At 49.5% G+C, this 72089-nt stretch overlaps 1 protein-coding gene across 1 annotated transcript; it reads right to left on the bottom strand.

Moving 5' to 3' along the window:
* Nucleotides 1–33476: 33476 nt before the first annotated feature.
* Nucleotides 33477–71492, bottom strand: RNF145 (ring finger protein 145). The gene is made up of 11 exons (XM_073567866.1): nucleotides 71221–71492; nucleotides 65622–65837; nucleotides 63136–63244; nucleotides 62187–62278; nucleotides 54843–55078; nucleotides 54425–54600; nucleotides 42159–42299; nucleotides 41878–42060; nucleotides 41648–41795; nucleotides 40098–40454; nucleotides 33477–35217 (listed from the first exon to the last, which is right to left on the bottom strand). Exons 2-11 carry the CDS (start codon nucleotides 65803–65805, stop codon nucleotides 34750–34752), a joined length of 2094 nt encoding a protein of 697 aa, XP_073423967.1. The 5' UTR covers nucleotides 65806–65837; nucleotides 71221–71492; the 3' UTR covers nucleotides 33477–34749.
* Between the last annotated feature and the right edge of the window lie 597 nt (nucleotides 71493–72089).

Here is a 72089-nt window from a genome sequence, read left to right as displayed (position 1 = left end):
GGAAAATTACTGTAGAGCTTTCAAGATTTTTGTGCCATAGGGTAGTACTCTATGGGTCACATGGGCCATTTGACGGCCATTAAACAACCACCGATCGGCTGCTTGCTTGTGTAGATCGGCAAGTCCATGTACACGTAAGACATCATGTCCTCGGCAGCACATCCTGGACAGTGTGCTGCCGGGAGAGAGTGTTTGTAGGTGTGTAGATGGAGGGAACATCAGGTTAAGTTAGTAGGAAGAGGCTTAACAGGTTGGGGTTGGGTATAGCCGGAACCAGAGTCATTTTAAAGAATGGTCTTGAGGTTGAGGTTTCCTATTCTGAATCAAGCTGTTGGGCTGAAGTTGTCCTGCCCCTCGATCTTAGATATATTTTGGTCTTATAGGGATGTTAGTGAGAATTCATGTTTCATAGTAGTATCTATTGCAAGAGATGTGGTCAATAACTGGGTCGAGAGATGAGAAGATTGGTGGATTTGGGTTCCTTGGGCGAGGTCGAAAATGGGTCGAGAGATGAGAAGATTGGGGGATTTGGGTTCCATAGGCAAGCTCAAAAATGGGTCGAGAGATGAGAAGATTGATGGATTTGGGTCCCTTGGGCGATCTCAGTGGACAGATGGCTGCCTGGATTGTTAGACCCAGAGTCTGGTGCCCTTGGGTTGGTGAGGGTCATTTATTGGGTGGACTTGGTTAGGTGGTGAATCCTCCATGGCTTAACATAAAATATATGGTTATCGATAAAGGGCTTCTGTTACCGTCTGTCCCAAGTCCTGCAGTGTCTGTGCCTTATTATTTATAGCAAATGTCCCAATCCTCCATAGTCACTATGATTTTTAAGTAAGCTTAAAAATCCTTTCGCCTGACGAACAAGCATTTTGCTAAATCGGTGTCCGAGAGACCTGTAATGGCTTATCTAATTTTTTTGTCCAGGAAAAGCTTTTTAATAACCTCATCTAATAATAGTGAATAACAGCAGCCTTACATAACACTCGGCGGATGGTTAGTAGTCAGCACACAGCACAATCATATAGTGACCCATAAAATGCATTTTGCTCCTCGTCGATGACTGCCTGGTGCCTTTTTAGACAGGCAGATCATTTGGAAATGGGTGATCCTAGGAATGCTCATTCACATTTAATGTCCTAAATTGGCTGTAAATAAAGAATGAAACCCATCTTATCCTTCCCTGTTTTGAATGTGCCCAACATGGCGTATTGTGTTAATGGGCACACATGCTCATTGATAAACACATGGATCTTTTTGCAAAATGCAGTATATATGGTTTAGTGTATTACAGGATATGTGGCCAATGGCCAAAAAAATGTAATGTAATAATCTTGGGTCCATCCTTGGTCCCTTCCTGTAATAATGTCCTCCGTGCTGCCCCCTCCTGTAATAATGTTCCCCATCTCGGTCCCTTTCTGGTATAATGTCCCTGTGCTTGCCTCTTCCTGTAATATGTCCCCATCCTGGCCTCTTCCTGTAATAATGTGCTTGCTAAAGCTTTGGTATAATTCATTTGTTGCACTGTATGTAATACTTACGGCTTTAGATCTGTGACTGGGGCCTTTCTAGATCTTATCAGGTGGAAGGTGCTATAGCATTTTGCCACATCTTGGTCTAGTGCCTTTGATCATCTAACCATCCCCTGGTGTGCTGGCCCCAGCTGCCAAATTATTCCCAATTATCTCCCACAATCCCTCTCTCCTGACCCTGTAGTGTGGCCTATATATGTAGTAGTTGCTAAGGGGAAGCACGCAGTGTGGGGTACAGCACGCAAGCATCCCATAAGCAAAGCATCACAGAAGATAAGCATCCAGCAAAACGGCAGTTATACATGGCAGTTAGTCAGGGCAGGAGTCAGGTAACCCACACCTTGCCTTCCCCTTTAACCATGTGCTTTATTTTTATCCTCCTGTGTTACCTTGCCATCCACATTCATCACCCTATCCCCCCTCCATCACGACTCATACACATCAGCCCCTCTATACTTCCCTCTCCCATGTACAGCTCCCACACACTCCTCACCTTCCTGAGAAACCTCAGCCCATCTTGCCCAAACACATCGCAGAAAAAAAACTACTTACAATTCCAACAACTATTGGCTCTTTATCTTCCTTCTCCTACTGATTTCAGGGGACATCTCCCCCAACCCTGGTCCACCATCCCCCAACCTCGACCCCTACCCTACCTCATATCGAAACCACAATAATCTGATTAACATTACTTGCACTCCCTCATCTCAATCTTTTAATTGTGCCCTCTGGAATCCACGGTCTGCTTGTAACAAGCTTCCTTTCCTACACAACTACTTTCTGAACAACTCTCTTAATCTGTTGGCCCTCACTGAAACCTGGATTCAGGATTCTGACACTGTCTCTCCTGCTGCCATTTCCTACGGTGGCTTACAATTCTCTCACTCCCCGAGACCCACAAACAGACCTGGTGGTGGAGTTGGCATACTCCTGTCCCCACAATGCACTTTCCAGGTCATCCCCCCAGTCCCATCACTCTTATTCCCTTCTTCTGAGGTCCACACCATCAGGCTCTTCCATCCCCTCTCCCTCAGGGTAGCGGTCATATACCGGCCCCCAGGCTCACCCACCCACTTCCTTGACCACTTTTCAGCCTGGCTGCCGCACTTCATGTCCTCAGAACTACCAACCCTCATCCTGGGAGACTTCAACATCCCCATTAACAGCCCTAATTCCACATCTGCATCCCAGCTTCTATCACTAACCACCTCTCTAGGCCTCTCACAGCTTTCAACCTCTGAGACACATAAGGACGGTAACACCATTGATCTGGTCTTCTGCCGGCTCTGTTCAATCTCCCACCTAAACAACTCACCGCTTCCACTCTCTGACCACAACATTCTCTCCTTCACGCTCACAAATCCTCGCCCACCCCAGCTCATTCCTACCTACCACACAGTCAGAAATCTACAAGCTATTAACCCTCAGACACTTTCAGATTCCCTACACTCATCTCGGTCCCCAATCTCCTCTCTTTCCTGTCCTAATCTGGCTGTTCATCACTACAATGACACTCTTAGAAGCACCCTTGACCAAGTAGCTCCCCTCACCCTCAGAACCTCCAAACACAGAGTAAAAGAGCCCTGGCTCACATCGCAAACTCAACTTCTCCAGCGATGCTCCAGGAGTGCTGAACGCCTATGGAGAAAAACCCGCACACCAGAAGACTTCATCCACTTCAAATTTATGTTAAGAACCTATAACGCTGCCCTTCACCTTGCCAAACAGACCTACTTCACCACCCTGATCTCCTCACTAGCCAACAACCCCAAGAAACTTTTTGACACTTTTCACTCCCTCCTCAGGCCAAAAGCACAAGCCCCTATCACAGACATTTGTGCTGATGACCTGGCCTCCCACTTTACAGAAAAAATAGATAATATCCGTCAAGAAATCTGCTCCCAACCACCAAGTGCTGTGACTCCCATCCCTTCCTACATCTCCCATGGCTCACTCTCCACATTTGATCCCATAACAGAAGAAGAAGTCTCCAGACTCCTCTCTTCTTCTCGTCCGACTACATGCACTACCGACCCCATTCCCTCACATCTCCTCCAGTCTCTCTCTCCAGTCGTCACAACCCACCTAACTACAATCTTTAATCTCTCCATCTCCTCGGGCATTTTCCCATCCTCCTTCAAACACGCCATCGTTACTCCACTACTAAAGAAACCTGCTCTCGACCCATCCTGCACAAACAACTACAGACCAGTCTCCAATCTCCCCTTCATCTCTAAACTTTTGGAACGCCTAGTTTACTCCTGCCTTACCCGTTACCTCTCCATTCACTCCCTTCTAGACCCTTCACAGTCCGGCTTCCGCCCCCTACATTCGACTGAAACTGCACTCATCAAAGTGACCAATGACCTTCTGACAGCAAAACGTAACGGTGACCACTCTCTGCTCATTCTTCTTGACCTATCTGCAGCTTTCGATACTGTTGACCACCATCTCCTACTCTCTAGGCTCCAGTCACTAGGCATTAAGGACACTGCACTCTCCTGGTTCTCTTCCTATCTCTCTGACCGCTCCTTCAGTGTTCTGTTTTCTGGCTCCACTTCATCTCCTCTTCCTCTTGCTGTCGGGGTACCTCAGGGCTCAGTCCTTGGCCCCCTTCTTTTCTCTCTCTACACGGCCCCAATTGGACAGACCATCAGCAGATTTGGCTTTCAGTACCATCTTTATGCTGATGACACACAACTATACACGTCTTCCCCCGACCTTTACCCCCGCTGTACTACAGAACGCCAGTGACTGTCTGTCCGCAGTCTCCAATATCATGTCCACTCTCTATCTGAAACTCAACCTCTCCAAAACTGAACTTCTTCTGCTCCCGCCGTATACTAACCTCCCTAAATCTGACATTTCCTTCTCCGTGGGTGGTACCACAATAACGCCCCGGCAGCAGGTGCGCTGTCTGGGTGTTATATTTTACACCAATCTCTCCTTTACATCCCATATACAATCTCTTGCCTGCTCTTGCCGCTTACACCTAAAGAACATCTCTAGAATCCGCCCTTTTCTCACTATGGAAACAACAAAAACCCTCACTGTTGCATTGATCCACTCTCGCCTGGATTACTGCAACGCTCTATTAATTGGCCTCCCCGTCACTCGACTATCCCCTCTCCAGTCCATACTCAATGCAGCAGCCAGGATCGTCCATCTGGGTAATCGGTACTCGGACGCGTCCGCTCTTCGCCAGTCCTTACATTGGCTGCCCATTCATTATAGGATCCAATTCAAAGTACTTGTTCTCACCCACAAAGCTCTCCACAGTGCGGCACCCCCTTACATCTCTTCTCTCATTTCTGTCTATCGGCCTAGCCGATCGCTGCGCTCTGCAAACGACTTTCGACTAACCTCTGCACTAATCCGTACCTCCCACTCCCGACTCCAAGACTTCTCCCGTGCTGCTCCTATCCTCTGGAATGCTCTACCCCAAGAAATCAGGACTATCCACAATTTGCATAGTTTTAGGCGCTCCCTCAAAAGACACCTGTTCAGAGCGGCCTATCACATTCACTAATCAAAGTCATTCTCTGTGTAAGTGTGCGTGCGTAGCCCATTCACTATCTCCATCCATCCTTCACTCCTGTAAGATGGCTGGACCTTCATTGTAAATACACCATTGTAAATACACACCTGTACTCTGTATCTCCCTCACCTCATTGTAGATTGTAAGCTCTCACGAGCAGGGTCGTCTTATTTCGTCTTATTTTGCTTTAATTATTGTATTGTTAGCGTTGTTACTTATGACTTGTGTTTTGAAACTGTTAAACTGTAAAGCGCTCCGGAATATGTTGGCGCTATATAAATAAAGATTATTATTATTATTATTATTATCCTAGCCCCTTCCTGTACTATTGTCCCCCATCCTGGCCCCTTCCTGTAATATTGTCCCCATCATGGCCCCTTTCTGGTATAATGTACAAAGGCTGGTCCCTTTCTGTATTAATGTCCCCCATACTGGCCCCTTCCTGTAATAATGTCCCCCGTACTGGCCGCTACCTGTATTAATGTCCCTCATCCTGGCACCTTTCTGGTATAAAGTCCCCTGTGCTCTCCTCTACCTGTAATAACGTCTCCCATCCTGGCTCTTTCCTGTAATAATGTCCCCCGTGCTGTCCCCTTCCTGTAATAATGTCCCCCATCTTGACCGCTTTCTGGTATAATGTCCCCATGCTGGCATCTTCCTGTAATATTGTCTCCCATCCTGGCCTCTTCGTGTAATAATGTCCCCATCCTGGCCCCTTCCTGTAATATTGTCCACATCCTGGCCCCTTTCTGTTATAATGTACCCAGGCTGGCTCCTTTCTGTATTAATGTCCCCCGTACTGGCCCCTTTCTGTAATAATGTCTCCCGGACTGGCCGCTACCTGTAATAATGTCCTACATCGTGGCACATTTCTGGTATAATGTCCCCTGTGCTGTCCTCTACCTGTAATAATGTCCCCCATCCTGGCTCCTTCCTGTAATAATGTCCCCCATACTGACCCCTTTCTGGTATAATGTCCCCCATGTTGTCTCCTTCCTGTAATAATGTCCCCCATCCTGGCCCCTTCCTATAATAATTTCCCCACCCTGACGCTCTTTTTCAACACATTTAAAACAAATGTAAAATTTCACTCTTCTTACCTGTCCTTGCTTTCACGATGACCAGCGCCCTCTTCATCCTCTATAGACTGCGCAGTGTGGCAGGGGGTGCATGACAATAACGTTATGTGTCGCCCCCAACCGGCACGTATATGTTAGCTTCCAGTTTCTGGTTGGCCAGCCGACTGTATGGCTATAATGGTGCAGGGAGCCAGTGGCACGTTCAGCTGAAAACGGCGCTGGCGTTGGCGGACTTCCTGACCCTACGGGCCAAGAGCAACCAAGATTGTTACTCCCCTGGTTGTATTGTAATTGGATAATGGATATGATTGCAGATGGCCATTTTGACCCATGCAAAGCATCATGTCCAGTGATGTGTAGAACAATAGGCTCTGGAACACAAGACATCACACAAACGTCACCAACAACTCCAACATGGTACAAAAACGTGCGAGTGCCTTCATGAGGTTGAATATAAGCCGTCTACATTGATGAGAAATCTTATTTTTGTAAATCACCCTTTATAAACCTACTCACGACTAGGGCTTCCATACTTCCCAACATTTCAGATGGCCTGATGGATATTATGAAAGTCCAACATGCAGGACTAATGAAGTTTTTAATATATCTCGGGTTGAAATTTCACTTTTCTGATTCGGTGCTCCATATGACCTGTTTCCATTCCCACAGTTATAGCTGATTGACTTCTGTTTACCTACAGCCACCACTAGGGGGAGCCTGCTGCATACATTGAAGTCACTAATTACACATTATACTGTAAACTCTGAAGCACCCTCTAGTGGCGGCTGCAGGTAGTCAGCATAAAGTTTTTATAAATCGCACAGGTCTTCTGTTCTCAAAATAGCCACAAATGGAGGGACATGTGTCCAGAGTTGTAGATTTCAGCTTTCAGCAGAATCATCAGCTCCAAGACATGAACTTGGAATATGCAGCAACCGTTACCTTTATCATCACTAACATGTAGGATCTCAGGGGAAACTGACTCATACTAAGTAGAGAGGTCATACAATACAGCCTAGAGAGGAACCACACATACACTCACTGGCCACTTTATTAGGTACACCTGTCCAACTGTGTGTTAAGACTTAATTTCTAATCAGCCAATCACATGGCGGCAACTCAGTGCATTTAGGCATGTAGACATGGTCAAGACAATCTCCTGCAGTTCAAACCGAGCATCAGTATGGGGAAGAAAGGTGATTTGAGTGCCTTTGAACGTGGCATGATTGTTGGTGCCAGAAGGGCTGGTCTGAGTATTTCAGAAACTGCTGATCTACTGGGATTTTCACGCACAACCATCTCTAGGGTTTACAGAGAATGGTCCGAAAAAGAAAAAAAATCCAGTGAGCGGCAGTTCTGTGGGCGGAAATGCCTTGTTGATGCCAGAGGTCAGAGGAGAATGGGCAGACTGGTTCGAGCTGATAGAAAGGCAACAGTGACTCAAATTGCCACCCGTTACAACCAAGGTAGGCAGAAGAGCATCTCTGAACGCACAGTGCGTCGAACTTTGAGGCAGATGGGCTACAGCAGCAGAAGACCACACTGGGTACCACTCCTCTCAGCTAAGAACAGGCATCTGATGGCTACTTTCAGCAGGATAATGCGCCATGTCATAAAGCTCGATTCATCTCAGATTGGTTTCTTGAACATGACAATGAGTTCACTGTACTCAAATGGCCTCCTCAGTCACCAGATCTCAATCCAATAGAGCATCTTTGGGATGTGGTGGAACGGGAGATTCGCATCAGGGATGTGCAGCCGACAAATCTGCGCCAACTGTGTGATGCCATCATGTCAATATGGTCCAAAATCTCTGAGGAATGCTTCCAGCACCTTGTTGAATCTCTGCCACGAAGAATTGAGGCAGTTCTGAAGGCAAAAGGGGGTCCAACCCGTTACTAGCATGGTGTACCTAATAAAGTGGCCAGTGAGTGTATATCAACAAGCTGTAACAGTTAAGACTGATCCAACTGCTGCCTGCTCAAGATAGTCCCTCCACAGCATAAGCCTGTAGCTGTTGTACGAACCATATTCCCTTCTCAGCCTCAAAATGTTCAGTCATATCCTCATTTGGGCAGTACTGTAAATCCAGAAGTTCTTGATCTTGAAGATCCCTCAAAAAATGGAATGTCACGTCTTTATACCTGGTTCTTGGGTTTTTTTTTTCCATCAGTGTAAGCGTCGGGCATCTTTGGTTGTCATGCATGGATTTAATTTCTTCGTTCCTTATCAGCCTTTATTAATTTATTACAGCTTCCCTGCTGAGAGCTGAGATACACCTTCCCCAAATGTGGGTTCATATACACTAACGGTGCGTACTTTCTAATGGAGACGTACAGGTGGTTTACCTTTGTTTTCTCCGAATGTCTTGGCTGCTTTTCTGGGTTTGGTTCTATCTGCTGAGTTTTTGGACTTACACTGACTTCAGCCATTTGTTCAGAAGTAGTCTGACCACTCTCAGTTTCCTCCTTAGGACGTGGTGCCCTTGTAACCTTTGATTTAAAGGGTTAATCCCGTTTTCATAAATGGATATTGTGTCGGATAGTGATTATGAATACGAGAGATTTTTCAATTCGCTGCTTATTAAAATTCAAAAATTTTCAGCCGTTCTTGAGATATTACCACTTTTCTTTTGTTTACAACACATTACATCGGAGACCGACCACTGCTGCCAGACAGCAAAATGTGTGCCGCACTAATAAGCTATTTTCTGTTGAGCTTGAAAGCATTTTTTATAAGCTGCCCAAGATTACTGGAGCGTGCAGCTACCTTCTAATCCTGGCCAGCTTCAATGCAGTGATTACAAGCTAGAGAGCAGCGGTGGTCGGTCTCCTTGGCAACGAGCTGGAACGAAAAGAAAAGTGTTAATATCTCAAAAACGGCTGAAAATTTTAAGAAGCAGTAAATGGCAAAAGTGCTTGTTTTTACAAGCTCTATCCGACAATATCCATCTATGAAGATAGGGAATAATAACCCTTTAATGTAACATTCGCATCTTACAGAATTTGGTCAAGCGGAAGCTATAAGATCCTTTGTCAGGGTTTGTTTTTGCAGTTGCTTAATGCTTTCTAGATATTTTTTGGCTTTTTTAATACATCATATAGCAAAGGAAACCATATGAAGAATATACATTCCGTTTTATATAAAAGACCAAATTCCAAGATATTTCCCATTTTTTTCCGAGTGTTTGCTGCCGTCAGTCCTGCTAGTTCAGCAGATTGCAGCCTTCAGAGATGGGAATGCAGGGATCATGTTAATTGGCTGCGTCACCGCACCACTCCCCTCCTGTGATTTCCTTCTGCCCCCACATAGTCCGAAGAACTATAGATGAAATAAGAGGCCATTTATTGCTCCGTGGTCACAACTGTTCCAAAAAAAGAGGAAGCGAAGGTCGTTAGAGGTCATTATAAACAACTACTAATACAAATCTGCTTTCCCAAATTAGGAAACGAGCCAGTGACAATGGTGGAATAATCCGGAGTTTGAGTACGGAAATATCCACAAAGTGATTATTTTATGAGAAATTCTTACTTAAACATGAAATACTAATACTAGACTGTTTTTCTTAGAATCCTGATTTTTTTGCATTCCTCTGTTATTCATTCTGCAAATGCATAAATAAATTGACACCTGGGTGTTAACATTTCCTTTGTTATTAAATGTTTTTTCCCAAAATATTAAGTGATTTCCTAACCATTGGATCGAGGACTAGTTACTGATAAATTACTATTACCTAGTAGTTTAACACCCCCCCCCATTGATCCAGAGTTCGGAGCCCTGAATTCCGGGAAACGGGCTCTGAAAAATAGCGGAGGAGCGCATGCTCGTCCTTTGCTTCATTTCATTGTCTATGGGACTGTCGTAAAATGTGGAGCAATGTTTCGGCTTTCTGCAGGAGTTCCATAGACAATGAATGGATAGGAGGACGAGCGTGCAAGACAGAGCTCAGCATAGCCCAGTTCCCGGGTCTCAGAGCCCCAATCCTGAGACTGTGGTGGTCAAGATCGTGGAGCCCCAGCAATCAGTAACTTATCCCCTGATGTAAACAGAGTTCCATGGTCCTTGGTGAAAAATTTGGACCTGGGCCCCCACCTCCAGGTCAGTCAAATGTAAGAGCCTTTGTAGCATTCTAGATCATATGTTTAATAGTGTCTCCGTCCTGGACCCGTCCTGTAATAATCTCCCATGTCCTAGCCCCTTTCTGTAATGATGTCTCTCAATCTAGACCCCTTCCTGTTATAGTATTCCTTGACCTGGGCCCCTTCTTGATATAATGTCCCCTTCTTGGTATGTTCCTTGTCCCGAGTCCCTTACAAAAATAATGTCCCCTATCCTGGTATAATGCCCCACATCTTGGGTCCCTTTCTTATATAATGACTCCCATCCTGACCTCCTTTCCTGGTATAATGACCCCCATTCTGCTATAATATTCCCCATCCTGGACCCCTTCCTTATATAATAACCCTAATCCAGGGCCCCATTATGGTAAAATGACCCCAATTCTGGGCTACTTCCTTGTATAATGACCCTAATCCTGGGCCCCTTCCTTGTATAATGACCCCAATCCTGGACCCCTTCCTTGTATAATGACCCCATCCTGGGCCCCATCCTTGCTTAATAACCCTAATCCTGGGCCCCTTTTTGGTAAAATGACCCCAATTCTGGGCTCCTTCCTTGTATAATGACCCTAATCCTGGGCCCCTTCCTTGTATAATAACCCTAATCCTGGACCCCTTCCTGGTATAATGACCTCAATCCTGGGCCCCTTCCTTGTATAATGACCCCATCTTGGGCCCCTTCCTTGTATAATGACCCCAATCCTGGGCACCTTCCTTGTATAATGACCCCATCCTGGGCCCCTTCCTTGTATAATGACCCTATCCTGGTATAATATCCAATCTGTTTTCCAATACATAAAAAAACAGATTCTTCTTACCTTCCTCCACCTCAACGTCATGTGGCATCCTCTCCTATAGCCTGCAGCTAACTTCAGAGTGTAGGCGACGGTCAGCCATGCGCAGCTCGCGAGTGGTACCTTGACATCAGCTGCCAGACTCTGATCGGCTGGCGGCTTGTACTGCAGCGCAGGGAGGCGCAGGGGTCACTGTGCTGCAATACGCCAGCTGGACGTCCTCGGATAGCGTTGGCAGGCCTCCTCCCACACGGGCCTGGTTGCGCTCGAACCATCATTACGCCCCTGGCTGCAGCCAATCACTGAGCTGAGCGGATCATTAAAACTATCAAGTCAAAAATGACCGGCGTCGAGGACTGGAGCATCAGAACTGGAACAGAGGAGGGATTTAATACGTGATCACTGGGTCATTTTATCTTTACCCCATTTCTCTGTCCCCGGAAAGCCCCTTTAATTACCACTTCTAGTAGTAGGAGTCTTACATAACCCATGGCGGACCATCAATAGTCAGTGACCCCTAAAAAGCCGAATGTGCATCTTTAGGAATGACGTAACCCCGTGACTAATGTCATCAATCCCCCCGATTACCAGCACGATTACTGCCAAACTGAAAGAAACCCAGAAATCGTGTCCCCTTAATATTTTATGAGCCAGGATTATGAGATTGTTCATGGGTATTTGGACAGACGCAGTTTAGTGCGCTCAGTTTAATTCCTGGTCACTTTCCTACGCGGAGGGATCGTCGTCTGGAGATGTTTCCACCAGTCAATCAATGTTTTTCCTCGGCTCTAATGAAGACATAAAGCAGAGATTGCTTGGCGCTCATCTCCCCATATACTGGCACCTACATAGAAATAATGCAGATGTCCTTCCACACAGACACAGTTTATGTTATGGGGATTCCAGCGATGTATCACTTAGTTTATTGGGTACAGCAGTTGTGATAGAATCACAGTTTTCTCTTCTGCAGTGTTCAGAATGCTGAGCTGTGTATAACCCCGCCCACACCACTGATTGGCTGCTTCCTGTGTACACTGCAAGGAAGCTGCCAATCAGTGCTGGGGGCGTGGTTGGAACTAGAAGGCATGTGCCTCCTAGTCTTGTAGTGATAATCTCCGGCTGATAAACACTGATTTTATTAAAAACAAAAACACAGCTCAGTAAGTAATACATCACCGGAATCAGGATCTCAGCCCCTACATCTTGCTGCTCTCAGATTACATAGAAAAAAATTGTGCAGACAAATACCCTTTAATAAAGTGATCTGCAAAGTGTCATAACTTTCCTTAATGGACAAAATTCTTAAAAAAAAAAAGTTTAGACAGGATTGTTCCATGAATGAAGCAAGATTTTAAAATGTCCCCAGAGAAAATAAAATATCCCTGTATAGAGATTGATAAGGTACAGACGTCTGGTCAATGTCCGTCATCCTCCGAGTAAGAGGAGAACCAGATTCATAAAGCGAAGGAGATATCCTATACCTCGACATTGAAGGAAACCATCTCACATGTGCACAGTAACCAAGTTGACCAAGATTTAGCTGTGGCTGAATCACGATGGATATAATAAAGGCAGCTGTAGAGGCCGCCTTCACGAAGCCAACCCCTACATTGATGGACGGGGATGATGTCAATGGGAACAAGCCCCAATACTTGACTCCATCATGGGCTTTAATTTTTATTTTATTTCAGAAGTACAACACCGCCATCTAGTGGCAGTTTTTATGTATTACATATTAATCTCGTCTACTAGATGCAAAGCAGTATTATTATTATTATTATTTATTGTTATAGCGCCATTTATTCCATGGCGCTTTACATGTGAGGGGGGTATACATAAAAACAAGTACAATAATCTTAAACAATACAAGTCATAACTGGTACAGGAGGAGAGAGGACCCTGCCCGCGAGGGCTCACAATCTTCAAGGGATGGGTGATAATACAGTAGGCGAGGGTAGAGCTGGTCGTGCAGCGGTTTGGTCGATCGGTGGTTACTGCAGGTTATAGGCTTGTCGGAAGAGGTGGGTCTTCAGGCTCTTTTTGAAGGTTTCGATGGTAGGTGAGAGTCTGATATGTTGTGGTAGAGAGTTCCAGAGTAGAGGGGATGCGCGAGAGAAATCTTGTATGCGATTGTGGGAAGAGGAGATAAGAGGGGAGTAGAGAAGGAGATCTTGTGAGGATCGGAGGTTGCGTGCAGGAAAGTACCGGGAGACGAGGTCACAGATGTATGGAGGAGACAGGTTGTGGATGGCTTTGTATGTCATGGTTAGGGTTTTGTAATGGAGTCTCTGGGCAATTGGGAGCCAGTGAAGGGATTGACAGAGGGGAGAAGCTGGGGAATAGCGGGGGGACAGGTGGATTAGTCGGGCAGCAGAGTTTAGAATAGATTGGAGGGGTGCGAGAGTGTTTGAGGGGAGGCCACAGAGCATGAGGTTGCAGTAGTCAAGGCGAGAGATGATGAGGGCATGGACTAGGGTTTTTGCAGATTCTTGGGTGAGGAATGAACGGATGCGTGAAATATTTTTGAGTTGAAGTCGGCAGGAAGTGGAAAGGGTTTGGATATGTGGTTTGAAGGAGAGATCAGCGTCAAGGATTACTCCGAGGCAGCGAGCTTGTGGGACTGGGGAGAGTGGGCAGTCATTTACTGTAATTGATAGGTTCGTAGGGGGGGTCACATGAGATGGGGGAAAGATGATGAATTCTGTTTTGTCCAGTATCTGCATGGAAGACATGGGATGGGAGTAGCTTTTTAAAAAGTATATTATATGTAATGTTCTGGAAATTGTAAAGTATGAGGGACATTATACTATATTGGGGGCACTGTGGAGGCATCCTACTGTGTTACAGGGGTAGGAGCATCATATTTGTTGCTAGATTGGGGGCACTGTGGGGGCATCATACTGAATTGTATGCAGTGTAGGAGCATCATTCATTGGGGAAACTGTTGAGACATTTTACTCTATTGGGGGCACTGTGGGGCATCCTTCTGTATTGCAGACACTGTAGAAGCATCATACTATGTTGGGGTCACTGTGGGGACATATTATATTGGGGGCACTAGTGGCATCATGCAATGTTGTGGGACACTGTGGGGTCATCATGCTGTGTTGGGGGCACTGTAAGGACATCACATTATATTGCGGCACTGGTGACATCATGCTATGTTGTGGGGCACTGTGGGGACATGAAATTGTGTTGGAGGACACCTTGCAAACATCATACTGTGTTGGAGGCACTATGAGAGCATCATACTGTGTCGTGGGCACTATGAGAGTATCATACTGTACAATTTATAATAGCAACGGTACAGAGCCGCATCCTAAATATATTATGTATCACTCCTTATAGGTGTCACTCTGTTTGGACAAACTAGAATCAATCGCTGATATGTACACCAAAAATTGTGGAAACCACAGTAGAAAAATGCGACCATAGATCCATAGTAATAAAATTTCATCTCTTTATTAAATTATGAACAAGACAGGACAAAAAATGGGGAACTGTGCAAAGGACAATCAAAAAAGTGCAATAGTATAAATGCTCATACAAGCAGGACCTACCCCAGTCAGCCTGAACCATCATATACCGAGATAAATGCATATATTTCCTGTATTAAAACTCCATATAAGGAGCATTATATATCTTACATAAAGAGGGACAATGCCCATAATCTATCATACAGGATAAATCTATACATTATCCCCAAAGGAGGTAACTAAAGGGGTTAACAAGATAAATAATGCTACCCTCGGGCCATATAAAACACATCTTACATATATAGAAGGACGGAAGATGGTGTAGCAAACAATACCAGGGCCCCCTGAGGAAGGAGCTTATTGCTCCGAAACGCGCGTCGGGGAAACGAGCGGTCCTCCCGGTCATCCTGGAGCCTCATTAAGGTAACAGTTTTGGGTCTTTACTTTTTAGGGCGGGTGATTTGCCTGCCGGTGTAGCACTGGTATTTTTTGCTACACCATCTTCCGTCCTTCTATATATGTAAGATGTGTTTTATATGGCCCGAGGGTAGCATTATTTATCTTGTTAACCCCTTTAGTTACCTCCTTTGGGGATAATGTATAGATTTATCCTGTATGATAGATTATGGGCATTGTCCCTCTTTATGTAAGATATATAATGCTCCTTATATGGAGTTTTAATACAGGAAATATATGCATTTATCTCGGTATATGATGGTTCAGGCTGACTGGGGTAGGTCCTGCTTGTATGAGCATTTATACTATTGCACTTTTTTGATTGTCCTTTGCACAGTTCCCCATTTTTTGTCCTGTCTTGTTCATAATTTAATAAAGAGATGAAATTTTATTACTATGGATCTATGGTCGCATTTTTCTACTGTGGTTTCCACAATTTTTGGAGTATCATACTGTGTTGGAGGCACTGTGAGGGCATCATACTGTGTTGGAGGCACTGTGAGAGCATCATACTGTGTTGGGGGCACTATGAGAGCATCATACTCTGTTGGGGGCACTGTAAGGACATCACATTATATTGCGGCACTGGTGACATCATGCTATGTTGTGGGGCACTGTGGGGACATGAAATTGTGTTGGAGGACACCTTGCAAACATCATACTGTGTTGGGGGCACTATGAGAGCATCATACTGTGTCGTGGGCACTATGAGAGCATCATACTGTGTTGGAGGCACTATGAGAGTATCATACTGTGTTGGAGGCACTGTGAGGGCATCATACTGTGTTGGAGGCACTGTGAGAGCATCATACTGTGTTGGGGGCACTATGAGAGCATCATACTGTGTTGGGGGCACTATGAGGGCATCATACTGTGTTGGAGGCACTGTGAGGGCATCATACTGTGTTGGAGGCACTATGAGAGCATCATACTGTGTTGGGGGCACTATGAGAGTATCATACTGTGTTGGGGCACTATGAGAGCATCATACTGTGTTGGAGGCAATATGAGAGTATCATACTGTGTTGGAGGCACTGTGAGGGCATCATACTGTGTTGGAGGCACTGTGAGGGCATCATACTGTGTTGGAGGCACTATGAGAGTATCATACTGTGTTGGGGCACTATGAGAGCATCATACTGTGTTGGAGGCACTATGAGAGTATCATACTGTGTTGGAGGCACTGTGAGAGCATCATACTGTGTTGGGGGCACTATGAGAGCATCATACTGTGTTGGAGGCACTATGAGAGTATCATACTGTGTTGGAGGCACTGTGAGGGCATTATACTGTGTTGGAGGCACTGTGAGGGCATCATACTGTGTTGGAGGCACTATGAGAGTATAATACTGTGTTGGAGGCACTGTGAGGGCATCATACTGTGTTGGAGGCACTATGAGAGCATCATACTGTGTTGGAGGCACTATGAGAGCATCATACTGTGTTGGGGGCACTGTGAGGGCATCATACTGTGTTGGAGGCACTATGAGAGTATCATACTGTGTTGGAGGCACTGTGAGAGTATCATACTGTGTTGGGGGCACTATGAGAGTATCATACTGTGTTGGAGGCACTATGAGAGCATCATACTGTGTTGGAAGCACTGTGAGGGCATCATACTGTGTTGGAGGCACTGTGAGGGCATCATACTGTGTTGGAGGCACTATGAGAGTATCATTCTGTGTTGGAGGCACTGTGAGGTCATCATACTGTGTTGGAGGCACTGTGAGGGCATCATACTGTGTTGGAGGCACTATGAGAGCATCATACTGTGATGGAGGCACTATGAGAGCATCATACTGTGTTGGGGGCACTATGAGAGCATCATACTGTGTTGGGGCACTATGAGAGCATCATACTGTGTTGGGGGCACTATGAGAACATCATACTGTGTTGGGGGCACTGTGAGGGCATCATACTGTGTTGGGGGCACTGTGAGGACATCATACTGTGTTGGGGGCACTATGAGAGCATCATAATGTGTTGGGGGCACTATGAGAACATCATACTGTGTTGGGGGCACTGTGAGGGCATCATGCTATGTTGGGGAGCACTTTGGGGACATTATACTATATTGGGGGCATCATATTGTGCTGTGGGCTTTGTGGGATCATCTTACTGTGATGGAATAATACTGTGTAGGGGGAATGTATAGTGATGTTATTATTCTGAAACACTAAGGGACTTTGTGGAAGTTTTGGTCTTTAATGACTGTGTCTACATGCAGGGACTCTGTTGGATTATTGTATTTTTTTAGTGAGGTAAGGAGATTAAGGGGGATTGGGCCCCAGCTAGTATGAGCAATGACAGGGAATAAATGGGACTCCAGGTGACCAAGTTACAGGATAACCACATGGGAACTACAGGATCTGCCACTGATGCTGTAAAACAAGGAGAGGCAACCTAGGAGTTCTAGAGATCTTTTGTGGCAATTTCGGAGGGTTTTGAGATCTTTGTTCCCAGTTTAATAATTTCTAAGGTTGAGAGTAGACACAAGTTCATTGAGTTCAACCTTGTAGCCCAACATGTTGATCCAGAGGAAGAAAAATCCCATGAGGCAGATGCTAATAGCTCCTAATTAGGGGATAGACTCCTTCCCGACTCCACATACAGCAATCAGACTAGTTCCCTGGATCATCGTCACATAACCTGTAATATTATATTCATCAAGAAAGACATCCAGACCCTGCTTGCATTTTAGCAGTGAATCAATCTTTACAATTTCTTGTGGCAGAAAGTTCTATAGTCACTGCTCTTACAGTAAAGAATCCATAGCCTTAGTACAGTCATTGGAAGGAATAAGTCATGTGCCAGTCCTTTATACCGACCACACATATACATGTTAATGAGATCTCCTCTGAGGCGTCTTTTTTCTAAGCTAAACAAGCCCAACTTTTCCAACCTCTCCTCATATGAGAGGCCTTCCATCCCTTTTAATGATCTAGTTGCCGCCTGTGAACTGATTCTAATTTCTGAATATCCTTTTTAAAATGTGGAGTCCAAAACTGGATCCCATCCTCAATCCTGTGGCACCACCACTGTTACAGGAGAGTCTAAGAATATGAGATATAGCGGTCTGTCAATTGCTGAGCTCAATTCCCTCAGCATCTGGGCTGGGGGATTTGTCAATGCTTACCGTAAATTGCTCAGACATCGAAGTACTTCTTTTTGTGCAAAACAATTTATATCAGGTTGTGAATTTTGATTTTTTTTGCCTTGTTGAATGATCCCTGTAACAGATAATTCATTGAACATGGATGAAAAGTGCCTGTTTAATATCTCAGCCTTTTTTTTGTCCTCTGTGATTTTCTTGTTATCATTTTTTCAGGGGCAGATACCATCTATTTTTTCTTTTTGGCATTGATGCATTTATAAAAAAAAATGTTGGGATTTATTTTAATGTTTGCGATTTGTTTTGCTGTAGATAACTTTACCAGATTGATTTATTTTTTACATTTCTTATTTAGATCTTTATACTCCTGAAACGCTATTTCAGTATTCTTGAGTTTCAAGATTTTGAATGCCCTTTGTTTTTGTCTTATTAAACCTTGTACTGTCCTGTTCATCCATTATGGTTTCTTTTTATTCCTTGACATTTTATTACCAGAGGGTATAAGCTTTCTGCAGGATTCTAGACGTATTTTGTTAACCCCTCTACTCCCGAGGGTGGTTTGCATGTTAATGACCAGGCCAATTTTTGCAATTCTGCCCACTGTCAATTTATGAGGTAATAACTCTCGAGCGTTTCCATGGATCCCGGTGATTTTGAGAATGTTTTTACGTGACATATTGTACTTCACGATAGTGGTAAAATTTCTTTGATATGGCTTGGGTTTATTTGTGAAAAAAATGGAAATTTGGCGAAAATTTGCAAAATTTTGCAATTTTCAAACTTTGAATTTTCATACCCTTAAATCACAGAGATATGTCACACAAAATAGTTAATAAATAACATTTCCCACATGTCTACTTCACATCAGCGCAATTTTGTATTTTGTTAGGAAGCTATAAGGGTTAAAAATTGACCATCGATTTTTCATTTTTCCAACAAATTTTACAAAACCTTTTTTTTTTTTCTTTTTTTAGGGACCACCTCACACTTGAAGTCACTTTGAGGGGTCTATATGGCAGAAAATACCCAAAAGTGACACCATTCTAAAAACTGCACCCCTCAAGGTGCTCAAAACCACATTCATAGAATCATAGAATCATAGAATCGTAGAGTTGGAAGGGACCTCCTGGGCCATCTGGTCCAACCCCCTGCTCAAAGCAGGATTCGCTAAATCATCCCAGTCAGATGTCTGTCCAGCCTCTGTTTGAAGACTTCCATTGAAGGAGAACTCACCACTTCTCGTGGCAGCCTGTTCCACTCATTGATCACTCTAACTGTCAAAAAGTTTTTTCTAATATCTAATCTGTGTCTCCTCCCATTCAGTTTCATCCCATTGCTTCTAGTCTTTCCTTGTGCAAATGAGAATAAAGTTGATCCTTCTACAATGTGACAGCCCTTTAGATATTTGTAGACAGCTATTAAGTCTCCTCTCAGTCTTCTCTTTTGCAAACTAAACATTCCCAAATCCTGCAACCTTTCCTCATAAGACAGGGTTTGCAGACCGGTCACCATTCTGGTCGCTCTTTTCTGAACTTGCTCCAGTTTGTTGATGTCTTTTTTAAAATGTGGTGCCCAAAACTGGACACAATATTCCAGATGAGGTCTGACCAAAGAGGAGTAGAGGGAAATAATGACTTCACGTGATCTAGACTGTATGCTTCTGTTAATACATCCTAGAATTGCATTTGCCTTTTTTGCTGCTGCATCACACTGTTGACTCATATTCAGTCTGTGATCTATTAGTATACCCAAGTCTTTTTCACATGTGCTGTCACTTAGCCCTATTCCTCCCATTCTATATATGCTTTTTCCATTTTTATTGCCCAGATGTAGTACTTTGCATTTCTCCCTGTTAAAAACCATTCTGTTAGTTGCTGCCCACTTCTCCAGTTTATTTAAATCTTTTTGAATCCTCTCTCTCTCTTCTCTAGTATTAGCTATCCCTCCTAGCTTTGTGTCATCAGCAAATTTAATCAGTTTACCCTCAATTCCTTCATCTAAATCGTTGATAAAGATGTTGAACAATACAGGGCCCAGGACAGAGCCCTGTGGTACCCCACTTGAGACATTCTTCCAACTGGATGTGCAGCCATTTACGACCACTCTTTGGGTCCGATCACTAAGCCAGTTATGAATCCACCTAACAGTTGCCTTGTCCATTCCATACTTAATCATTTTTTCAATAAGGATTGTATGAGAGACTTTGTCAAATGCTTTGCTGAAGTCAAGATATACTATATCTACAGCATTTCCTTGATCCACCCAATCAGTGATACCGTCATAGAAGGAAATTAAGTTAGTCTGACATGACTTATTAGTTACAAACCCATGCTGACTCTGTTTAATCACTTCATTCTTATCCAGGTATTGACATACATGTTGTTTAATAATTTGTTCAAAGATCTTTCCTGGTATAGAAGTCAGACTCACCGGCCTATAGTTACCTGGGTCCACCTTCTTCCCCTTTTTGAAGATAGGAACAACATTTGCTCTTCTCCAGTCTTCTGGCACTTCTCCTGTTCTCCAAGAATTTTCAAAGATTATAGAGAGGGGTTCAAAAATTTCTTCTGCTATCTCCTTCAGTACTCTGGGGTGTAATTCATCTGGACCTGGAGACTTGAATTCATTTAGGCTAGCTAAGTGTTTCCTCACTATCTTTCTGTTTATAGATATCCTGGATTCTTCTATTCCCTTAATAGGACAGTGAATAACAGTTGATGTTACATTTCCTTTCTGAGAGAAAACAGATGCAAAATAGGAATTTAAAAGTTCAGCCTTCTCAACATCCTGTCTTACCATTTCATCATTTTCATCCTGTAAAAATCCTATAGCATCTTTGACTTTTCTTTTACTTTTGACATATCCCCAAAATCCTTTATTGTTGCTTTTGACATCTCTTGCAAGCCTCAATTCATTTTCAGCTTTAGCTAATCTGATTTGTGCCCTGCAGGTTCTGCAGACAGCATTATATTCTTCTTTAGATATGCCTCCCTCTTTCCATTTTATAAACATTTTTTTCTTCCTTTTTAGCATGTGCTTAAGTTCTGTGTTCATCCATCCTGGTTTCCTTAACTGCTTCCTATTCTTCCCTCTTTTCGGAATTGTTAACAACTGTGCTTTGAGAATTTCATTTTTCAAGATTTCCCATCCTTCCTGGACATTTTTGTCTTTAAGGATATCCAGCCATTGGATCCCTCCAATTCTCTTTCTGAATCCCTTAAAATCTGCCTTTCTGAAATCTAACCTTGACGTCTGAGTCTTCACAGGTCTTCCGCCTCTAGTTATCCAAAATTCTAAAATAGCATGGTCGCTACCTCCTAGGGTCCCAGCCACTTTTACCTCCTCAACCATTTCCTCCCTGTTTATAAGGATTAGATCCAAGGTAGCAGTTCCCCTTGTTTTCTCCCTTACCTTTTGGAAGATAAAGTTGTCAGCAAGAGAGGATAAGAATTTCCTTGACCTGTTAGTTTTGCCTGAGAGAGATTCCCAACAAATGTCTGGATAGTTGAAATCTCCCATGACAACTATGTCATATTTTTTGGAGAACTTGGCCATTTGATGCATAAAGAGTTCATCCATATCTTCAGCTTGCACAGGCGGCCTGTAGTGAATGCCTACAATGGTGTCCTTTCCATTGTTCTGTCCTTGTATTCTTACCCAAACAGTTTCCACAGAACTCCCAATCTCTGAAGCTTCAATCTCTGTGCAGATATACGCGTTTCTAACATACAATGCGACACCTCCTCCTCGTTTATCAAGTCTGTTTCTTGCAAATAAGTTGTATCCTTCTAGTCTTGTATTCCAATCATGTGTATTGTCCCACCAAGTTTCAGTGATTCCAATGACATCATATTTCTTTTCCTGTGTTAGTAGTTCCAATTCTCCTTGTTTGTTGCCCATGCTTTGTGCATTAGTATAGAAACATTTTAGTTTGTGATTGGTTTCTCTTTCTCCAATATTTTTATTAATTAGATTCTTTCGTCTTTGCTCTTCCTTTCCACTTCTAATAGCAGAGTTCTCAATAGCATTTGTCAGGTGTATGGCTTTTTCTGGTCTTTTGCTTCCCTTCCCATGTTGTTCTAGTTTAAAGCTCTCCTTACAAGTGTAGCAAGACGACTTCCAAATACCTGCTTTCCAGTCTTCGTAAGGTGCACCTCATCTCTAGCAAGTAGTCCATCGTATAAGTAGTTCACTCCGTGATCCAGAAATCCAAATCGTTGCTGATGGCACCATCGACGTAGCCAGTTGTTCACCTGCAGAATCTTATTCCACCTCCTTGTTCCATGGCCATCCACTGGGAGGATGGAAGAGAAGACCACCTGCGCTCCCAGTTCTTTCACTTTCTTGCCTAAGTCTTCAAAGTCTCTGCAGATGGTTTCCAGGTCGTTTCTTGCAGTGTCATTTGTCCCCACATGTAGTAGCAGGAATGGGTAGTCATCTGTAGGTCTGAAGAGTCCTGATATCCTGTCAGACGCATCTTTAATTTTTGCACCTGGAAGACAGCACATTTCTCTTGTAGTTATATCCGGTCTGCAGATAGCGGCCTCTGTTCCTCTCAACAGGAAATCCCCCATGACCACCACTCTCCGTTTCTTCTTCACAACATTTTTCTTTCTCCATCCAGGAGGACTCTGAAGGCGTACAAGGTTGCTGCTTGTTGGCAAAGTCTTATCCTGATGTATTTCTTCATCGTTTTCCTGCGTGAGAGCCTGGTACTGGTTCCTGAGCAGTATGGGTGCTGACTGCCTCCTGATCCTCCTGCTTCTCTGGGTCACATGTCTCCAATCCTCTGTTTCTTCAGGTGCACTTCGAATTTCTTCTCTTTCTGTAACATGAAGAGATAATTCTGCTCTGTCCAAGAACTCTTCACCTTCCTTAATGATCTTCAACGTAGCTAACCTCTCTTCGAGATTTTGCAACTTTTCCTCCAACAGGGACACAAGCTTGCATTTGTGGCATGTGAAGTTTGGCTTTTCCACTGGTAAGTCTGTGAACATGTAGCAAGAAATGCAGCTCACCAAATGGCTCCTGGCCTCTTCCATATTGAGATTTCTTAAAAACGATGAAAGATGAGCCCAAGTTTTTCCGATTTCCTCTTTTCAGCTGCAACGGCCAAAACCCAGTGATCGTTGAGCTCGCGGAGACTCTTCACTTATCCCAGAAGGCACTGGGAATATGCAAATGATCTCCTCAAGACTCTTCCCCTGGTTTTCCGATTTCCTCTTTTCAGCTGCAACGGCCAAAACCCAGTGATCGTTGAGCTCGTGGAGACTCTTCACTTATCCCAGAAGGCACTGGGAATATGCAAATGATCTCCTCAAGACTCTTCCCCTGGTTTTCCGATTTCCTCTTTTCAGCTGCAACGGCCAAAACCCAGTGATCGTTGAGCTCGCGGAGACTCTTCACTTATCCCAGAAGGCACTGGGAATATGCAAATGATCTCCTCAAGACTCTTCCCCTGGTTTCTTCCTGGTTTCAAGAAGTTTATTAACCTTTCAGGTGCTTCACATGAATTTTTCAAGAAAAGTAACTAACATTTAACTTTTTTTCACAAACAAAATGAATACAGATGCAATTTTTCTTATTTTTACAAGGGTAACAGGAAAGAATTGACCCCAAAATTTGTTGTGTACTTTCTCCAGAGTACGCTGATACACCATATTGGGGGGGGAAACACTGGGCGCACAGCAGAGCTTGGAAGGAGCACCATTTGACTTTTCAACTGCAAAATTTGCTGGAACAATTGGTGAATGCCATGTCGCATTTGGAGAGATCCTGATGTGCCTAAACAGTGAAAATCCCCCACAAGTGTCACCATTTTGGAAACTATAACTGATCTAGAAGTGTGATGAGCACATTGAACCCTCAGGTGCTACACACAAATTTATAACGATGAGCCGTAAAAATAAATCAAATTTTCCCCACAAAAATGTTTTCAGCACAAAATTTTGCATTTTCGTAAGGGTAACTGGAGAAATTGCACCATACAATTTGCTGTGCAACTTCTCCTGAGTATGCCGATACCTCATATGTGGGGGAATACTACTTTTGAGGCACAGTGAAAAACTCAGAAGGCAAGGAGCGCCAGATTTTACTGCCATGGATTGCAGGTGCCATGACCCACTGGGAGAGCCCACGAGGTGCCAGAACAGCAGAGCCCCCCCATAAGAGACCCCATTTTACAAACTACACCTCTCAATGAATTCATCTGGGGTGCAGTGATGATATTGACACCATGGGTGTGTCACAGAATTTTATACCATTGGGCATTGAAGAAAAAATAACTACATTTCTCGTTCGCCTTATTGGGGGACACAGAGACCATGGGTGTACGCTGCTGCCACTAGGAGGCTGACACTATGCACAAAAAAAGGGTTAGCTCCTCCTCCGCAGTGTACACCCCACCGACCGGCAGGAAATTCCTCAGTTTAGCTTAGTGTCAGTAGGAGGTGGACACGGGTCTTTCATTAGACCCATATCTACCTCGATGTGCGTCGTTCCTTTTCAGGTTTCCGGAGGGATACAGTGTGAATGGTCACTACTGTACTCCCACAAGAGACTATGAGTACGGCGTGTACTGCCACCCCGTATCCTCATAGCTCTCAGTGGCGGGACCACAGCTTAGCACGGGTGCGTGCCAGCGATCAGGAGAGTCCTCGCCCCCCGCCTCCCACCCACTCGCCTACCAGAGCCTGTCGGTCGGATGAGGCGCGGATACCACAAAGACGCAGACAGCATGGGATATATCAGGTACCTTTATTGCAAACGGAGGTGAGTATGCAGTCCAAGACGCAGCCCCCTGGCGGTTTCAGGATTCTTGGGAGCGGTCGCCGAGGGAGTACTGTGGAGTCTCTGCGCCGCCCGCGCCTCCCGGCGGCCGCCGCATTCGTACGGGCCCCGGCTGTTGCGCGGGCCTTGTTCTATGCTTCTCCACCTCCTTCTTTCTTCGGCGTTCGGCAGGGGATCCAGGTGATAGGTAGGGAAGTGGCCGCGGCGACGCTGCGAGACCTCCGCGCCGCCCCGCGCTGACAGGCGGTCGTCGCCATTAATTTAGTCCCCGGCTTCATTTCGGGCCTTCTCTGACGTCGCGGCCACGCCCCCCCCGCTCTCTCTCTCATAGGCGGGCTTCTCTCCCGCCCGTTCTAGGACCACCCACCGCCTCTCAGAGCCTGCGGTGGGCAGCGGGCGGTACCCTCTTTGCCTCAGCAGCTAGCTCCGCCCATCTTCTTCGTTTGAAGGCGCGCGTTTATCCTGGTTCCCTCAGGCTGCCGCCATTTTATCACCATGTCAGCCGGACACAGAGGGATTCCACGTTCTCCTCTGCTGGGGCCCTGCATCTTCAGACGAGCCGTGTATCAGCACCTTTGGGGACACCGCATCGTGAGTAGCTCTGCAACTGCAGACTGACACCCTTCTCTGCCTTCTGTCCCCCAACCTTCCAGCATTTCCGCAGGTTTCTTCTTTTCTCCTTCATTATCCTATCTCTAAGGCTGAGCGTGGCCGTCCGCCTGCCCCCACCCCTCTGCCTGGACTACAGCAATCCCATTCAGCATGACTCCGTCCAGGAGCCTCCTATTGCGCCACGTGAAAGCGAACCCCCCATTCCTGGTTGGGCCTCGTCTCTTTCACAATCTGTGGCAGGCCTCACCAGGGTGTCTCAGTCCATAGTAGCCATCCTTGATAAGTTGCCCCTGGACACTTCTGCAGAGTCCAGCAGGTCACATGAAGCTCCATCTGAGCCAGCCAGCAGAAGCCGCAAAGGCCCAGACAGGATCACCGGCCAGGATCCCCTCCTGGCCTCACATCCCCACATAGTCCTTCCCAGCAGTTGCCCTCCCGTGCCTCCTGACCCGAGTCAGGTGAAGCGTTCTCGGATGTGTCATCCGAAGGGATCTTAGAGCTGGACGCGGACATGAAGGTTACGGTACAGAACCTCATTGCTGCGATTAACCACACCTTCGAAATCTCAGACTCCCCTGCGAAATCCTCAGAACAGGAGGTTTCGTTCAGACGGGCAGAAACACCTTCCAGGGTCTTCGCCTCCCACTCTGAGTTTGGCAAGATCCTTACCAGGGAAAGAGAAAATCCGACCAGGCGCCTTCAAAGAGGGAAGCGCCTCGGCGTGCTGTACCCGTTTGCCAAGGAGCTCACCAACAACTGGTCTGCTTCCCCCTCGGTAGACGCACCCGTGTCCAGACTGTCTAACAGCACGGTCCTCCCGATTTCAGGTGTGGCGTCACTAAAGGATTCGAATGATAGGATTATAGAATCCTTAGCAAAGCATACGAAGCGGCTGCAGCGGTGCTAAGCCCAGCCTTCGCTTCCTCTTAGGTAGCGAAGGCCATAGCCACTTGGGCGGAGGATCTCTGCAAGGGCATCCTAGGTAAGGCCCAACCAGAGCAATTGTCCGAACTGGCCAACCAGATCTCCCATGCAGGGGATTATCTGCTCTCTGCCTCCTTGGATGTCGCGTCTTGCGCAGTTCAGGCGTCAAGCAGCGTTGTGGCAATCCGACGTACAATTTGGCTCAAGGCTTGGCAGGCGGATTTGAATTCAGATAAGTCTCTTACCAATCTGCCTTTTCAGGGAGCGCGTCTCTTCGGATCCCAGATGGATCAGATTATTAAGGACGCCACTGGAGGCATGAGTTCCCTCCTCCCTCAGTCCAAGCCTCGCAGACCTCCGCTAAAACGTCAGTTTCGGCCCTTTCGGACATTCCACCGTTTCAATACGGCAGACAACTTCTCTAACCAACAGAAAACGCAGGTACGCCAGGATAGAAAAAAGGCGTCTTTCAGACCCACTCCCTCCAGGCGATCTCACTCCTCCCAGGGCAGAACCTCCGGATCCAGATCTGGACAGTCCACATCAGCATGACTATCAACGAACCCCCGAGAGTCCTTCCCAATTGGGAGGTCGACGTCTTTTCTTCAGAGACGGCTGGCTTGCCTCAGTAGAGGACGCTTGGGTCAGGGAGGTGGTATCATCAGGATACAAGATAGAGTTCATTTCTCGTCCCCGGGATCGTTTCTTCGAGTCCCAACCTCCAAAAGATCCTGCCTTAGTTCCGGGGTTCTTTGCGTCCATCGCCTCTCTCCTCACTTCTGGAGTGATCGTGCCCGTCCCCGAGTCAGAACGGTTCACAGGGTTTTACTCAAACCTGTTTGTGGTACCGAAAAAAGGCGGTACAGTTCGCCCCATCTTGGACCTCAAGTTACTCAACAAGACAGTCCGACTGCGTCATTTCCGAATGGAGTCTCTGGTCGGTAATCGCTTCCATAGAGACGCAGGAGTTCATGTGTTAAATAGACATTCAAGATGCCTATCTACATGTTCCCATATTCTCCGGCCATCAGAAATTCCTGCGATTCGCCAGGAACATTACCAATTCGTTGCACTGCCGTTCGATCTCGCCACCGCACCCAGAGTATTTACGAAGATCATGGCAGCGTTGATGGCCTTGTTGAGAATCAAAGGTCTCGTTCTTTTTCCGTACCTCGACGACATTCTGATCGAAGCTCCATCCTTTCATCAAGCTCGCCAAAGTCTTACCTTCGTCCCCGACACCCTGTCCAATTTCGGGTGGCTCATCAACAAAAGGAAGTCCTGCCTTTTTCCGACACAACGTCTTGTGTTTCTGGGTCTATTGTTCGGCAATCGTCTATCGAAGGTTTTCTCCCACAAGAAAAGACTTGCTCCCTGCAGCGGGATGTGCGAGCGCTGCATATCTTACGACTTCCATCTCTCCAGACAACCATGAAAGTCCTGGGAAAGATGGTGGCAGCGACAGAGGCGGTTCCCTTTGCCCAATTTCACTCCAGACCCCTCCAGCACGCCATACTGTCTCGGTGGAACAGGTCTGTTCTTTCCCTGGACCGCCCATTTCGTCTTTCATACCGGGTCAAGCAGTCCCTCAATTGGTGGCTGATGTCTCCTCTCATCTCCCTAGGACGGCCATTCCTTCCCATTCACTGGCAGATTGTGACAACGGATGCCAGCCTCCTCGGCCGGGTGCAGTGTTCCGCAGTCACACTGTTCAGGGTCGATGGTCGATTCAGGAGTCAGCTCTGCCGATCAACGTCCTCGAGATACGAGCGATTTATCTGCCTCTTGTTCACTGGGAGAGGCTTCTCAAGGGCCTGCCTATCCGGATTCAGACAGACAATACCACAGCGGTGGCATATGTCAACCGCCAGGGGGGACACGGAGTGTCTCAGCCCTGGCAGAAGTGTCCAAGATTCTTCATTGGGCAGAGCTTTCAGTCCCGGCAATATCCGCGGTGCACATTCCTGGCATGGACAACTGGGCCGCCGATTTTCTCAGCCACGAGGGTCTAGTGGCGGGAGAGTGGTCCCTACGTCCGGAGGTATTTCTTCAGCTATGCCGTCGTTGGGGAACCCCGGACGTAGACCTGCTAGATTCTCGCCTCAACAGGAAAGTTTGTATCCAGGGCTCGAGATCCTCTCGCAGTGGGCGCCAGCGCTCTGGCCATTCCTTGGTCACAGTTCAAGCTCCCCTACCTATTCCCTCCTCTGCCTCTTCTTCCCAGGCTGTTGAAGAAAATCAAGGCGGAAGGAATTCCAGTCACTCATCGCCCCGAATTGGCCCAGAAGGGCTTGGTTCACGGACATCGTCAACCTTCTCGCGGACGCCCCCTGGAACTTCCAGACAGGGCAGATCTGCTGTCTCAAGGTCCGATTTGCCACTCCAATTCTCGGCCACTCAATTTAACGGCGTGGCTGTTGAAACCAAGGTTTTGAAACGATCAGGCTTTTCGGATCCAGTTATTCATACTATGATCCGGGCCAGAAAGCCATCGTCTTCCAAAGTTTATTACCGTACCTGGAAGGCCTATTTCACTTGGTGCGAGTCCACCGACATTCTGCCCATACATTTTTCGCTCCCTTCTGTCCTGGCGTTTCTTCAGGCAGGGCGTGATGCAGGCCTTGCCCTCAGCTCTTTAAAAGGTCAAGTTTCGGCGCTGTCCATTTTATTTCAGAAGACGTTGGCCTCCCGTCCTCAGGTCAAAACCTTCCTTCAAGGAGTGGCTCATACGGCTCCTCCGTACCGAGCACCCGTAGATCCTTGGGATCTTAATCTGGTTCTTGAGGCTCTGCAAGGTCCTCCCTTTGAACCTCTCAGGGAACTTTCCCCTATCCCTCCTTTCATGGAAAGTAGCCTTCCTAGTGGCCATTGCCTCCATCCGGCGCGTGTCGGAATTGGCGGCCCTCTCTTGCCGCTCTCCTTTCTTGGTACTCCTCTAGGACAAGGTAGTTCTGCGGCCTCCGCCCGCTTTCCTTCTTAAAGTGCTGTCCACTTTCCACCTGAATGAGGATACTGTTTTCCCGTCCTTTTGTCCGGGTCCAGCTCGTCCTCGGGACCGCTCCTTGAACAAGCTGGACTTGGTCAGGGCGATGAAGGTCTACCTAGCTAGGACGACTTCTTTGCGGAAGACAGACTCTCTCTTCATCCTTCCAGATGGGGTGCAGAGAGGTCAGCCGGCCTCCAAAGCTACTATTGCTCGCTGGATCAGATCAGCAATTTTGGAGGCCTACCGGGTCATACATCAATCGACCCCTCCGGGAATTAGAGCTCACTCTACCCGGGCAGTGGGTACCTCCTGGACGGTGCGCCACAGAGCTTCCGCGCTGCAGCTTGTAAAGCTGCAACCTGGTCATCGGTTCACACATTTGTGAAATTCTACAAGGTCCACACCTACGCTTCGGTGGATGCCAGCCTAGGTGGAAGGATTCTGCAGGCAGCGGTGGTGAGTCCGCAGGCCTGATGGAAGTTTGCTTTCCCGCCCCAGGGACTGCTTTGGGACATCCCATGGTCTCTGTGTCCCCCAATAAGGCGAACGAGAAAACAGGATTTTTGGGTTGCTTACCGTAAAATCTGTTTCTCGGAGCCTTCATTGGGGGACACAGCACCCTCCCATGTTCTGCAACTCCTGTTCTTATGTTTGTTGGTTATTTACAGTTGAGTTGTCCTGTTTTTCAATCTATTCTGTTACTTCTCCTACTGCTTTCTCACTAACTGAGGAATTTCCTGCCGGTCGGTGGGGTGTACACTGCGGAGGAGGAGCTAACCCTTTTTATGTGCATAGTGTCAGCCTCCTAGTGGCAGCAGCGTACACCCATGGTCTCTGTGTCCCCCAATGAAGGCTCCGAGAAACAGATTTTACGGTAAGCAACCCAAAAATCCTGTTTTTTACCACCAAAATTTTGTCTTAGCCCCAGATTTTACATTTTCACACAAGTGGATAAAAATGGCACCAAAATTTGTCCCACAATTTCTACTGAACGTGGCAATACCCCATATGTGGCTGTACAGTACTACTTAGCCATCGGAGAGACTTGCAAGGAGCGGAGCGCTATTTGCATCCTGGAGTTCAAATTTTCCTAGAAGAGCTTGCAGACTCCATATACAGAGACCCTAATTGCTAGAAAAGCAGAATCCACCCTCAAGTGACTCGATTGGGAAATTATAACCCTTGGGGAATTTACAGGTGTACAGTAGTGCCGATTTTGACTCCATGGGTGTTTTCCAGGAAAAAGCAACAATGAATGTTGCTGAGTGAAAATTGCAAACTGCCGTTGAAGTGACCAGTACGCTGTAGTGACCGGTACGTTATTCCCAGTCTGTGCTTCTGGAGGCATGCACCCGTACGCTAGGCGGGCTCCCATTGCTTCAGAAATGCCAAACGTGGACGCATTATGTGGTTTAGGCACACTGGGGCTCAGAGGGTAGGGGGTATTTGGATTTGGGAGCAGAGAATTTGCAGAATTTCTTTTGGCGGGTGAGGAGCCATTTTGCTTTTCTAGAACCTTTGTGCTACTAGTAACATGAACAGATAACGGACCTGAGTGAGAACTTGCTTTCTTTGTGTGGCTTGAGTTGAAGCTTTTATTGGGAACATTTTACATAACGCGTGGGATCACATTTATCCTGCGCTCTACGCTGAGCACTTACTTTGGGGTTCCGTGATTCAGATGAAACCCCTGAGGGTTATAATGAGGCAGCAGAGTTACTCTGGACTCTGTTTGGTCTGTGTTCTGCGTTGTCCTTAAGTATACAAAACTGTTTCCGACGGAACTTTTATGCAATCCTAAAAAGACGGATACTGTCGGATCACAAGTCAGACGGCGTCCACAGTGCCTCCATCTGCCTCATTATAGGGAATTTTCCGCCGGAGGTTCCATCTGAATCAAGTATTTCAGAAATGTACACGGAAACTTAGGTGTAAGAGCTCAATGTAGAGCGCAGGATAAATGTGCGCCAAACCTTACTGCGATCTTTCAGAGGCAGAATGAAAAAAAAAAAAAAAAAAAAAAAAAATCAACAGCATGTGAAGAATAGGTTTTATTTTTTATGCCGGTATAAGCGATTAGGCGATTTTATTCTTCAGGTCAGTGTGATTACAGGGATACCAAATTTATATCTGGTTTTGATGTTTGGCAGCTGTCACACACTAAAAGACGCTTTTTATTGCAAAAAGTTTTTGCATCACCATATTTTGAGAGCTATAATTTTTCCATATTTTGGCCTACAGAGTCATGTGAGGTCTTGTTTTTTGTGGGACAAGTTGACATTTTTATTGGTACCATTTTTGTGCACATGATTTTTTGAGAACTACGATATTTGTGAGCCAGAACGAACAAAAACCAGCAATATGCAGCCTTACGCATTCATGACAACTGACCTGGTTGTAGTGTGTCCCTGCTGTCCAAGTCACTACTGTTTCTTACTTTTCTTAAAGTGGATATGTCACCAGCTTTCATAATACAAAACAGCCTACATTAAACATCTTCGGTCTGACAAGGCTGGTGTGTTTACTTTGATAAAACATGTCAGGCTGATTGTATAATCTTTAATGAAAATTGTATGCTCAGTGCCCTCCCACATAACCTGACTGACAGCTCCTCAGTTCCCTCCATCTTGCTGTTGAGATCTCACACTGCTGAGTAAAAGCTGTCAGTCAGGCTGAGACTGAACACGCTTCAATTTGAGGGCACTTTTAATCTTTAGCTGGACTCATGAAATGTTTGTTTTAATATCAGAATTATTCAGTCATTCTGACATGGATTTTCAAAGTAAGTACATCAGCCTCATCATGTCTAAGGAATATTATAGATTTGTGGGTCTTCCATAAGAAAAGTGGACCCAAAAATACCAGAACATAGAAAATACCCCACCTGATGGATCCAGCACTGGCGCTCCGGTCTCGGCGAGTGGCTGCAGGGGTGATGTGAGCTGTTAATGTGATAACACTGCTGCAACCAAAATACTGGGACCAGAGCAGCATTGCTAGATCCAGGGAAGGGTATTACTTGCTCTATTATGTTACATATATAAATAGGGCTTGGGGTCCACCCTAAACGTGTATAGTTTGTGAAATCTGGTAACAGATCCTCTTTAACTTACATTTTGTGGATAAGCAAGAAGGCGTGGGAGGTGGGGGGGAGCGAACAGGAGCACACCTGTAGATACAGGCTTTTTGGAGGTTTGGGTATTTTCCAATAACAAAAAAAAACTCCTTAAAACTCCCAAAAAGTGTCTAGAATAATATAGAAAATAGAAGAAATAGAAGAGGGGAGCGGAGGGGGATGCTGCTGCAGTTGCCAATTATTTCAGTAAAAGAAGCGCAAAAAGCACGAGGGGGGGGGGGGGAAGGAGAGCAGCAAAGGGAGACATCCAATTAGCCATTAGCACACAGCACAACATTGGCATACCAGATAGAGCCAACCCCACCGAGCAGGCACGGAGAGAGGTGTGGGAGAGAGGGGGAAGCAGCTGCAGTTTCACAGTACAGCTGTGAAACAGGATGAGGAAAAAAAGAACAGCAAGAGGAGACATCAGATTAGCTCAAAGAAGAAAGTGCACAGAGGGGGGGGGGGGGGGGGGGAGATGCAGCTGCAGTTCCTACTCAGCATTTTAGTGAAGCAGGATGGGGGAAAGGAAGGTTGCAAGAGGAGACATCAGATTAGCTCAAAGACAACAGCTCAGAGGGGAAAGAGGGAGATGGAGCTGCAGTTCCTACTCAGTATTTTAGTGAAGCAGGAAGGGGGAAAGGAGAGTTGCAGAAGGAGATACCTGATTGGCTTACCTCAGAGAGCAGGTCTGGCATCAAACCATATTAAAAGTGCTGGCAAGAATTGAGAGGGAGAAGAGGAGGATGCAGCTGCAGTTTCTCAAAGTATAAAGAGAAGTGAAGGGGCAGCAGTTGCAGACTCAGCTCTAGCCTCATGCCAGATACAGCCCACCCATTAAGAAGGCATACAGAGGGACTGAAGGGGACATAAAAGTGTATGAACACCATGCGCACACTTACAATATATAAATGATGACACAATAAGACTACGGCACCGCGACATGTTTAAATATAATTTATTAAGACATTCAGCTATGTCCGTCAGTCTACATCCAAATGTACCACTAAAAAGAGAGCAAATTAAACATTTCTCTAAAATAAAAAGTCACATCAGTGAGATCGATCGACAGCTCAACCTCTCTTTACAGCCAATGTATACTAGTATAAATTAATGGTTTTTCTTTTTTTTTTATTTTATATCAAAATTCACATAAAAAAAGTTTTGTTTTTATTCTTTTTTGATAAGTTTTTTTTCTTCCACCTAAAGCCATAATCAAAATGTAAAAATTATTTAATTTTTTTCTTTTTGTTAAACACAACATTTCTGGCCAGGGCAAAACAAAGAAAAAGAACACAAAAAATAAAAAAAAAGCAAAAATATATCATCAAGGTGCTAGCTCTACCGATAGCCTCACTATGGCATTTGCTGAATTTGATCGTACACAAGTAGTATGTACTCATTTCCAAAAAGTGCAAATATCGCCATTAACACTGTAATTTTTTTCCGATAAATAGACTGCAGAAATACGATCTGCAAAGCCCCGTTTCTGTGCAGTGGAAGCTCATCCCATGGTTACATGATCACCTGAGCCTCCAATTATACTTCATATAAGGGCTGTACAGAACTGCAATATTACCGAAAAATAAAAAATATTTGGCGGGGTTCATCATTTTAAATTACAGTGATGCCCCGAGATTATTTTTTTTTTTTTTTTTAGTTTTAATTTTTCCCAGATTGTTGTATTTTGAGTGCGAGCAAGTGAGCATGCAAGCGTGCAGCCTCCCTTTTTTCACACTAGCCGTGTCAACCTTCCCCATGCTTTTAGGTAAAATTCTCAAAAAGCAAAAAAGAAACATGATTTGTTTGTGTGTAAACGTTGATGGCCTAAAATTCTCCTGATTAGAAAAATCAATTTCCAGAAATTTCAGGAAAAAAAAAATAAAAAAAATGAATACAAAATTCCCGCACCATGGAAAGCACCCATCAGCATAAGCAGCGCTTGTGTCCATTGGCAGTGGCTGGCAGCGGTTAGAAGGGATTATACGATTGGGTTTAATTTTTTGCTTTCGATACTGAAAATGTAATTAAAAAAAAAAGAATAAAAAATAAATAAAAATTTGCACATGTTCCAGGAGGGGGGATTTTTGCATACACGTTTGATGAGTGTCAGTGCTTAAGTTTTCATGTCGTCTCCGGGAACCGCGAAATGCCGAATGTGGCAAAGATGGGATTTGGCTTGGAAATGACAAGTCCCAGCAGACAGAGCTCACAATCAGATCCCCCCATAAACTTCTCTGCTACGGAAGAAACATTTCTCTCTGAAGTCCTCTGACTGCTCAGCATCCGAAAGGCCCGCAACCTCCTCCCTGCTGTCGTGTCCCCCCGTGTCTTCCTGTAGACAGCCCCCTATGGGTTCTGGATTTGTCTCTGTAGGTTCTGTGGACTGAGTGTCTCTGCTCTGCGCAGACGCTGCACCGCTCTGCGCGGACGCTGCACCGCTCTGCTCAGCAGGGGCCGTGTTGCCTTGTACTTCCCCAGAATTGTTTTCTGCTTGTGGATTGAGTACGCTGGCATCAGGGGCCGGATTGACCATCGTTCCGTTCTCTGCCCCCGCCTGCTGGGACAGAGACTTTAACTGGCAGTGACACAAAGGGCAGGACTCCTGCACATACAGCCACTTCTTAAGGCATCCAGCATGGAAAAAATGGCAGCAGGGGGTGATGACGGCCGAATTCATGTCCTGAAAAAAAAGGAGAAAACAAACTTTACATTAAGGTAGAAATGCAGATCTATCGCTTGTCACAATTAGAGATGGGCGGACTCCTGGATGCCGGGTTTGGCAGAACAGTTACAAAAAGTTTGGGTTTGGCTACAAGAACAGGACCTGGACCCCATTCACTTTGAATGGGGTGCCTGAACATAAAGTGTTTACCACGCTGTTATGTGCATGGCAACATGGTAAACACTGCCTCTGATCGGCGGTAAAATCATCCCTGCCGGTCAGAGAGCCGCGGTGCCCACACTGTCAAATGACAGCATGAGCGCTCAGCTGTGATCGGAGGTATAAAGTTTACCTCTGGTCAAAGGTGTCTTCTGATGGGACTACTGCTTCCATCAGCAGGTGCCTGCTGCAGCTAATAACAGCAAGAGCGGCTGATGGGAGTATTCATCAGCAGCTCCTGCGCTGTAAATGATTAAAATAGAAACGGCGCGGGTTTCCCTGTATTTTTGAAAACAAGCCAGGCAAAACTCACAGATGGGGTCAGCAATCCCCAGCTGTCAGCTTCAGCAAGGCTGGTTATCAAGAATAGAGGGGAGGGGAGGGGGGGGGGGGGCTTCATGCCGTATTTTTATTATTTTAATAATTTAAAAAAAACTGCGTGGGGTCCCCTCCCCATTTTTTATCAACCAGCCTTGCTAAAGCAGACAGCTGGAGGCTGGTATTCTCAGGCAGCTTAAAAATAGCAGCACGCAGCTGCCCAGAAAAAAGGCACATCTATTAGATGCACCAATTCTGGCGCTATGCCCATCTCTGCCCACTTGCGGTGGCCAGTGGGGTTAATATCACCTTTGTATTGTCAGGTGACATCAAGGCCATGGACTAATAATGGAGAAGCGTCTATAAGACACTTATCCATTACTAATCCTACAGTTAAATGGTAAATAAACACAGACAGAATAATTTAAATAATTAAAAATATGGTGTGGGGACGTCTCTATTCTTGATAACCAGCCTTGCTTACACAGACAGCTGAGGGTTGCTGCTCCCAGCTGTGGGTTTTGCCTGGCTGGTTATCAAAAGTGCAGGGGAACCCATGCAGTTTTTTTTTATTAATTATTTATTTATAGTGCAGGTGCCGGCTGATGAATACTCCCATCAGCTGCTCCTGCTCTCACTGTTATTAACGGCAGCAGGTGTCGGATGATGGGATCAGTAGTCCCATCAGATGACACCAGTGACCGGAGGTAAACTTTATACCTCCGATCACAGCCGCACACTCACGCTGTCATTTGACAGCGGCTGTCTGACTGGCGGTGATTAGAGATGAGTGACTTTGCTTTTTTTTAGGGTCGAGTCGGGTTTCATGAAACCCGACTTTCTCAAACGTCGAGTCGAACGAAATCAGCCGACTATAGGGAAAAGTCGTGAAACACGAAACCCAATGCAAGTCAATAGGGAGAAAAGTCAGCAGTGAGTGGAGGACTGTAAACACACCTGGCATGAATTTTAACCCTAGAGGCGGCGAAATCTCTCTCCCACTCCCCTTCTCTCATTGGCTGAAAAAAGTCACGTGCAAGCATTCGGCGAAACCCGACTTTGTCGCTTGGGCCGCCGACCGCATGGCCAACTTCACACTGTGGTCGGGTTTCGTTTCATGAAATCCGACTTTGGCGAAAGACGGCGACTTTTGAATCTGACCGACCTGTTTCGCTCAACTCTAGAAGTGATGATTTTACCGCCAAACAGAAGAAGTGTTTGCCCCGCTGCCATGCACATGACAGTACGACAACCACCCAGTGTTTGGGGTACCGAACCTGAACAGTAACACTAACTTCCTGGTGAAGTCCATGTCAGTAGGTGTTCGGTACGGACGACAAACTTTACTGTTTGGGTTCGTCACCTCTAGTCACAATGTGTTTCTTCCCAGGAATGACGACTTAAAAAGGGAATGTGTCATCAGAAAATGACTTATTGCTTCAATCAGGTTTTTAGGTTAAAAGAGATTTTATATATACACAGTGGGGAAAATAAGTATTGGATACTTATGTACACTTCAGCTGTGAGAGACCGAAATTAAAAATAAAATACAGAAAAATCACATTGTATGATTTTTATATAATTAAATTGAATTTTATTGCATGAAATAAGTGTTGGATCACCTACCAACCAGCAAGAATCCTGGCTAACACAGACCTGTTAGTTTTTCTTTAAGAAGCCTCCTAGTCTGCACTCATTACCTGTATTAATTGCACCTGTATGAACTCATTACCTGTATAAAAGACACCTGTCCACACACTCAACCTCTCCACCATGGCCAAGACCAAAGAGCTGTCTAAGGACACCAGGGACAAAATTGTAGACCTGCAAAAGGCTGGGATGGGCTACAGCAGGGTTCCCCAACTCCAGTCCTCAAGACCCACCAACAGATCATGAAATCCTGAAAACATGATCTGTTGGTGGGCCTTGAGGACTGGAGTTGGGGAACCCTGAGCTACAGGACAATAGGCAAGCAGCTTGGTGAGAAGGCAACTGTTGATGTGGTCAGAGGAGATAAAAATAGAACTTTTTAGGTATCAACTCTACTCGCCGTGTTTGGAGGAAGAAGGAGGATGAGTAAAACCCCCAAGAACATCGTCCCAACCGTGAAGCATGGTGGGGGAAACATCATACTTTGGGGGTGATTTTCTGCAAAGGGGACAGGACGACTACTGTATTGAAGAGAGGATGGATGGGGTCATGTGTCGCCAGATTTTGGGTAGCAACCTCCTTCAATCAGTAAGAGCATTGATAATGGGTCGTGGCTTGGTCTTCAGCATAACAATAACCTGAAACACACAGCGAGGGCAACTAAAGCAGTGGCTCCGTAAGAAGCATTTCAAGGTCCTGGAGTGGCCTAGCCAGTCTCCAGACCTGAACCCAATAGAAAATATTTGGAGTGATCTGAAAGTCAATGTTGCCCAGCAACAGCCCTGAAACCTGAAGGATCTGGAGAAGATCTGTATGGAGGAGGGGGCCAAAATCCCTGCAGCAGTGTGTGCAAACTTTGTCAATAACTACAGGAAACGTCTGACCTCTGTAATTGCAAACAAAGGTTTCTGTACCAAATATTAAGTTCCTTTTTTCTATTGTAGCAAATACTTATTTCATGCAATAAAATGCAAATTAATTACGTAAAAATCATACAATGTGACTTTCTAGATTTTTAGATTCTGTCTCTCACAGGTGAAGTGTAACGACGACAAATATTACAGACATCTCCATTCTTTGTAGGTGGGAAAACTTGCAAAATCGTCAGTGTATCAAATACTTATTTTGCCCACTCTGTATATATCAGATTTACACTTCCTGTTCTATATAGATGACTCAGCAGTATCATAATCATCACAGACAGGATTACAATGACTGATAGCACAGGATCCAACATTCACAATAGGTGATGTCACAGCTCACCTCCGCTTCCGCCTGTACAATGACTGATAACACCTCTATATACAGTAGATCACACAGGATCCACCATTCACAATATGATGTGATTGTGAAGGCAGGAGGCGGCGAGTTGGGACCTTTGCCCAGATTAGCGCATGCTCAGATAACCCTTCTATAAATAAGAAGTAGGCGACTTAGGGTACCGTTACACCTAGCGACTCCCCAGATATCCCGACCAGCGATATGACGCGGTCAGGATCGCTGGTGCATCGCTAGGTGGTCGCTAGTGAGCTGCCACACAGGCAGATCTCACTAGCGACATCGCTGGGGACGGGGATCGCTACTTACCTGTCAGACGCGGCGATCCAGTGTCCTCCCGCCCGGCTCCACGCGTCGCTCGTCGTCACAGCAGGAAGCGACCGACGAGGAATGATCCAGGAGCTTCTCGCGCGATTAGCGATAACCAGCGGGGGAGCCGGTCGGAGGTAAGTATCACATGCAGCGATATCGCTAGCAATATCGCTGCAACGTCACAAAATCGGTGACTTTACAGCGATATTGCTAGCGATATCGCAGTGTGTAACGGGGGCTTAACACTAGGCCTAGTGGTCAGTGTGAAAATTGCATTTTTTTTTTTTTTTTTTCCCCATGATCAGCAAAAGAAAACAAGAGAAATAAAAATGTATCCTCCCTCCTGTCTGGGACAATACGCCACACAGCAGTGTGCTGCTCCCCCGCGAGGAACAGCCAGCCTGAGAAGAGGGGGCATGTCAAGGCTCCTGTTCTATAGAGAAACAGCCATTATCAAGAAACTGGCTGATAACAGCGGAGAGCTGAACACTGCTGTAGTGTCCCAGACGGAGGGGTGAGCAGTGAGGAGCAGCTCCTGTCACACCAGCCCCCTGATAATGTCTCCTTGTCTGCAGTTCGAGGTGAGGGGGCATGGCCTGCTAGTAGCCCTGCAGTGAAGGAGACATTATCTGGCTGCTCCTCACAGCGAGTAGCTCCTCTTTGCTATGTGACGTATTGTCCCAGACAGGAGGGGGAGCAGTGAGGAGCAGCTGCTGCCACACTGAATTACAAGTGTTATAAAGATAAAAGAACTGCACTGGGCATCTCATCTTTATAGTTTATGAGGACAGTGACCGAACAAAAATGTTTTATCTCCCCCAGAGTACGGTGTTAAAGGTTTTCTCGGACAAGAGTTGTTAAATAATACCACCACGCTACTGGATAGAATAGCAGAGATCCTCATTAAAGGACATCCCCCTCCTGTTACAATAGTCTGGGGCAGTGACAGACGCTGTGCTCTGAATGATCGCCCCCCTCAGGACAGATGAAACATTACATGTCATACATTGCATTTCATGGGCGGCCCTCTATAACGCACATACTTCTATTACATCCATTGTGTGTCACATATGAATAGTGGTCCGAGATCAGGTAAGTGACCAATCTTTAGGGGCACCTACCTGATAGCAGATAGAGCAGATGTCGTTGTGCTGCTCCAGCTGCTCGTCGGTGGCGGTGGGTAAGGACTTGATTTTATTCACTGCGTCCCTGCGCAGAAGAAAGCTCTTCCATCCGAGCTGTGCCCGCAGCCAGACGTTATAGTACGAGTGAATGAAGATGATCATGGATCCCATGACGGTCCATTCTCCAAACACCGTCTCCGAAACCCCGTAGGCCACTACGCACAGAGCCACCAGGAATTCCAGCAGCCGGTAAGTGCCGTTCACGTAGTAAATGACGTCGTCCATGTTTTCCACCGGCTCCTTCCGGAACTCCTCAATCATAAACAGAACGTAGATGAAGAGGGTGCCCAGAACCTGAGGGCGAAATGTCAAAAATTGTAAGACTTCATCTGCCGGCGCCATGATGGAGCGGCCGTACGAAACTAAAATATCTATCCAGATGTTCGGCTAACAGAGCAATAAGTGATCGGCAAGAAGGCAAGCCGCCATCTCGTATCATTAGCTTATTTTAAAGGAGCACACTTTGTACCGGTACAGTCCTTAGCGTATAGTCGGAAGTCCTAATCCTCTGGATACAGAGCTAAATAAACATTGTCCGCCTGCAGCCACCACTAGGGGGAGCTCAGGAGTTTTCTGCATTTTTTCTAAGGCTAGTAAACCATAAAGATGCAGAGAGCCCCCTCTAGTGGTGACTGCAAACAAATAAGTGACAATTTTTATTTTTAAGTGAAAAGAAGTTATCACCTATCCACAGGACAGGTGAAAACTCACTCATTGACTGATGTTTGACTTCTGGGACGAACATCGATAGGCAGAAAGGACAGCTTTCATCCCCGACGTGGCACTGTTATCTGCGTTACAATGGACATCCAACTGCTGCTCCATTCATTCTCTACGGGTCGGAAGAAAAGCAGAGCCTAGTGCTCGGCAGCCTGGTATGGAATGAATAGAGTGGTGGGCGAACATGTGCACCGGCACTGTATTTAGGTGGGTGCAGGTCCCAGCAGTTGGGGCGCCCCCTGGATCAATAAGCTATCACTTACCCTGCAGATAGCACCATAAGAAAAGGCGGCTATAAAGGAATTTAAAAAGGGGATGTCCAGTGAAAACAAGTTATTTATCTGAAGCATAGGTGAGAAATTGCCGATTGGTAGGTGTTTCTACGTGCACCGATCACCAGGTCGGAAAATGGAGGGGCAAGTTGAATGCCCGACCGCCACGCTATTCATTCTCAACAGGTAAGGGAGCACGGTCTACTTTGCGGGGGATAAAATGATGCACCAGTGGTGGGACCCCCACCGATCAATAGGTCATTACCTATCCCACACATAGGTGATAACTTCATCATAGCCTTCTTTTCTTACGGTGCCCATAAACCTTAGGAGTCGGCTATCTCTCCAGACTCCGCCATACATTCTCGGCTGGTCCAAGCATACATGTGTTTTCATTAAGGAGGGTGGAGTGCTGCAGCCAGAAACCTCGGACAGTTGCACTTATCCAGTGGATCTTGCTGAGGATCGCAGGAGACATTTCTTAGATGCCTTTACCTGCAGAGACGTGAGGATACTGCTGGATATGATGATCAGGAGCCAGAAATCCATGTGGAAGAACTGACAGATCATGTAGGCCATGTAAGAAGGGAAGATCAGGAGGAACAAGCAGAGGCTGACGGCTCGGAAATGCTTCCAGAGACTCCTGCAGGGTGAGATATATACATGTGTTATGTATCTCTGTTCTTGGGACGTTGAGGACAATAAAGGATCTGAACTTTACCCACTTGTCTCGAGAAGCCCCCAGAGCCAGGACGATGGGGTCAGCAATCTCCAGCATGGACTGCAGGATGGAGGCCACCACTATAAACAGGATGATGCTCAGGAGGAAAGCGCGATGGACCACTTGTAACTCGATCAGTCCAGTCTGCACAGCGAGGATCAGCAGTGTCACCCCCTCTGTCATCCCCCTGGAGGAGAGAGAGGACGTGATAACACATTTCTGCCATACTTCCCCCCCCCCCCCGTACTGGCCGGTCATGATGGATGGGAGACGACATGCACCCACCTGTTCATCGCAGGGTCGTTCATAAAGGCCCGATATCCCTGCAGATAAAACTTGCAGAGGGTCAGCACTCCGAGAGCCACAAACGAGACAGTAAAAACCAATCCAAGGAGCGAGTATGGCGTACTGCAACACTCAGCAATACTGCAATGCAAACAAAAAAAAGCAGGCATTAATAAAAAGACTCCAACGTTGAAGTTTACAGTTCTGCAGACTTTCCAATCGCTCACCATTTTCAGTATCTCTGCTGTCGGCAAACGAGAGGTTACGCTCCGAAGCTGAAAACCGAAGCAGAACCGGATCCTCAAAGCTGAGGGTTTGCTACAATTGCATTCAGTGTGGACAATCCTGCAGGGATACAGAGACTTGTGCTGCCGCTGTATTTAGGACTAGACTGAATACATTGCTGCAAAGTCCCAGCTGTGAGGAGTGTGCGGCCTGTGCAGATCTGCAGCCTCTGGGAGCAAACAGGAACAATCACTGGTAATGACAGCAAGCAGTGATCAAGAAAATGTGACATCACCAAAAGTCACAATAATCATAGGTTAATAACAGATGGGGAAGGGTCAACATGGCGGACACTAGACCTAATGCTAGGCTCACACTTACTACTCACAGAAGACTGATAACACCTCTATATACAGCAGATAACACAGGTTCCACTATTCACAATAGGTGATGTCACAACTCACTTCCTCCTGTACAATGACTGATAACACCTCTATATACAGTAGATCACACAGGATTCACCATTCGCAATAGGTGATGTCACAACGCACTTCCTCCCCCTCCTGTACAATGACTGATAACACCTCTATATACAGTAGATAAATTAGGATCCACCATATACAATAGGTGATGTCACAGCTCACCGCCTACTGTACAATCACTGACAACCCCTCTATACACAATATAACAAAATCCACCATTTACACCAGGAGATATCACAGCTCACATCCTCCTACAACTGACCTTTATCTATCTCTATATATATATATATAACACCCAGAGGACATAATTTAAAAAATATATATATATATATATATATATATATGCATTTCCCAAGTCCTCGTTCAGAAGTCAGTAATATTTCACCTACACTATATTATAATAAATAATAATAATAATAATAATAATAAAAAAAAAACCTGTTAAGTGCCATCAGCATTTTGGATCAGTGTTTGGTCCGATTTGTACCATCAGTGATTTTCATGTATGGAGGGGGGGGAAGCAGCTTCTATGCTTGGATGCTATCCGTGCACTGGCCAGTAACCTTATGATCTCCGGCGGAGTATGGAGCAAGCCAGCACAGCGCCACACACTGTGTAATGGCCGCTGCCAGGAACTGCAGCTCAGCTCCTATTCTCTTCAATGGGTAGTGGTCATTACAGCTGATCGGAGGGGGTGTCCGATGTCTGACCCCACCATTACTATATTGACCTACCGTAATGATCGATCATGACAACCATAGCAGTAGACGACAGCCCCTTCTTTGTAATTATGATCCTGCCCCATCGGTGCGGATGTGCACGGACCCCCTATATAGAGGCCTGGACTGATACTGCCGTACAACCCTATTCACGTAACGCGAATCCTTCTGTAGTACCAGACACAGCCCGTGTACAAAAGGGGTGCTGTGTATGAAGGAAAGCAGCAGTGTTTTTTTTCTTTTCCTAGTCCTTGACAGGACAGGTAGCACCTATAGGACTGTGCGAGCACAGCTCACAGGCTTTTTTTTTTTTTTTTTAACAGCGATTGTATAGGAGGACCACGTTGATCCCACAGGACAGGATCCCTCGCTCTTAGAAGCGCATGGCACTGCCAGCGTTACAGGTCTGACCTGCTCCGTTCCCATCTGGCTCGTCAGATGCCAAGTGGAAAATGAGTGAATATTTGATGTGCGGTACATGGGTCACGTAGAGCACGGAGCAAATGGAAACCTGGGACTGTTTACTGTCAAAGCGCAGGAGAAACGCACGGCAGAGCTGAAGGATTTATGGCCGGAGCCTTGATGAGGAGTCTTCAGGAGATAAGATTCTGTGAATCCCTCTGGTGCAATGTGAGGTGGCCTCTGGATGGGGGCGAGCGGATTAGGAAAACTATGATGGAAAGTCAGGATTACATCAATCACTGATAATTGTTATCAGCCGCGCCTACCACCAGGTGGCGTCGTAGAGCCATGGCTGATCAGATATGGTTGGAAGCTCTCGGCTCCGCTGTAAGAAGGCAGCAAACACACCAAAAATCTATATACTAAGTGGTGCAACTTTGTAAATACAAGGCACGACCTCAAACCCAAGTGTTAAGCCCCCGACACATAGCGATCTCGCTAGCGAGATCGCTGCTGAGTCACAAGTTTTGTGACGTAACAGCGATCTCACCAGCGAGATCACTGTGTGTGACAGCGATCAGCGACCGGCCCCCCTGCCGGTATCGCTGATCGCTGCAAGAAAGCCCTGGACATTTTTTTGGTCGCTGGTCTCCCGCTGGCCAGCACGCATCGCTGCGTATGACAGGCAGGAGACTAGCGACCAGCTGTTAACTAAGGTAAATGCAGGGTTTCTAAGCATAGCGCTGTGCTTAAGAAACCCGACGTGTACCTTAGTTACCAGCTCCCTGCATAAGCGCACTGGTAACTAACGTACACAGCGACGCTGCGCGCTCGGCGTCGCTGTGCTGATCGCTGGTGAAGCTGTCTGACAGCTCACCAGCAATCATGTAGCGACTCACCAGCGATCCTGACACGTTGATATCGTTGTCAGAATCGCTGGTGAGCCCCTATGTGTGACGGGGCCCTTATAATCAATGACGGTGGCAGGAGGCCTGGTGGTGAACGGTCCCCCTCACCAGAAGACACCAGAATGGGCAGGTCCACCACTGGCGACCTGCACTTTTCATGAATGGGTTCAGATTCACAAAAGTGTAAGAGCCTAGAGACACCATAATGAGTTTTATTCTGCGGGCATCATCATCCAGCATGACCGGTTTTACGGTGGGTCAGTGAAGGCGTGGTTAGGTATATCCTTGGAGGAAAGTAGATACCACCACGTCTTAGCCAACCGACCCCCCCCCTCCTTTACCGGATGAAACCCTCTGACCTTAAGGTACTGTCACACTTAGCAATGCACCAGCAATCCCGACAACGATATGACCCGGTCAGGATCGTTGGTGCATCGCTAAGTGGTCGCTAGTGAGCTGCCAAACAGGCAGATCTCACCAGCGACATTGCAGCTGTCGGCAGTCGCTACTTACCTGTCAGACGAGGCGATGCTGACGTCCTCCCGCCCACGCGTCGCTCGTAGCCACAGCAGGAAGCCCAGCAGGAAGCTGACGACGAGAAACGGCCCAGGCCATACTCGCGATCAGCGATAACCAGCAGGGGAGCGGTCGGAGGTAAGTATCACACATAGCGATATCGCTAGCAATATCGCTGCTGCGTCACAAAACCAGTGACGTTATAGCGATATCGCTTAGTGTGACAGGCCCTTTATACTGGTGCATTGGCCCTGGGTGGTCCCTGGTGCAGTACAAGGCCCGGTCTCATGGTGCAAAAAGAGTGTAGGCAGGTGATGAAGGCATTAATGCAAATGACTGGGGCTCATGTTCACCAGACCTGAATCCATGTGACAATCTCTGGGACACTGTGAATAAGCGCTTGTGATGCACCAATTAGCACCACAGATGACCTGACCCCCACTGCGATCACCATCTGCCATCTCATCAGGAGCGTGCTCAATGTCACCAGTGCACGTCGGGCGTCACACACACACACACGTAGGCACGTCGGGCGTCACACACACGTAGGCACGTCGGGCGTCACACACACACACACACGTAGGCACGTCGGGCGTCACACACACACACACACACGTAGGCACGTCGGGCGTCACACACACACACACACACACGTAGGCACGTCGGGCGTCACACACACACACACACACGTAGGCACGTCGGGCGTTACACACACACACACACGTAGGCACGTCGGGCGTTACACACACACACACACGTAGGCACGTCGGGCGTCACACACACACACACGTAGGCACGTCGGGCGTCACACACACACACACGTAGGCACGTCGGGCGTCACACACACACACACGTAGGCACGTCGGGCGTCACACACACACACACGTAGGCACGTCGGGCGTCTCACACACACACACGTAGGCACGTCGGGCGTCACACACACACACACACACACACGTAGGCACGTCGGGCGTCACACACGTAGGCACGTCGGGCGTCACACACGTAGGCACGTCGGGCGTCACACACACACACACGTAGGCACGTCGGGCGTCACACACACACACACACGTAGGCACGTCGGGCGTCACACACACACACACACGTAGGCACGTCGGGCATCACACACACACACACACGTAGGCACGTCGGGCGTCACACACACACACACACGTAGGCACGTCGGGCGTCACACACACACGTAGGCACGTCGGGCGTCACACACACACGTAGGCACGTCGGGCGTCACACACACACGTAGGCACGTCGGGCGTCACACACACACGTAGGCACGTCGGGCGTCACACACACACGTAGGCACGTCGGGCGTCACACACACACGTAGGCACGTCGGGCGTCACACACACACGTAGGCACGTCGGGCGTCACACACACACGTAGGCACGTCGGGCGTCACACACACACACACACACGTAGGCACGTCGGGCGTCACACACACACACACACACGTAGGCACGTCGGGCGTCACACACACACACACACACGTAGGCACGTCGGGCGTCACACACACACACACACACGTAGGCACGTCGGGCGTCACACACACACACACACGTAGGCACGTCGGGCGACACACACACACACGTAGGCACGTCGGGCGTCACACACACACACGTAGGCACGTCGGGCGTCACACACACACACACACACGTAGGCACGTCAGGCGTCACACACACACGTAGGCACGTCAGGCGTCACACACACGTAGGCACGTCAGGCGTCACACACACACACACGTAGGCACGTCAGGCGTCACACACACACACACGTAGGCACGTCAGGCGTCACACACACACACACGTAGGCACGTCAGGCGTCACACACACACACACGTAGGCACGTCAGGCGTCACACACACACACACACGTAGGCACGTCAGGCGTCACACACACACACACACGTAGGCACGTCAGGCGTCACACACACACACACACGTAGGCACGTCAGGCGTCACACACACACACGTAGGCACGTCAGGCGTCACACACACACACACACACACGTAGGCACGTCAGGCGTCACACACACACACGTAGGCACGTCAGGCGTCACACACACACACACACACGTAGGCACGTCAGGCGTCACACACACACACACACACACACACGTAGGCACGTCAGGCATCACACACACACACACACGTAGGCACGTCAGGCATCACACACACACACGTAGGCACGTCAGGCGTCACACACACACACGTAGGCACGTCAGGCGTCACACACACACACGTAGGCACGTCAGGCGTCACACACACACACACGTAGGCACGTCAGGCGTCACACACACACACACACACGTAGGCACGTCAGGCGTCACACACACACACACGTAGGCACGTCAGGCGTCACACACACACACACGTAGGCACGTCAGGCGTCACACACACACACGTAGGCACGTCAGGCGTCACACACACACACGTAGGCACGTCAGGCGTCACACACACACACACGCAGGCACGTCAGGCGTCACACACACACACACGCAGGCACGTCAGGCGTCACACACACACACAGGCACGTCAGGCGTCACACACACACACAGGCACGTCAGGCGTCACACACACACACAGGCACGTCAGGCGTCACACACACACACAGGCACGTCAGGCGTCACACACACACACACACGTAGGCACGTCAGGCGTCACACACACACACACGTAGGCACGTCAGGCGTCACACACACACACACGTAGGCACGTCAGGCGTCACACACACACACACACACGTAGGCACGTCAGGCGTCACACACACACACACACGTAGGCACGTCAGGCGTCACACACACACACACGTAGGCACGTCAGGCGTCACACACACACACACACACACACACACACGTAGGCACGTCAGGCGTCACACACACACACACACGTAGGCACGTCAGGCGTCACACACACACACACACGTAGGCACGTCAGGCGTCACACACACACACACACGTAGGCACGTCAGGCGTCACACACACACACACACACGTAGGCACGTCAGGCGTCACACACACACACACGTAGGCACGTCAGGCGTCACACACACACACACACGTAGGCACGTCAGGCGTCACACACACACACACACGTAGGCACGTCAGGCGTCACACACACACACACACGTAGGCACGTCAGGCGTCACACACACACGTAGGCACGTCAGGCGTCACACACACACACACGTAGGCACGTCAGGCGTCACACACACACACACGTAGGCACGTCAGGCGTCACACACACACACACACGTAGGCACGTCAGGCGTCACACACACACACACACGTAGGCACGTCAGGCGTCACACACACACACACACGTAGGCACGTCAGGCGTCACACACACACACACACGTAGGCACGTCAGGCGTCACACACACACACACACGTAGGCACGTCAGGCGTCACACACACACACACACGTAGGCACGTCAGGCGTCACACACACACACACACGTAGGCACGTCAGGCGTCACACACACACACACACGTAGGCACGTCAGGCGTCACACACACACACGTAGGCACGTCAGGCGTCACACACACACACGTAGGCACGTCAGGCGTCACACACACACACGTAGGCACGTCAGGCGTCACACACACACACGTAGGCACGTCAGGCGTCACACACACACACGTAGGCACGTCAGGCGTCACACACACACGTAGGCACGTCAGGCGTCACACACACACGTAGGCACGTCAGGCGTCACACACACACGTAGGCACGTCAGGCGTCACACACACACACACGCAGGCACGTCAGGCGTCACACACACACACGTAGGCACGTCAGGCGTCACACACACACACGTAGGCACGTCAGGCGTCACACACACAGGCACGTCAGGCGTCACACACACACGTAGGCACGTCAGGCGTCACACACACACACACGTAGGCACGTCAGGCGTCACACACACACGTAGGCACGTCAGGCGTCACACACACACACGTAGGCACGTCAGGCGTCACACACACACACGTAGGCACGTCAGGCGTCACACACACACACACGTAGGCACGTCAGGCGTCACACACACACGTAGGCACGTCAGGCGTCACACACACACACACACGTAGGCACGTCAGGCGTCACACACACACGTAGGCACGTCAGGCGTCACACACACACACACGTAGGCACGTCAGGCGTCACACACACACACACGTAGGCACGTCAGGCGTCACACACACACACACGTAGGCACGTCAGGCGTCACACACACACACACGTAGGCACGTCAGGCGTCACACACACACACACACGTAGGCACGTCAGGCGTCACACACACACACACACGTAGGCACGTCAGGCGTCACACACACACACACACGTAGGCACGTCAGGCGTCACACACACACACACACGTAGGCACGTCAGGCGTCACACACACACACACACGTAGGCACGTCAGGCGTCACACACACACACACACACGTAGGCACGTCAGGCGTCACACACACACACGTAGGCACGTCAGGCGTCACACACACACACGTAGGCACGTCAGGCGTCACACACACACACGTAGGCACGTCAGGCGTCACACACACACGTAGGCACGTCAGGCGTCACACACACACGTAGGCACGTCAGGCGTCACACACACACGTAGGCACGTCAGGCGTCACACACACACGTAGGCACGTCAGGCGTCACACACACACACACGCAGGCACGTCAGGCGTCACACACACACACGTAGGCACGTCAGGCGTCACACACACACACGTAGGCACGTCAGGCGTCACACACACAGGCACGTCAGGCGTCACACACACACAGGCACGTCAGGCGTCACACACACACGTAGGCACGTCAGGCGTCACACACACACACACGTAGGCACGTCAGGCGTCACACACACACGTAGGCACGTCAGGCGTCACACACACACACGTAGGCACGTCAGGCGTCACACACACACACGTAGGCACGTCAGGCGTCACACACACACGTAGGCACGTCAGGCGTCACACACACACACGTAGGCACGTCAGGCGTCACACACACACGTAGGCACGTCAGGCGTCACACACACACGTAGGCACGTCAGGCGTCACACACACACGTAGGCACGTCAGGCGTCACACACACACACACGCAGGCACGTCAGGCGTCACACACACACACACGCAGGCACGTCAGGCGTCACACACACACACACGCAGGCACGTCAGGCGTCACACACACACACGTAGGCACGTCAGGCGTCACACACACAGGCACGTCAGGCGTCACACACACACAGGCACGTCAGGCGTCACACACACACACGTAGGCACGTCAGGCGTCACACACACACACGTAGGCACGTCAGGCGTCACACACACACACACACGTAGGCACGTCAGGCGTCACACACACACACACGTAGGCACGTCAGGCGTCACACACACACACACACACACGTAGGCACGTCAGGCGTCACACACACACACACACACACACGTAGGCACGTCAGGCGTCACACACACACACACACACGTAGGCACGTCAGGCGTCACACACACACACACACACGTAGGCACGTCAGGCGTCACACACACACACACACGTAGGCACGTCAGGCGTCACACACACACACACACGTAGGCACGTCAGGCGTCACACACACACACGTAGGCACGTCAGGCGTCACACACACACACGTAGGCACGTCAGGCGTCACACACACACACGTAGGCACGTCAGGCGTCACACACACACACGTAGGCACGTCAGGCGTCACACACACACACACACGTAGGCACGTCAGGCGTCACACACACACACGTAGGCACGTCAGGCGTCACACACACACACGTAGGCACGTCAGGCGTCACACACACACACGTAGGCACGTCAGGCGTCACACACACACACATAGGCACGTCAGGCGTCACACACACACACGTAGGCACGTCAGGCGTCACACACACACACGTAGGCACGTCAGGCGTCACACACACACACGTAGGCACGTCAGGCGTCACACACACACACGTAGGCACGTCAGGCGTCACACACACACACGTAGGCACGTCAGGCGTCACACACACACACGTAGGCACGTCAGGCGTCACACACACACACGTAGGCACGTCAGGCGTCACACACACACACGTAGGCACGTCAGGCGTCACACACACACACGTAGGCACGTCAGGCGTCACACACACACACGTAGGCACGTCAGGCGTCACACACACACACGTAGGCACGTCAGGCGTCACACACACAGAAGTCATATTTACTACAGAGTCTTATTGTGAAATGCCAGGATTAAATCCACGCAAACTCGATCTGCCCGAGACTTTACATTTTCTCACTTCGATATTTTGGGGCTATCTGGATTCCAGCCTATAATTGGTTGAGGATTTTGGTCTCTAACATTCGTGGATGAGTAACTTTGCTCTAAACAAAATGTGCAATTTATATCAGTAAAGATTCTGAGCTGGAACCATTTGTTCATGGAGATCACAGGTGTTTTTTTTTTTTTGTTTTGTTTTTTAAATCAGGAAACCATAGAGTGTGAGTCTGTTCTACATCGAGAAGACAGAAGGTTTAATCACAATTACAGATGCAAATTCTTTACAGTAAGAGCAGCGAGACTATGGATTCCTTACAGTAAGAGCAGCGAGACTATGGATTCTTTACAGTAAGAGCAGCGAAACTATGGAACTCTGCCACATGATATTGTAATGGTCAGTTCAGTACTAAAATTCAACGGGATGCCTTTCTTGATAAATATTACAGGTTATGGGCACTAGATTCTGTGATGGGGCGTTGATCCAGGGAACTAGTCTGATTGCCGTATGTGAGGCAGGAAGGAATGTTTCCCCTAATATTGAGCCATTAGTGTCTGCCTCATTGGGTTTTTGCCTTCCTCTGGACTAACAAGTTAAGGGCCCTTTACACATAGCGATATCGCTAAAGTGTCACCGATTTTGTGACGCAGCAGCGATATCACTAGCGATATCGCTACATGTGATACTCACTTCCGACCGGCTCCCCCGCTGGCTATCGCTGATCGCGCAAGATCGGCCTGGTCCATTTCTCGTCGTCGGCTTCCTGCTGGCGCCGACGAGCGAGCCATGGACACAGGCGGAAGACGGTCACGCTCGCCGCGTCTGACAGGTGAGTACGACCGCTGCTGCATCGCTAGTGAGATCTGCCTGTTTGGCAGCTCACAAGTGACCATTTAGCGATGCACCAGTGATCCTGACCGGGTCGTATCGTTGTCGGGATCGCTGGTGCATCACTAAATGTAACGGGGGCCTTAAGGCTATAGGTTGAACTCGATGGACTGAAGTCTACCTTCAACCTTACAAACTATGAAACATGTGTATATAAAGTGACTGCATGCAATCAGACTACACAATGCGCCGCGTTCGCTCATCAGCAAGGATATCTCTGGAATGTAATAATCTTTCCAAGTCAATTAGCGTCCGGCTCTTTGACCAAGTAAGGCTAGTTTCACACTTGCTTTTTTTTGCAGCGCGTTTTTCCCGCAAAAAAACGCATTGAAAAAACGCATACAAAAGCATACAACTGCTGCGTTTTTTTCAAGCATTTTTATGAGCATGCATGAAAAAAACGCAGCGTTTTTATGCGTTTGTATGCGTTTTTACCGCGTTTGCGTTTTTTTCCAACATTTTTAGGTGGCCCCTCACACTAACCCAAACCATGACTTTACTAACCCTAACCCTGACCCTAACCCTGACCCTGACCCTAACCCTAACCCTGACCCTGACCCTAACCCTAACCCTGACCCTAACCATACTTAACCCTAACCCTGACCCTAACCCTGACCCTAACCCTTAACCAAACCATACTTAACCCTAATCCTGACCCTAACCCTGACCCTTAACAAAACCATACTTAACCCTAATCCTGACCCTAACCCTGACCCTAACCCTTAACAAAACCATACTTAACCCTAACCCTGACCCTAACCCTGACCCTAACCCTGACCCTAACCCTTAACCAAACCATACTTAACCCTAATCCTGACCCTAACCCTGACCCTAATCCTTAACAAAACCATACTTAACCCTAACCCTGACCCTAACCCTTAACCAAACCATACGTAACCCTAATCCTGACCCTAACCCTGACCCTAACCCTTAACCAAACCATACTTACCCCTAACCCTGACCCAAACCCCAACCCTAACCCTGACCCTAACCCTAACCCTAAACCCCCTTAACTAACCCTAACTCTAACCCAAACCCCTAAATTCCATGGTTAAAAAAAAAAAAACGCATATGCAAAAAAACGCATACATGAGCATGCCAGTGCGCACATATGCGCATCCATAGGCTATAATGGCCATTTTTAGCGCAAAACGTGCGCATATGTGCGCATGCGCTTTTTTGCAGGGCCAAAAAATGCAACATGCTGCGTCTGGAAAATACAAACGCACACCCCAAAAAAACGCAGCGCATGAAAATCGCATACATGCGCTTACAAGCGCGCAGGTATGCGCACCCATGTTAAATATAGGGGAAAAAACGCATGCGCACATATGCGTTTTTTTCCAGCGCTAAAAAACGCAAATGTGAAACCAGCCTTACATTCCAGTCCTGGATCTGAGGTCGGTGTCTGACAGGTCACTTGCGTTATCTGCTTTGGATCAGCCGCACCTTAGCAACCAAAATAAACACCGAGCAGTTTACAGACGATAGATATGATGAGGGGCGACATCATCTGATATTCGGATGAACACAACTCGCAATTGTAAGTGCTGAGAGATTAACTGTTATAGATGCCGTGGTCAGCTGAAACCGCAGAATCTAGGGGGTTAGGCCTTCTGACCCTGATAAATGTGTGATCGGACCACTGTATCTCCGACAGCTCCATTCACTTCTGTGGCACTGATTGAGGACTGTACGCAGCAGACAGTGAATGGAGCAATGCTCAGGCATGTTCATCGCTGTAGGGATCGATGGGAGACGTGTACCCTGTTGGACAACCCTTTTAATTACAATTTTATGAAACGATTAAATACCTTGTAAGGAAGAGGAACAGCAGTCTCTCGCGGGAGGTGGGCTGGTCACGGGTACTGAAGTACGTGTAGATCTGAAGGGCGAACAGGACCAGCCAGAAGACCATGAACAGGACGGGGACCACCAGCTGATTCCAGAGAGACATCCCCAGGGCCAGGAGGCCGTAGACTTCCACCACCTACAAGGTTACAATATGGATGAAAGAATCAGTTGTGTGTCCTTGTACTACCAGAGGCACGGTGGTCTGAAAATCATTGCACCACGGCTAGAACAGACTATAATGGCAGTGACTCAAAGATTTCCCCACCATGAACTAATAAAAAGGATATCAATATCTTAACGGGTGGGGGAGAGTCGGGTCATGTCTGATAAACGAAAGTTACTCTAGGGGAACGTGTGATATATCCCATGATGTGTTACCTGCACCAGCTCCCTGTATGCGGACTTGGCGAGATTAAAGGGCACCAGCAGGTTGGATGCTAAGAAGTACAGCACTTCCAGTCCCGTGAAAATCATGGCAAACTTGTTAATGACGACTATGGTCTCCATTGGGACAAGGCAGAGACGAGCCAGCAGGGGGAGCATGTGAGCGGAGAAGAGCCAGATCTGCTTCGTCTTCATCACGCAGGAGCACAGGGTGCAGACGACCAGCTGGCCTGCAACGTAAGCGAGGCGGCACGGTGACCATCAAATCAGACATCACAACCATTTCTGACAGCGGCATTTAACACGTGCCGGCGGGGAGCGCTACATCCCTCCCGCCTATCTGTCCGCCTGTGACGTAATCAAGGGGCACTAATGTGTTGTCATGACAGACGGGGGTCAGGCTGATGTGCCTGTCATTACGATCCTCCTGTGATCGCCGGCGTTCATAAGAGATCGGAATTTCTAGCACTGCTATGTATAGCACAGATGATCGCAGCTTCAAATCCCCTAAGGGGGACTTTAAGGCAGTATGGGACAAATTTAAAAAAAAAAAAAAAAACAGACAGAATTACGATTTTTTGGCACCTGCAAAATTGCAATAAAATGAAATAAGAGGCAAAACACTATCTATCCCACAATGGTATCAGTAAAAAAAAACGTCAGCTCAGGGCACAAAAATAAGCCCTCACCCAGCCCCAGATCACAAAAAAAATAGAAATTTCTCGTTCGCCTTATTGGGGGACACAGAGACCATGGGTGTATGCTGCTGCCACTAGGAGGCTGACACTATGCACAAAAAAAGGTTAGCTCCTCCTCCGCAGTGTACACCCCACCGACCGGCAGGAAGTTCCTCAGTTTAGCTTAGTGTCAGTAGGAGGTGGACACTGGTCTTTTATTAGACCCCTATCTACCTCGTCGTGCGTCGTTCCTTTACAGGTTTCGGAGGGATACGGAGTGAACAGTCACATCCATACTCCCACAAAGAGACTATGAGTACGGCGTGTACTGCCACCCCGTATCCTCATAGGTCTCCGCGGCAGGACCAGGAGCCTCGCACAGGTGCGTGCCAGCTATACGGACGGTCCTTGCCCCCCGCCTCCCACCATCTCGCCTACCAGAGCCTGACGGTTGGACGAGGCGTGGATTCCATAAAGACGACAGACAGCGTGGGATTCTCAGGTACCTTTATTGTGGCCCCCGGCCTGGGTGAGTATGCGATCTAGCGGTCCCCCGGTGTTTTCATCCGAAGGCGGTCGCCAGGGGACCACGGTAGGGCCTGCGCGCCCGCTTCTCCCCCCGGTCGCCGCATCCATGAAGGCCCCTTTTCTTTCGGGCCTTGTTCTGCGCCCCCCCCCCCCCCGTTTCTTCTTCATCCCGGCAGGGGTATACAGGGGTCGGGCTGTGGGAAGCAGGGACGCGGCCCGCGGTTGCGGCCCGGTGTTGCGGCGCATCATCCGCGCCGACCCCCTGCTGACAGGCGGCCGGCGCTATTAATTTAGGCCCCGGCTTCATCTCGGGCCTACCGCTGCGTCGCGGCCACGCCCCCTGCCCCTTTCTTCTAAGCGGGCTTCTCTCCCGCCCGTCCTAGGCCTTCCCAGCCCCCTTGCCTCACACCAGCCTGCTATTGGACAGCGGGCGGTGCTAAGGGGATCTCTGCGGCGAGCTCCGCCCTTCTTCTCCCTCTGGCAGCGCGCCCTTTCCCTGGTGGTCGCCATCTTCTCAGCCTGCCAGCCGGACCTCATTCCCTGCCGGATTTCGGTCGCTGGGCCTTTCTTCAGCCGGATTGGCCTGGCCTCATCCTGCAGCCAGATCAGAGAGCGTCGCCCTTGGGGACACCGGACCGTGAGTAGCTCTGCACCTGCAGACTGACACCCTTCTCTGCCTTCTGTCCCCCAACCGGCCTCTCTTTTCACTATGTCCAACGCTAAGTCTGATCGTACCCGCTCTGCGTCCAGCCCGACGCCGCTCAGGAGCCATCCATAGCCCCAGGGGCGAGTGAGCCCCCCATGCCGGGTTGGGCCTCCTCTCAAATCACAGTCAGTGGCAGACCTCATCAAGGTGTCTCAGTCCCTAGTAGCCGTTCTGGATAAGTTGCCCTTGGGAGCTTCGGCGGGACCCAGCACGTCTCAGGACGTCCCATCTGAGCCAGCCAGCGGCAGTCGCAAGAGGCCCAGGCAGGACCTCCAGGCGGAGTCCTCCCCTCGTCCTACCTCACCCCATAGTCCCCAGCAGTCTCCCTCTCTGGCCTCCTCCCCCGAGTCAGGCAAAGCGCTTTCGGAATCGGAAGGGGTCTTAGAGCTGGATTCGGACCAGGATGCGAACATGAAGGTTACGGTGCAAAACCTCATTGCCGCGATTCACCATACCTTTGACATCGCTGACGCCCCTGCGAAATCCTCAGATCAGGAGGTTTCGTCCAGACGGGCGGAAACACCATCCAGGGTGTTTCCCTACCATTCTGAGTTTGGAAAGATTTTTACAAAGGAGAGAGAAGATCCGACCAGACGCTTTCAAAGAGGAAAGCGTCTCGGCGTGCTGTACCCGTTTGCTAAAGAGCTCACGGACAACTGGGCCGCTTCTTCCTCGGTGGACCCTCCCGTGTCCAGACTTTCTAATAATACGGTCCTTCCGCTGTCAGGTGTGGCGTCGCTAAAAGATTCTAATGATAGGATCATAGAATCTCTAGCAAAATCTGCCTTCGAAGCGGCATCAGCAGCGGTATGTCCAGTCTTTGTTTCTTCTTGGGCAGCAAAGGCCATATCCACTTGGGCAGATGACCTTCGGCAGGGCATTCTGGATAAGGCACGACCAGAGCATTTGGCCGATCTCGCCAATCAGATTTCCCATGCGGGGGATTATCTGCTTCCTGCCTCCTTGGATGCCGCATCTTGCGCAGTTCAGGCGTCAAGTAACATCGTGGCAATCCGACGTACAGTTTGGCTCAAGGCCTCGCAGGCGGACTTGTCCTCTAAAAAGTCTCTGACCAATCTGCCTTTTCAGGGAGTGCGTCTCTTCGGATCACAATTGGATCAGATTATTAAGGACGCTACCGGAGGTACGAGTTCTCTTCTCCCCTCCAAGCCTCGCAGACCTCCTCCAAGGCGTCAGTTTCGTCCCTGTCGGACTTTCCGCCGTTTCAATACGGCGGAAAACCCTTCCAACCAGCAAAGGCCACAGGCACGTCAGGAAAGAAAGAAGGTTTCCTTCAGGCCCACTCCGTCCTGGCGGTCCCACTCTTCCCAGGGAAGACCGTCCAGATCTAGATCTGGACAGTCTACGTCCGCATGACTACCATCGGTCTCCCGTGGGTCCCTTCCAATTGGGAGGTCGACTTCTCTTCTTCAGCGACGTCTGGCTCGCCTCAGTAGAGGACGCTTGGGTCAGAGAGGTTGTATCAACAGGATACAAAATAGAGTTCATTTCTCTTCCACGGGATCGTTTCTTACAATCCCGTCCGCCGAGGGATCCGGCCTTGGTCCCGGGGTTCGGTTCGGCCATCGCCTCTCTTCTCAATTCCAGGGTGATTGTGCCCGTTCCCGAATCGGAACGCTTCACAGGGTTTTATTCAAACCTGTTTGTGGTGCCGAAAAAGGACGGGACAGTTCGACCCATCTTGGATCTCAAGTTACTCAACAAGAGAGTTCGCCTTCACCACTTCCGGATGGAGTCAGTTCGCTCGGTAATTGCTTCCATGGAGGAGCAGGAATTCATGGGTTCCATAGACACCCAAGATGCCTATCTACATGTGCCCATATTTCCCGGACATCAGAAGTTCCTGCAGTTTGCGATTCTTCACGAACATTACCAGTTCGTCGCGCTTCCTTTCGGGCTCGCCACCGCTCCCAGAGTCTTCACGAAGATTATGGCGGCGTTGATGGCCTTGTTGAGGATCAGAGGTCTCGTTCTTTTTCCGTACCTCGACGATATCCTGATCAAGGCCCCCTCCTTTCAACAGGCCCGCCTAAGTGTGGCGATCGTTCTAGACACCCTGTCCAGTTTTGGGTGGATCGTCAACGGGAAAAGTCCTGTCTGGTCCCTACTCAACGCCTTGTGTTTCTGGGCCTTCTGTTCGACACTCGTCGGTCAAGGGTATTTCTCCCACAAGACAAGATTCTTTCCCTGCAGCAGGGCGTGCGGTCATTACAGATCACACGATTTCCATCCCTCAGGTCAGCCATGAGGGTCCTGGGGAAGATGGTGGCGGTGATAGAGGCAGTTCCCTTTGCCCAATTTCACTCCAGGCCACTCCAGCAGGCCATTTTGTCCAGGTGGAACAGGTCGGCTCTGTCTCTGGATCGTCCGGTTCGCCTTTCCTGCCGGATCAGGCGGTCTCTCAACTGGTGGTTGACGTCTCCCCTCATTCTCTTGGGGCGGTCTTTTCCCGTTCACTGGCAGATTGTCACTACGGACGCCAGCCTCATCGGCTGGGGTGCAGTGTTCCGCAATCACACTGTTCAGGGTCGATGGTCGACTCAGGAATCAGCTCTGCAGATCAATGTCCTAGAGATACGGGCGATCCATCTAGCTCTCGTCCACTGGGAAAGGCGCCTCAAGGGCCTGCCTGTCAGGATTCAGACAGACAATGCCACAGCGGTGGCGTATATCAACCGCCAAGGGGGGACACGGAGTGTCTCAGCCCTGGCGGAAGTGTCCAGAATTCTTCAATGGGCAGAGACCTTTGTTCCAACGATTTCCGCGGTTCACATTCCCGGCGTGGACAACTGGGCCGCCGATTTCCTCAGCCGCGAGGGTCTCGCGGCAGGGTAATGGTCCCTACATCCGGAGGTGTTTCATCTGCTCTGCCGTCGGTGGGGAACCGACCACAATTCGTGTCCAGGTCTCGGGACCCTCTGGCAGTGGGCGCCGACGCTCTGGCCGTCCCTTGGTCACAGTTCGTGCTCCCCTACCTGTTCCCTCCTCTGCCTCTTCTTCCCAAGTTGTTGAAGAAAATCAAAGCAGAGGGGATTCCAGTCATCCTCATCGCCCCGAATTGGCCCAGAAGGTCTTGATTCGCAGACATTGTCAACCTTCTCGCGGACGCCCCCTGGAAGCTTCCCGACGGGCAGATCTGCTGTCTCAAGGCCCGATTTGCCACCCCAATTCTCGGTCGCTCAATTTAACGGCGTGGCTGTTGAGACCGAGGTTTTGAGACGGGCAGGATTCTCTGATCGGGTAATTCATACCAAGATCCCCGCCAGAAAGCCTTCTTCTTCGAAGATCTATTACCGTACTTGGAAAGCCTATTTCTCCTGGTGTGAGGCCAATGACATCGCGCCCTTGGTTTTTTCGCTCCCTTCTATTCTGGCGTTTCTTCAGGCAGGGCTGGATGCGGGGCTTGCTCTCAGTTCCTTGAAGGGTCAAGTTTCGGCACTGTCCATTTTATTTCAGAAAACGCTGGCCTCCCGGCCCCAGGTCAAAACCTTCCTCCAGGGTGTGGCTCACACGGTTCCTCCGTACCGAGCTCCCGTGGATCCTTGGGATCTTAATTTGGTTCTTCAGGTTCTGCAGGGTCCTCCTTTTGAACCTCTCAGGGACGTTTCCCTTTCCCTCCTTTCTTGGAAAGTGGCCTTTCTGGTGGCCATTACCTCCATCCGGCGCGTGTCGGAATTAGCGGTACTTTCTTGCCGCTCTCCTTTTTTGGTCCTTCATCAGGACAAGGTAGTTCTGCGGCCTCCGCCCTCTTTTCTTCCGAAGGTGGTATCTTCGTTTCACCTCAATGAGGACATTGTTCTGCCATCCTTCTGCCCGAGCCCAGCTCACCCTCGGGAGCGGTCTTTGGACAAGCTGGACCTAGTCAGGGCATTAAGAGTCTATCTAGCCCGGACGACTTCCTTGCGGAAGTCAGACTCTCTGTTCATCACCCAGCCTCAAAGGCCACTATTGCGCGCTGGATCAGATCGGCAATTTTGGAGGCATACCGGGTCAAGCATCGAGTGGCCCCTCCAGGGATCAGAGCGCACTCTACCCGGGCGGTGGGTGCCTCCTGGGCAGTGCGCCACAGAGCTTCCGCGCTGCAGCTTTGCAATGCTGCAACGTGGTCATCGGTTCACACCTTTGTGAAATTCTACAGGGTCCACACCTACGCTTCGGCGGACGCCAGCCTATGTAGAAGGATTCTGCAGGCTGCGGTGGCGAGTCCACTGGCCTGATGGAAGTTTGTTTCCCACCCCAGGGACTGCTTTGGGACGTCCCATGGTCTCTGTGTCCCCCAATAAGGCGAACGAGAAAACAGGATTTTTTGGGTTTCTTACCGTAAAATCTGTTTCTCGGAGCCTTCATTGGGGGAATACTGTACAACTGTTACTTGGAAGAAGGGGAGGAAAAAAAACAACTGTTACAACTCAACTGTAACAAACCGACAAACATAAGAACAGGAGTTGTAGAACATGGGAGGGTGCTGTCTCCCATGTTCTACAACTCCTGTTCTTATGTTTGTCGGTTTGTTACAGTTGAGTTGTTTGTTTTGCTTTCAATCTATTCTGTTACTTCTCCTACTGCTTTCTCACTAACTGAGGAACTTCCTGCCGGTCGGTGGGGTGTACACTGCGGAGGAGGAGCTAACTTTTTTTGTGCATAGTGTCAGCCTCCTAGTGGCAGCAGCATACACCCATGGTCTCTGTGTCCCCCAATGAAGGCTCCGAGAAACAGATTTTACGGTAAGAAACCCAAAAAATCCTGTTATTACAAGTCTCGGAAAATGTTGGAAAACAAAAAAAAAAATCCCCTAAAAATAAAACAAAGACAAAAAAAATTTAAAAAAAATAATCTCCTATACATGTCTTATCTGTGTACTTGCAGTGACCTTGGGCATCATAATGGCAGGTCAGTTTTACCATATAGTGAACATGGTAAATAAAATACCCAAAAACAATTGTAGTATCACACTTTCAAAACACTTGGGAGTTTTTTTTTCTCCATTTTCCAGAAAACTATAAGGTAAAATCAAAGGTGTTATACAAAAGTAAATCTTGTCCCTCAAAAAACAAGTCCTATTATGATTATGTAGCCAGAAAAACAAATAAAAAAAATTATGGCTCTTGGAAGAAGGGGAGGAAAAAAAACAAAACAAAACAAAACAAAAAAAAGAAAAATCACTGGGTAGTGACAAAAAAAGAAGCCATCAGCTGGTGGCTCTCACCCCATTAGTAGTCACCAGGTGCCAGGATCGGTTGCAGGTCTCCTAACACATACGCTCCATTAGCACGTACAAAGAGAGGGCGAGGAGACCCGTGGCCGATCCGGACATCACGGATGAAAGGTGAGAAATCGGACATCTCCTAAATAATTTTGCCCACTTCTTTGCTATCCTTACTAGCATACGTAGTAGACGGCACTCACCTACTAGCGCGGTGATGAACCTGTTCATAGACAGGGGCTCTAGGTGCATCGGGCCCTCGTAACCAGACTCCAGCTCACTGCGGACATAGTCCCTAAAATACAAAATGGGAACAGTCATCAAGTTCAGAAAATTCTAAAAAAAAAAAAAAACAAAGTGGCAAAGGGAGGTGCTGGATTGCGCTAGGAGAAAGAAAATTTCAGCCTGCGTATATTGGGCTGCTTTACAGACCAGATTGGTGCGCAGATGAGCACACGGAGGCATCACTATCTGCAGATCAACTAGCCCAAATCTCAATGAGGCCGCCTGATCTAGTGCGTATGATGTTGCAGAGGTGCGTCTTTGCCTTGGCAAACCTCTACCGTTCTCATCAGTCAAAAACCGGAGGTTGACCAGAGCGTGATCCTATTTTCTTGAATGGGAACACAAGGCTGTGTGCACACGCTGCGGATTTTGCTGCGGTTCCGCAGCGGTTTTGGCCGCTGCGGACCCGCAGCAGTTTTTGCTGCGGTGTACAGTACCATGATTCCCTATGGGAATCAAAAACCGCAATGCAGACGGTGCGGAATTTTCCGCGCGGATTATCTGCGGTTTTCAATCCGCAGAAAGAATTGACATGTCAATTCTTTCTGCGGATTCTCCTGCGGTTTGCCATCTCCTCTATTGAGGAGATGAAAAACCGCAGAGCAATCCGCAGGTAAAACCGCAGGTATTTTGACCTGCGGTTTCACCTGCGGATTTTACAAAATCCGTGCGGATGAATCCGCACCTAATCCGCAGCGTGTGCACACAGCCTAAAAGATTTCTTCTCTGTTCTCGGAGTCTGTGAAAATCGGACCGCACTCAGATGTCATCGGAGTGCAGCCTGATGTTTTCCACTGACCCATTGACTTACCTGTAACAAAGTTTTGTCTAGGGTGTACTTATTTTGCAGGGTACCAGAGTCCTCACCTAGAAATCTGGTGTCCAGTATACAATAGTAAAGCAGTGACGACGTAGAGGTACAGCTTAGCCAGGTGTTGTCGAGGTAAAGTCAGGAGGACGACACTCAGGATATAACCTGTGGGGAGATAAAAAAAAAAAAGGACAAATCTGTAAGAACAATGTGACCGGAGTAATCATGAGGTGCGGAGAGATAAACGATCGATACAACGAGTGTCCTGTCAGCAGATCGTGCAATGGAGGCAGGAAAGATGCTGACCCATAGATCAGACAGAGCGAGACGACCATGTGAAGGTGGAAGGGACACGTCGTAAAACTTACAGCTTCACAGCGGCTTCTATTTTAAGGAACATGATAAGGTCTTATCCAGATCTGTACCATATATAGCTCAACATAAAGCCATAAAGGGGAAAGGCTCGGATCATAGGTTACTAATAGTGATGAGTGGACGTGCTGGGATAAGGTGTTATGTGAGCATGCTCGTGTGCTTTACAGAGTCTTTCGCGTGCTCGAAAAGTATGTTCATGTCCCCGCGGCTGCAAGTCTTGTGGCTGTTCGAACATGCAGGGGACATGCAGCTGCGGGGACTTGAACATATTTATCGAGCGTGCTGAAGACCCTCGGCTAGAAAACGGTTCTTCTTCAAAAATCTGCACACACATATCCATCTCCGGCTGAGAATTACATACACAACTACTTCGTTTCTCCAAGTCACTTGACAGCCTGGAAACTTTCTTGGCATTTGAAGAAGTCTGCTGAGGAGTGGAAACGAGCAGTTCTGTAAACACACTCTGAAGTGTCGAAGGCGCCGGTGGTTTGGTCACATCCTGACTTCAGCTTTTTTTTTTTTTTTAGTTCCTGGACTGACGGCTGCAGTGCAGCTATGATCACATCAACAACCGGTAATACAGGGAGAATCCGAATATTCTTATATTATTTTTCATGATGTTCTGCAGCAGCTGCGGGGTACATTATGAGGTTCTAAAGTACTAAAGAGCCTCTATAAACAGCTAGAGAGCCTGTCGGGCTATCAGCAGGTAGCACACCAGAGGGAACCCCCTTCAAGGCGAGGGCACACAACGTCTTTTTATATACAAGTTTAGGATTTGCCGAAATCATATGAAGCGAGTAAATTCCCCGCAAGCCCAGTAATAAATCAGGGACAGCCTATAGTTTGTCAATGGAGACAGGTAATGTAAGCTACAGATCCCGTATGTAATCAATCAGCAATCCATAACAAAACTACAGGTCCCAGGGCATGCTGGAAGTTGTAGTGTGAGCTAGAGATCCACTGTGACCAGCACTATGGAGTCCGGTCCAAGCATGCATGTGTGTAGGGGAGTCAGCCGCCGTCTCATGTGTATGGGCTCGTCATCGCTGTCGACCCTGCCTCTCTTCTACACAGATCACTGGAATACTTGTCATTAAGTTATGAAAACTTCCACTTCAGAGAAAAAGAGGACCAGCGCCACCTGCTGGAGGTACAATACTAAATGTCAATATTAACCCTTTCTATATGAATTGCCAAATTAGACCTCATGCTTTTGCAATCCAAAACACATGTCTGCAAATAGAGTATCTGGCTTGGCTTTTACCCCAAGTCATGTGGCAAGGCTCGATAAAAGGGTCACTATTGAATTTTAGGGTTGCTACTTCTCATAGGTGGCGCTAGAGTTCTAGTCCTTTCCTTCGCTGAAGAGGGAATTTGCATATTTAATTTCCTAGAAAAGCATTACATGGCCTATAAGTCTCCTTACACTGGGTATGTCAAGCATGTTACTCTCCACAAGTTACCTCTTAGGCCTCATTAAGTTCTGCAATTATGCCCATGATGATGACACATATTTGCAGCCCACACCTATACATACCTGACTTATACGGGAGAGCCGTGACTTAGGAGGAGCCGAACACCTCAGTGACTGCAATCCCCGGCATTACACGCCAGTGCTGAGTAATATCTAATAAATTTATAACAGTGCTCAGATCGGAGATGGTAGATAACCCGGGACGTTTATAGGAAGGTTGCATCATTTATACAGACCTGGTTGGCCGGGATGCATCACTGGGTCATGGCCAAGACACTTATTTCTGCTCGCAGCACCCACACATGCACGGCCAGGAAGAAAAGCTTTTCAGGCTGCTCCCGGAACAAAGCAGCAAGAATATGGAGAGGACTATTGCGATCAAAGGGTTTGCCCCATCATTAACAACTTGTCCTAGGAAGGTCCAAGGTCTCATGTTCGATAACTTGCCATACACACTCTTTCGGTGGGAGATTCCTCTTCATCAGCGATCTACAAGTACTATAGGAGCTGGAACTGCCCGATTGTAAGGACTGCATGTATGCAATCTAACACACATCTGAGCGAGAGTAGAGAAAAGGATCGGCCCACGATATATATACACACACACACACACGTACCGGATGTTCCCTCCACGGATATGTTAAAGGGCTAAAAACATGAAGCAGAGAGACGATCCCCGACTCAACGTACCGACATAATGCAGGTTGAGCGCCAGGTACTTGTACTGGAAGAGAGGGTTGTTGCTGAGGTTACTTCTTTGGATCTGCTGGAAGAAGGAGCTGACGTCCCAGCGGTACAAGACGTCTAGCAGCATGATGCTCGGCACGCGCAGGGCCACATTCAACATGGCCTCTAGTTTCTCTTTTGCGCCCATGCTGGTTCCCTTTGGAGAGAATTAAAGGCAAGCTGCAAAAAAGAAAAAAAAAAGCACAAAGATTGGAAGTGTTAATTATCACAGACAGACCGTCAGAGGATTACACGGCTCTATATATATATATATATATAAATAATCGGGGATAAACCTGTGAACCACTATGTTTAGCAGCACCACAAACATCCAGGGAATTAGCAGCGCGCGTCGGAGTGTAGGTGATCCTATTATAACTCACCATTTATAACCTGAAAAAATCTGGGAATAACAGGACGATTTTTTAAGATTAAAAATGGCTTTAAGTGTTTTTTATGGATCTGTGGATACTGGGAATAAACCGACCTCAGGATTGGAGTATAAGGCTGCACCCCGGCGCTGCAGGGAAGTTCTGCAGACCCCATCCGTTCCCTGCACAGTGGATAGCAAACGGCATCGTGAAGGAGACGGAGAACCAGAGGGCAATAACCTGACGAGACGAGGTGACGTCGTTCCGGTCTGGTACAATGCCTCATGTGTTATCTCCCACAGACTCATCACAGAGGAAAGTTCAAGGAAGCCTCCAACCGCTCCTGTATGTCAGCGAGATAAGGAGGCCGCTGTCTGACCGCTCCCATCCAGAGTGCAGATGTAGCAGAGCTGAATTGGTACATACAGTATATTAGCTCTATGCTGGTGTTAGCCACTCAGATAGAGAGGCGCCTGGTGGCCCACTTACACCCTTTTCTCTAATGAAATACCAGGGGCAGCTATTGTATATGGACGGGTAGTGAAGCAAGAAAGCTACATCCAACAGCTGAAACTAAAAATCTCGTCCAACACAATAATGGCCGACGTGACGATGGAAACTGAGCGCAAGCTGCCAACTCAGCGATTATATAATAGAGACGTTTACCTAATCCAACATTAAAAGGGCTGGAAGATTAAAGGCACAAAGGAAAACCCCGAGCCGTAAAACAAACAGTTATAGGCATCACTGACAGTGCTGGCCGGGACATCGGAGCACCAAGTCTTAGGGTGGTTTCACATTAGCGCTTTTTAAGCGCACGCACGGCCGGGGGTAGCTCCGCCCCCGAGCCGACTCTCTGCCAGGCGTGCCCGCCCCTTGCTTGTAGCGCCGCCTCCTAGCGCACAGCGCCGCCTGCGATCGGCGCACCCTATCTTTACCTACCTGCGCTGCGCACTTTTGACGGTGCGCCGTGCGCGCCAAAATCAAACTTTTCGGATTTTGGCGCGCACGGCGCACCGTCAAAAGTGCACAGCGCAGGTCAAATCGCAACTAGTGCACGGCCTGCGCACGATCTGCGCACCCTATGCTAAAGATAGGGTGTGCCGATCGCAGGCGCCGCTGTGCGCTAGGAGGCGGCGCTACAAGCAAGGGGCGGGCATGCCGGGCAGAGAGCCGGCTCGGGGGCGGAGCTACCCCCGGCCGTGCGTGCGCTTAAAAAGCGCTAATGTGAAACCACCCTTAACCTGCACCGCCGAGGCCACAGCACACAACCCCAACGAGGCCACGACACACGGCCCCAACCGGCACCGCCGAGGTCACGGCATACGGCCCCGCCGACGCCACTGTAAGGATGTGGGTACAAAGTATCCATACTCAGGCTACAGGATGTACAAAGGCAGCAGCATGGATGTTCAGACCAGTCGCACCAATATTTGGAATAATGGGCACTTTTTTCATATTCTGCACTTGTTGTTGCATTATTGGTGGTCCGTCGTTGGATCCCTCCACATCAGCCCCCTACTCACCCATGCAAAGAGAAGACTCCCATCCCATGTGTGTAAACCACCCAAATTGCCATGGGCCAAGGTCCTGCCTTGGCTTCCCAAACCCCCTTCCCCCACACCACCCTCCTGTCTTCCCACATCATGTGTGTTCATCCAATGCTCGTTCAAGGCGCCTACGACCCACGTCCCCTACTTTGCCCGCCCCCAGCGACCGCAATCCTCCGTCACTCGCCCACTTCCCCCCATCGCTCAACCATGCTGTCTAGCGTTAGTCACCCATGGCGCCCTCACCCCTCCGTTGTTTGCCTCCCTACATCCCACGGCGACCGCTCCTCTCCATCGTTTGCCCACAGCACCCACACCCCTGTGTCGCTCACTCCCCTCCGTCACTCACCCATGGCGCCCGCATCCCTCTGTCGCTCATCCACGGTACCTCCATTGGTTACCAATGGCGCCCTCAGCTCTACGTCGCTTGCTCCCCTACGTCAGTCGCCGGTGGCGACCTCTCCCCTCCGTCGCTCACCCACAGAACCTCCCTTGATCGCCTATGGCATCCGCACCCCTGCGTCGCTCACGGCGCCTGCTACACTTCGTCTCCTCTGTTGATTGCTCACTGAGCCCACACCCCTGCGTCGCTCGGCTCCCTGCACCTCCTTTGATCGCCCACAGTGGCCACGCCCCCTCCGCTGATCGCCCACGGTGCCTCCATTGGTCACCCACAGCGCCCTCACCCGTGTTGCTTGACAGCGGTGAATGCTTCCCCCCCCCCCCCCCCGTCACTTGGGGTGCCTCCGTTTTTCACCCATGGCACCCTCAACCCTACGTCACTCGCCCATGGCGCCTGTACCAGAGTCGTTTGCTCCCCTCCGTCGCTCACCCACGGCGACTCGTTTGATTGCCCAAGGTGCCGGCACCCTTCTGTTGCTGGCCCATGGTGCCCACTCTCCTCCACCGCTCGCCCATGGCACCTCCAATGATCATGCACGACACTCGCACCCCGTGTCGCTTGCACCCTTCTGTTGCTCGCACCCCTATGTCGCTCGCACACAGCGCTTGCACCATTCTGTTGCTCGCACCCCTATGTCGCTCGCCCACAGCGCTTGCACCCCTCTGTCGATCGTCCACGGTGCCTCCATTCATCGTCCAAGCCGCCGGCAACCTTGCGTCGCTCGCCCACGCTGCCTCAATTGGTCATGCACGGCGCCAGCACCCCTGCATCGTTCGCCCACAGCGCCAGCACCCGTGTCGCTCGCCCACAACGCCAGCACACCAGCGTCGTTCACTCCCCTCTGTCGCTCACCCATGGCGCCTCCTTTGATCGCCCACGGCGCCCGCATCCCTCTGTCACTCACCCACGGTACCTCCACTGGTCACCAACAGCACCCTCACCCCTGCGTCCCTAGCTCCCCTACGTCACTCACCCATGGCGACCGCTCGCCTTTGTCGCTCACCCATGGCACCTCCTTTAATTGCCCACGGCGCCTGCTCCACTCAGTCACCTCTGTTGATCGACCACTGAGCCCGCACCCCTGCGTCGCTCGCTCCTGGCACCTCCTTTGATTGCTCACGGTAGCCGCTCCCCTCCGTTGGTCACCCATGGCACCCTCACCCCTGTCACTTGACGGCGCCTAATACTCCCCTCCGTCACTAGCGGTGCCTCCATTGTTCATGCACAGCAACTTCACCCCTACATCACTCGCACACGGCGCCTGCAACCGAATCTCTCGCTCCCCTCTGTCATTCGCCCACAGCGCCCTCAGCCTTCTGTTGCTCGCACCCGTCACTTGCTCCCCTTCACCGTTCGCCAACGGTGCCCGCACCCTGCGTCGCTCGCACCCCTCTGTCGCTCGCCCACGGCGCCTCTGCTGATCGTCCACGGCGTCCGTACCTGCATCGCTTGCCCACAGCTCCTTCGTTGATCGCCCATGGTGCCTGCACCCCTGCGTCGTTCACTCACCCACGCCGCCTCCATCGGTCGCACACGGCGCCCCTCGCCCACGGCGCCCAGCACCCCTGCGTCCCTCGCCCACGGCGCCCAGCACCCCTGCGTCCCTCGCCCACGGCGCCCAGCACCCCTGCGTCCCTCGCCCACGGCGCCCAGCACCCCTGCGTCCCTCGCCCACGGCGCCCAGCACCCCTGCGTCCCTCGCCCACGGCGCCCAGCACCCCTGCGTCCCTCGCCCACGGCGCCCAGCACCCCTGCGTCCCTCGCCCACGGCGCCCAGCACCCCTGCGTCCCTCGCCCACGGCGCCTGATACCCATGAGTCGCTTGCCCACGTCCCCAGCACCCCTGAGTCCCTCGCCCACGGCGCCCGATACCCATGAGTCGCTTGCCCACGTCCCCAGCACCCCTGCGTCCCTCGCCCACGGCGCCCGATACCCATGAGTCCCTCGCCCACGGCCCCAGCACCCCTGCGTCCCTCGCCCACGGCCCCAGCACCCCTCGCCCACAGCCCCAGCACCCCTGCGTCCCTCGCCCACGGCCCCAGCACCCCTGCGTCCCTCGCCCACGGCCCCAGCACCCCTCGCCCACGGCCCCAGCACCCCTGCGTCCCTCGCCCACGGCCCCAGCACCCCTGCGTCCCTCGCCCACGGCGCCCGATACCCATGAGTCGCTTGCCCACGGCCCCAGCACCCCTGAGTCCCTCGCCCACGGCGCCCGATACCCATGAGTCGCTTGCCCACGGCCCCAGCACCCCTGCGTCCCTCGCCCACGGCGCCCGATACCCATGAGTCGCTTGCCCACGGCGCCCGATACCCATGAGTCGCTTGCCCACGGCCCCAGCACCCCTGAGTCCCTCGCCCACGGCGCCCGATACCCATGAGTCGCTTGCCCACGGCCCCAGCACCCCTGCGTCCCTCGCCCACGGGCCCAGCACCCCTGCGTCCCTCGCCCACGGGCCCAGCACCCCTGCGTCCCTCGCCCACGGGCCCAGCACCCCTGCGTCCCTCGCCCACGGGCCCAGCACCCCTGCGTCCCTCGCCCACGGGCCCACGGCCCCAGCACCCCTCGCCCACGGCCCCAGCACCCCTCGCCCACGGCCCCAGCACCCCTCGCCCACGGCCCCAGCACCCCTCGCCCACGGCCCCAGCACCCCTGCGTCCCTCGCCCACGGGCCCAGCACCCCTCGCCCACAGCCCCCCTGCGTCCCTCGCCCACGGCCCCAGCACCCCTGCGTCCCTCGCCCACGGGCCCAGCACCCCTCGCCCACAGCCCCAGCACCCCTGCGTCCCTCGCCCACAGGCCCAGCACCCCTGCATCCCTCGCCCACGGGCCCAGCACCCCTGCGTCCCTCGCCCACGGGCCCAGCACCCCTGCGTCCCTCGCCCACGGGCCCAGCACCCCTGCGTCCCTCGCCCACGGGCCCAGCACCCCTGCGTCCCTCGCCCACGGGCCCAGCACCCCTGCGTCCCTCGCCCACGGCCCCAGCACCCCTGAGTCCCTCGCCCACGGGCCCAGCACCCCTCACCCACGGCCCCAGCACCCTTGCGTCCCTCGCCCACGGTGCCCAGGCCTCTCCTTCACTTGCCCTCAGCACTGCGCCCCTCCATGTACAGTCAGGGCCTCTCCGGTGCCAGTGCTCACAGGGCAGATGGCATGGCAGCGCGCACAGGTTGGCACCAGGCCTGGCACAGCAGTCCAGGCAGCAGCCGTCACTCCCGCCTCCCCTGACACCAGCATCTACCTGTCTGCGTCTCCTCACTGTCTCCCGGGAGCCATCGCTGAGGCCTGCGGCCCGCTCTCCGCTCACGTCACACGGCGCAGCGCCGCCTGCTGACAGCTGCCCCCCGCCTGCCCGTCCGCACAGCGGCGGCCTCTGCTCGGTCCGGGCGCCCCTTCTCCGAGCTCTTCTTTATCACGGATTTCCGGCCACCACAACCCTCCGGGCCGCTCACAGCCACACACAGCCCGCAACCCGCCCACAATAACAAACAGCGCGCCCACTGCGCATGCGCGCTCAGCCAACACGGCCAACCCCGCCCACATACTGGCACCTCGGCCGAAAGGCGTGTGTCGTAGAGCGCGCATGCGCAGAGTCCGGAGCACGCGCGCAGGTCCACAGTGAGAACTTTTGCACATAAGAGGCTTGTTACAGGCTCTTTGTTTCCCTTCATGTTTTACTTTCATGAGGTCATCAATCAGATTAGCAGCTCAGCAAAAGGCAGGGGTACAGACTTTCGTGTTGAACCATCAGAATGAGCTCACTGATGGTTTCTCAGTTTACTCATTCTGCAGCAAGCTACAAGCCCTGTAACACGGAGGCAGAGCAAAAGTTTTAGTGAAACCTAATTGCAAAAATGATTTTTAGCCCCAAATATATGCATTCAAAAAAGAAAAAAAATGCCCCCAAAAGGCAGACAACCCCTTTAATGCCATCATGACATGACTATTTTCCCCTTATTTCATTTTTGTTGGTTGCTGGCTGACACAGAACCGTCATGATAAGAACAGGGGTCTACCACAGACCCCCTGCTGTCGTGACAACCCATCAGCACCTTGCGATCACGTCATGGGCGCCGATGGGTCCAAGGAATAACGCACGCACCCGATGGG

Source organism: Dendrobates tinctorius, unplaced genomic scaffold (genome assembly GCF_039654945.1).
Source record: "Dendrobates tinctorius isolate UK_male_01 unplaced genomic scaffold, ASM3965494v1 ptg000020l, whole genome shotgun sequence".
NCBI classification, from domain to species: Eukaryota; Metazoa; Chordata; class Amphibia; order Anura; family Dendrobatidae; genus Dendrobates; species Dendrobates tinctorius.
The sequence above is the reverse complement of the archived record's forward strand: the minus strand, read 5'-3'. Positions and strand labels throughout refer to the sequence as shown.

Excerpts from the sequence above, each read along its gene's own strand:
- RNF145 (XM_073567866.1), bottom strand. The coding sequence starts at position 65,805 with ATGGGCGCAAAAGAGAAACTAGAGGCCATGTTGAATGTGGCCCTGCGC. Across the intron at positions 42,300-54,424 it reads CTGTTCCTCTTCCTTACAAG|TATTGCTGAGTGTTGCAGTA; the intron begins GTATTTAATCGT and ends TTTGCATTGCAG. Across the intron at positions 42,061-42,158 it reads AACGACCCTGCGATGAACAG|GGGGATGACAGAGGGGGTGA; the intron begins GTGGGTGCATGT and ends TCTCTCCTCCAG.